This window comes from Helianthus annuus, chromosome 11 (genome assembly GCF_002127325.2).
Source record: "Helianthus annuus cultivar XRQ/B chromosome 11, HanXRQr2.0-SUNRISE, whole genome shotgun sequence".
NCBI classification, from domain to species: domain Eukaryota; kingdom Viridiplantae; phylum Streptophyta; class Magnoliopsida; order Asterales; family Asteraceae; genus Helianthus; species Helianthus annuus.
Window position 1 is genome coordinate 9,970,618 of NC_035443.2, and position 71,524 is coordinate 10,042,141.

At 36.2% G+C, this 71,524-nt stretch overlaps 5 protein-coding genes and 3 long non-coding RNA genes across 10 annotated transcripts in view; 2 read left to right on the forward strand and 6 right to left on the reverse strand.

Moving 5' to 3' along the window:
• LOC110889523 overlaps positions 1-3,159 on the reverse strand; it is a 6,686-nt gene extending 3,527 nt beyond the window's left edge. The window contains exons 1-3 of the long non-coding RNA XR_002563640.1: positions 2,487-3,159; positions 249-1,218; positions 16-164 (exon numbers count right to left, since the gene is read on the reverse strand). This is a non-coding gene — a long non-coding RNA (uncharacterized LOC110889523). The remainder of the gene's footprint in view (positions 1-15; positions 165-248; positions 1,219-2,486) is intronic.
• A 14,227-nt stretch (positions 3,160-17,386) lies between these two features.
• Positions 17,387-23,696, reverse strand: LOC110889524 (mitogen-activated protein kinase kinase kinase 1). 2 transcript variants are annotated; one of them, XR_002563641.2, is made up of 10 exons: positions 22,510-23,696; positions 22,241-22,325; positions 22,081-22,143; positions 21,202-21,359; positions 20,937-21,009; positions 20,793-20,852; positions 19,511-19,621; positions 18,892-19,112; positions 17,911-17,965; positions 17,387-17,805 (listed from the first exon to the last, which is right to left on the reverse strand). XR_002563641.2 is itself a non-coding variant. In XM_022137070.2 (9 exons), exons 1-8 carry the CDS (start codon positions 23,433-23,435, stop codon positions 18,921-18,923), a joined length of 1,668 nt encoding a protein of 555 aa, XP_021992762.1. In that variant the 5' UTR covers positions 23,436-23,696; the 3' UTR covers positions 17,449-17,965; positions 18,892-18,920. The 2 variants fall into 2 exon arrangements, 1 of the variants encoding a protein (XP_021992762.1); XM_022137070.2 differs by having other exon boundaries at positions 17,449-17,965.
• Positions 23,697-32,721: 9,025 nt separating this feature from the next.
• Positions 32,722-34,563, forward strand: LOC110887729. The gene is made up of 2 exons (XM_022135301.2): positions 32,722-33,490; positions 33,604-34,563. Exons 1-2 carry the CDS (start codon positions 32,989-32,991, stop codon positions 34,431-34,433), a joined length of 1,332 nt encoding a protein of 443 aa, XP_021990993.2. The 5' UTR covers positions 32,722-32,988; the 3' UTR covers positions 34,434-34,563.
• A 539-nt stretch (positions 34,564-35,102) lies between these two features.
• On the reverse strand, positions 35,103-46,536 carry LOC110889525 (26S proteasome non-ATPase regulatory subunit 2 homolog A). Its single transcript, XM_022137071.2, has 23 exons — positions 46,291-46,536; positions 46,120-46,220; positions 44,970-45,090; positions 44,835-44,894; positions 44,546-44,613; positions 43,888-43,930; positions 43,700-43,765; positions 43,553-43,591; positions 43,395-43,477; positions 43,165-43,279; positions 42,202-42,276; positions 41,828-41,986; positions 41,132-41,239; positions 40,942-41,046; positions 40,225-40,365; positions 40,033-40,137; positions 38,900-39,121; positions 37,962-38,291; positions 37,235-37,408; positions 37,061-37,146; positions 36,856-36,964; positions 35,728-35,906; positions 35,103-35,634 (listed from the first exon to the last, which is right to left on the reverse strand). Exons 1-23 carry the CDS (start codon positions 46,402-46,404, stop codon positions 35,559-35,561), a joined length of 2,679 nt encoding a protein of 892 aa, XP_021992763.1. The 5' UTR covers positions 46,405-46,536; the 3' UTR covers positions 35,103-35,558.
• A 522-nt stretch (positions 46,537-47,058) lies between these two features.
• LOC110891736 lies at positions 47,059-55,920 on the reverse strand. Its single transcript, XR_002565516.2, has 2 exons — positions 55,872-55,920; positions 47,059-47,334 (listed from the first exon to the last, which is right to left on the reverse strand). It is a non-coding gene; the product is annotated as an uncharacterized LOC110891736 (long non-coding RNA).
• Positions 55,921-56,270: 350 nt separating this feature from the next.
• Positions 56,271-57,953, reverse strand: LOC118483874. The gene is made up of 3 exons (XR_004871998.1): positions 57,888-57,953; positions 57,588-57,705; positions 56,271-56,437 (listed from the first exon to the last, which is right to left on the reverse strand). It is a non-coding gene; the product is annotated as an uncharacterized LOC118483874 (long non-coding RNA).
• Positions 57,954-65,120: 7,167 nt separating this feature from the next.
• Positions 65,121-68,185, forward strand: LOC110889526. Its single transcript, XM_022137072.2, has 2 exons — positions 65,121-66,819; positions 67,668-68,185. The coding sequence occupies exons 1-2, from the start codon at positions 65,431-65,433 to the stop codon at positions 68,082-68,084; spliced, it is 1,806 nt and encodes a 601-aa protein (XP_021992764.1). The 5' UTR covers positions 65,121-65,430; the 3' UTR covers positions 68,085-68,185.
• Positions 68,186-68,414: 229 nt separating this feature from the next.
• The window catches only part of LOC110889527 (tubulin-folding cofactor E), a 7,716-nt gene continuing 4,606 nt past the window's right edge, over positions 68,415-71,524 (reverse strand). The window contains exons 11-15 of one of the 2 annotated variants that reach the window (XM_022137074.2): positions 71,414-71,479; positions 70,115-70,206; positions 69,945-70,021; positions 69,856-69,859; positions 68,415-68,871 (exon numbers count right to left, since the gene is read on the reverse strand). In XM_022137074.2, the coding sequence (XP_021992766.1) occupies positions 68,846-68,871; positions 69,856-69,859; positions 69,945-70,021; positions 70,115-70,206; positions 71,414-71,479 (265 nt within the window). In that variant the 3' untranslated portion in view covers positions 68,415-68,845. Of the gene's footprint in view, positions 68,872-69,781; positions 69,860-69,944; positions 70,022-70,114; positions 70,207-71,413; positions 71,480-71,524 lie in introns of both variants that reach the window. The other variant, XM_022137073.2, reaches the window with a different exon arrangement.

The window sequence follows — 71,524 nt, forward strand, 5'->3', positions numbered from 1 at the left end:
TCGACGCCTGCTTACCCATGGATGTGTTGTTTGGGTGAGAGGAATCTTGAAAGAAAAGTAATGGACGCTGTAACCATAGAAGGCAAAAACTCTAGACATTGATACTCTATCAAGCTTAATTCAGCAAAATAAGTGCTCAGGAATTCCAACTGCGAATACGCTGTCTCCAATTTGCAAAGAGGACAGAAATTAGCACTTAAACATAAAGTTAATCATTAAAAGGATAATAAATATGAGATAACACATACCTTTAAATCTTCTTGAGACTAAAATGAGAAAGTTTCTTTGGACGGGTTCTAGTTACATTAATAAAATGAACTGGGTGGCCTGGGATTGGGTTACTTGGCCCAAAAAAGAGGGGGTTGGGTATTAATAGACTCAAATACGTTAATGAGGCCCTCCTATATAAATCGGGTTGGAGATATAGGATCAAAAATCAAATTTTGTGGAGGAAAGTGGTGGAAGCGTGTCTTAGTAAAAACAATCAAAGAAGCTTTCTGCCGCTTAATGTTAACATTGCGGGTTGTTGGATAAATATTGTAAAAGTGATTTCCAAAATGAAACTAAATGGGAAAGGTTTAAATCAGATGATTTTGGGTAAGATGGGGAACGGAATCAATATTCGTTTTTGGTTAGACACCTGAGTAGGCGATTTCCTTTCTTGGAAAGATGGCCACATCTGTTTGTTTTGGAAAGGTTTAAATCATGCAGGGTTGCTGACAGATTGGAAATGGATCAAGGCAATGATGGTTTTTCTTGGAATTGGGTTAGACAGCCCGAGTCGGACATCGAGCTTAAGGAATGGCAGGAATGTCAAGATGTTATCAACATGGTGTGGCTGTCCAACGATAAGGATTCGTGGTACTGGAACATTGACAATCAGGAAGGGTTCTCGGTGAATTCTGTGAAAAAGGTGCTCATTAATGATAGATGAAATAGACTTCTCCCTAACTTCGTTTGGTGCAAATGAGTTCCTCTCAAATGTAATATAATGGCTTGGAGAGGAAACTTGGACAGGCTTGTAACAAAAGTTAACTTGAAAAGAAGGAATGTGGATATTACGTCGGTTATGTGCCCTTTCTATGACAAGTACGAGAAATCGATGGATCACTTATTCACTACATGCTCGATGGCTATACGGGTATGGGCAGTTGTTAGTGCTTGGTGTAACATTCCTCTGATCTTCGCCTTCAAAGATTTATTGGATTTCCATAATTTCTGTCAGATGGGAAAGAAAGCAAAAAAAGATTATTCTTGGGTTGGTTATAACTTCCTGTTGGTGCATCTGGAAAGGTAGGAACGAGTTGGTGTTCAATCAGATCAGGAGAAGCCCGCAAGAAATTATGTTAGAAATAAAATCGAGGGGTTATGCTTGGGTTAAACATAAATCATGTAGATACATCAGTTGGAAGGAGTGGGGTAAATATCTTATGTATATGTTGTAATTGTTTGCTCTTTGCCCGTTTGGGTCGGGGGTTTTATGTTGTTTGGCATTTTGCCCGCTTGGGTCAAAGGTGTGTTTTAATGAAGTTTAATTTTCAAAACCAAAAAAAAAAAAAAACATACATTAGACTGCATTTCCCCAAGTGTAAGAATAATGAGCCTTTTCACATAGATACTCGGGACTTAGAGCATTCTCATTCAAACCATCAAAATCTGTGTGGGGGGTTTTTAAAATATAAGAAGTATAAAAAGTGGTTGTGAGTGGAGGAGAGAGAAAATGTTACTGTTCATCTGTATATTTGGGGGGACACTGTTCACCCCCTATACTTTTTTAATATATATTGAAAGTGGTTGTGAGTGGAGGAGAGAGAAAATGTAATATATATTGAAAAGGAGAGAGAAAAAGTATTTGTTTTTAGTGGAAATATATTGATATAGGAGTTGTTTTTTAGTGGAATGTATGTATATTTTTGATGGATTGGATGTGAATGCTCTTAGGGGTTATATTCTTTCATGTTTCCTGTTTACACATGTGAAACATGTTCGGAATACAAAACCGCAATCACTAAAAGAACAAATCAGACACTGAAAAGTAAGGGTGGCAAAATGGGTGGGTTGGGTAGGTTTGGGTAATGGGTTTGGGTTAAGATGGGTTTGTTAAGAAAATGAGTTAGGATGAGTATAGGTCAAGATGAGTTTTTGTCAAGATGGATTTGAGCATGATAGGCTAAAAATATAAATAAACAAAAAAATTTTAAAAATAAAAAAATTATAAAATAAAAAAATAATTAAATTTTAAAAAAATTAAAAATTAAAAAAAGGTTCAATGCTTTTTGAGGATTGTACGTCATGATGAACTTCATTTGGTACTGGGTACCGGTACCGAACCATACCGGTAATATGTGGGTTGTATACTTGTATTACTATATTTTTACCGTATAAAACCGATTATATTACCAAGTCAACCGTATATCTAATGGTATATCTAAGTGACATACCGTATACGAACAAAGATCTAACTGTATAAAACAATCAAAAGTTACCTCCAAAACTGCGGCGGTCGATGACTCGTCGGAATTCAAACGGGAGAGCCAGAAAACGAGGGAGACGAAGATGGAAATGGGTACCAGTAGCCATACAAACGGGTAACAGTGAATGGGTCGTCAGAAAAGGAGAGAGACCGATTACAGTAGTCGTTTCCGTCGCCGGAAAACGATAGTTAAATGCAGTCGCCGTGTATGTTCTAGGTGGAGCTTCTTGGAAAATGGTAAGGAAAATGGATAGCTCCAAAGCTTCTTATGTATGTTTCATCCAGGAAGTTGCAGGAGAGTTTATAGAAGACTTACCAGAAGAAGGAAATCGCCGGTAGAAGAAACCAGTGCAGGGGAAGAAGATTAAATTTTTACAGGCGCCTTTTACGGGGACTCAAATTACAAACAGTAAAATTGTGCGGGGGTCATAATTATATAAATAATAAATGACCGTTCTACCCCCATGGTGGATTTTGAAAAGACACTTTTAGCCCCTGAAATTTTAAATTTTAACCTTATAACTGAACTGGGTTAGTGGGAGGGACTTAGGTAGCAGCGCTTCTTGTGTATGACCCTTTGTAAGTAATCCTAATGTCACGAAGTTATTTCTTGACTCTCGTGCGGCAACTTAGAATCAATCTAAGTAAAGTATTATAAGGATTCTTGTATTGCTCAAAGTAAAGTATTATAAGGTCTTTACAATTTGATTTTGGAGGTGTCTTGTGCAAATGAGAAACCCTCATATTTATACTTGCCTAAACAATGTACTAGACTATTCTAGAATCCTCTATTCTAGATTTTTTTTCCACAATTACAAGATAAATCTAGGACCTTCTATTAAGCCCTTGATTTCTCTAAGAGTCATCTCGTCTCTAGTAGAATCGGTTTTGCAATTCAAAAGTGGGTTCGGCGCAGCTTGTTGCCAATTTACCTTCCATTTGCATGTAATTTGGTGTTTTTGCATTTTAATGAGAAATATATAAATTTACATTAATTTTTTTATCTATGCAACTTTATTAAATAAACATGGTTTAGTTTTGTTTTTATTTGGTATGATATATATACAACATATAAAAATTTACATGTAATTTGGTGTTTTTGCATTTTAATGAGAAATATATAAATTTACATTAATTTTTTTATCTATGCAACTTTATTAAATAAACATGGTTTAGTTTTGTTTTTATTTGGTATGATATATATACAACATATAAAAATTTACTAAAAATTGGAGCCCCTTGATTTTTGTTGGCCCTAGGCTCGTGTCTAGATTGGTAAGTCTAACGGGTCGGCCCTGATGAAGGACAAGTGGGTGAAGATCGAGTTAAACGACATGGATTGTACGGAAGATTGGTCACGTAGTTTGCATTCGCATGTTATATTTGATACATTAATTAAAGATGAATGATGTAGTTCTTTTAAATGAGTCGTTTTAAATGTTTTCAAGTATGTTAGAATATTTATTAAGAAATAAATTTTATGGTCAGTATTTCCGCTACATCTTTTTAGTTAAAATGTGCGAGGGTCTTAAACACTTTCAACCATACCTTAAAAATGAGATAACTGTGGGATTGTGCATTTCATCTTTGAGTACCAATGATACACCAAACTGGATTTCCATACTTCTTCCACCCTGTAAGAATAATGAGTGTTTTCACAGAATTGCTAGGACTTGCGGGTTCTATCCAAAACCCAAATCACTTGTAGAATAGATCAAACACTAAAGAGTCAATACTTACACAACAATTAGCATTGAAGAAACAACAAGAAGTTGAAAAAGACCATGTCTTGGAAGAGCTTTTACGGTGGAGTATCTATCAATGTACGAGACGCCAGTAGAGGTGTGCAAATGGCGGTTTGGTTCGGTTCGGTTTTTACCTCTAACCATATCTGTAACCACTAGCTTCGGATATCAAATTTCCTTAACCGTAACCGAACATTGATTCGGTTAATCGGCTATGAGGCTCGGTAATTATTGATGCAACAAATAATAGACCAAGGCCTGTAGCGATATCTCTGGGGTAAAAGGGTTCAGGGGTTCGATTAGCGTAACGCAGGTCGTGGGGTCCCCCCACGTTTGCAAGACGTGGAGAGAGGTTCACTAGTATTGTTTTTATCTTCCTTAGATCTTGAGCTGATTAGAAATCAGCCCAGAAAGCGATCGTTGGAGAAGATGAATTATTTAGTGTGAAGAAGAGAAGCAAGCATGAAGCTAGTTCTCAAGAGGGAGAAGGAGAATCAGAGAGTTAGAGTGACATCTGCTGATCCTGGAGTGAATGGCATGGTGGAATGGCATGCATTTTATAGGGGAAGGTGTTTCTCAAAGGAGAAACCCGTGACTAGTGAATCTGTGCTTGCAGTGAGGGGTTTGCCCATTTTGGGGGTTGAAGGGTTTGGACCTGCGGACAAAAGGGTGTGCTCTCCCACATGTTCTGGTTGCGGCTGGGCAGAAGGTTTCACACGTTAAGTGTTGATGTGACCGGACACTGTGCTTGTCCTTTTTACTGTTCATGACCGTTGGACTATTTCCGAACCTTTTAACCTTTCAACCTTTTAAGCTGTTGTGTCTCTAATCAGGTTATTAAGGTTTGAGCTACCCCCGTCATCAGCCCCCCAAGTCAGAGGTATTTGGGGTGTAAGCTCAAATGCTTCTGACTTTTGTACACAATTTTTATTGCTTAAAGGCTTCAAGGCTTGAAAGGTTATCAGGCGTCAGTTTTTTTTTTTTTGGATTTGAATTTTGAAATGACAGTTAATGTGATGGATGGCAATTTTTTTGCCTTTTGCGTAATAATAATTGCCTAGACTTCACTTTATTTTTTCTTTCGATCGTCTCTCCTGGGTGCTAGCGAAGATATGTATGTGAGTTATTCTTGTCTCACAAGAGGAAGTTGAGGCTTTTTGTAAATAATGGGGGATCGATCCAAAGTTTAATCCGGTGGCTCCGGGTTTAGATAAATCGATCGATCAGTGTCCCGCTGGTTCGATTGCTCTTTATTGCTGTCATTTCGAGTTTTCCAACTTGTGTCATCCATTTTCAGTCTTTGTTCTGAATATTTTAGAGTATTATCATGTGTTGTTTGTTCAGTTACACCCTTAAGGTCTTGCTAGGGTTTTACACTTTGATGTTTTGTGTCCAGCGGTAGGGTATGACCTATCGTTGTTGTTGTTCCACCGTTTCTTTCAGTTAGCCAAGAACGACGATTGTTTTACCTTTGAAACATCTCAGGTTGATGTGTGTTTAATTTCGTCTATGGTTATTACCGTTTGTTCTTGGAAGGACCGAATTTTCTGGATTTCTGAGTCCATTGTTTTCTTCAAGCTTGTTTGGAGGCACCCTGATGCTATGTTAAACAAGCTTAAGCCATTTGAGTCTGAACTAGATTGTTTAAAAGCCATTAGGAAGTGTCCTTCAATGCTTCGTCCCTTTCCTGAACACCTTTTAGTGTTGATGGGTGTGAGCACCTTGTGGGACAGGCCGGATCGTGACCCTGTGCTCATGAGGTATAATCAGGGTATGATGATTTTGCCTTATGCTTTATCAAGAGTGATGATACCTCTGATGTTGTGTTTGGGGATGCTGAGGCCACCCCCGGTGAAGATGCTGTTGCCAGAGGTGCTGAACACAGGTTCGAGGGTTCAGGTTATGTGAACCTTCCAAATGTCAAAGGCTTTACTAGGGTCGGTGCTTCCAAGGTCTCTACTCGTCGTTCGAGCTGCTGTTTGATAAAGACTACTGACCAACCATCGGCTTCTGAGCCAGTGGAACTAAGTAATGACATAGAGGCTTCAGATGATTTAGAAGTTGGGGTTGGGGAAAATCAACAAGGACAAGGGACGACCCTTGGTGGTTTGGCGGGTAAAAAGGTTGTGAGCTTGGAGGGTTCCGGGAAGGGTGGTGAAGGTTCCACCAATGTTAATCCAGGGGAGGTTTATGTGCCGGATTGGAAGGTCATAGTTGGTGACAGCTTCAAGCCTTCATTCGTTTGTGAGGATGTTCTTACCCACTTTGATTCTCCTGTTGTTCGAGGTTCTTGCTCATCTATGGATGATGACTTGATGATTTCGAAAAATGGTAATGGGTGCTTGTAACCTTGTTGCCTTGCTTCCAGAGGGTGTATCCCGATTTCGCAAGAGGATGTAAGAATATGATGTCTTCTCGAAGAAGAGGGATGAGATGAAGGCTTCACTAGCTACTCTAAAGAAGGAGGCAGAGGGTTATGCTGGGAGGGAGAAAAGCTGATGTTGAGGATTGATGAGCTTTCTTCCCAGCACAAGACTGAGATGGTTGAGTTGGAAAAACGCTTGGAAGCTGACAGGGTTCAAGTCAGGGTTGATAGGGCTGCTTTGAAGGTTCAGAAGTAGCCTCCTTGGAGGAGAAAGAAGGGTTAAAGGCTTCACTTTCCCAGGCAACTGGTGATAATAAACGGCTCATCGAGCATGGATTCTAGCAAGTGGTTACCTATCTTCTCCATTCGTTGGAGTTCGACAAAGTTTTGGGTGATGTGTACACCAAGCTTCTTGCTCATGTGAGACACCAAGGTTTGTTTGCTGGTTACAAAGCTTTGTGAACCTGGGGAGCCTTAGGAAAAGTCTTCTCTTTTTCGACCCAAAGCCTTCAAAGTCTTCAAGGGAACAATTTTTAAGATTGAGCATATGGTTTACCCTTATGTGGGTGAAGTCTCCAAGTGTTATGGTAAATCTTTGCCTGTCTTGCAAGAGCTAAAACCCAAGGGCCTTAATGAGGCTGTTTGTAATGAAGTGTTGAAGTCCCTCTCGAAGAAACGTCCTTACTTTAGAGATAGCGAGGAAACGTGTTCTGAAGGTGGTGAGGGCTCAAAGGGTTCAAGCCTTGAAGCCTCTGAGGTAGGGGGTGCAGCAGGGAGGAAAAAGAGGAAGACTTAAAAAGACCCAAGATGATGGAGGTTCGAAGAAGGATGATGCACCAAAGTCTACCATCCCTGACGTTGCTAAGTGAAGAAGAGGCCTTAATTCATAGCTTTCTTAGCATGTCGAACCATGTTATGGGTTGTTTGTTTGAACATCTTTTTATTTTAAAGGAACCGTCTAGATCCCTTGGTGGTTAAAGCCTTGAAGGCTTGTGGACAATGTTTTATGTTTGATGGCCAGTATGGCCCTTGCTATTTTTAACTTATCTTGCTATGTTTATTGTGTTGTTCTGATTACTCCCTTGTGTTTTCATTGGTTTTGTATTTTTGTCTTTGTTTTGGGTGGTGCATCTTTTGTTATTTATACCTTAAAGGGTTCAGTGCTGCAGTCACTTAGCCTTAGGATATTTTTAACAAGAAGATACAACCTCTATCCTATGTATGACATTCACTTAGAGTCTTTTTGGTTCGTAAGCCAATGTTGAGGCTTAAGGAACATTTGGTGTAGGCTGTTCAAACCTGTCTATGAGACATGTTTTTTAATATTTCTATGAGTCTCATGGAGTTGTATTGATTTAGGAATTCACCCCTTATATAGGTCCATTCAACCCTTGAACCTATTGAGCGATGTGGCATGGGAGCTCACCCCCTTACATGGCCCTTGCCATGGAGTTTCTTGCTAGGTTCTCAACCTGATTATAGGATAGAAAGACAAATTTTGATTTATCGTTCATTCATTTGAAAGTACTTTGATTACTAGGGGAATAGAACAACTTTTGGGAACTATTTGTAATACGTTTTGGTTAAACATGGAACCTTTTAAGGTTTTTGCCATTCCAATGGCGGGGAAGCTTTTTACCTTGCGGACCTGCCAGCTTGTATGATCCCCCTTTGTGGGCTTTAAGGATAGTGTATGGCCCTTCCTACTTAGGGCCGAGCTTTCCTTGGCTTTCTTTCTTGTAGACCTCATTATTTCGAAGCACGAGGTCCCCAGGCTTGAAGTGTTCATGCTTCACCCGTGTATTGTAATGCAATTCCATGTTTTGCTTGTACCTTGCTTTTTGTATGGCTGCTTAATCACGAGCCTATTCGAGTTGTTCCAAATTCAACATCGTCTCTTTCTTATTTGGCTCGAGGTCGATGTTAAATGTTCTTTGTGTTGTAACTCCGATTTCAGCTAGGATTACAACCTCTGATCCAAACATTAGGCTATAGGGTGTTTTCTTGTGGCTCGTTTTCTTGGTTGTTCGAATTTCCAATAGCACATTGGGAAGCTATTCGAGTTAGTTGTTGTCGTATCTTTCCAATCGAGATTTAATCCTTTCAACAATGTTGTTGTTTATCCTATTAACTTGGTCATTGGATTGTGGGTGAGCTACTGAGCTGAATACTTGGGTTATTCTGAACTCCTTACACCAGGATCTAGAAGGCTTCTCAGCAAACTACTTCCCGTTATCCGTGACTAGTACCCCTGGAGCCCAAAACGACAGATTATGTTTTCGTAAACGAAATCAATGACCTGTTTCCCTGAGATTTTTGCCAATAGTTTTACTTTTGGCCACTTGGTGAAGTAGTTCACGGCTACCAATAAGAGCTTGACTCCTCATTTGGCTAGTGGGGATGGACTAACGATGTTTATTCCCTACTTGTGAAATAGCCAAGCCGAGGAGATGGGAACGGGGTCATATTTGAGGCTTTTGGGTACCGGAGCATGTAACTGACAAGCTTCATACTTTCGCAATTGTTCGGAGGTATCTCGATGCATGGAAGGCCAAAAGTGTTCGAGGTTCATCAACTTTGACACTACCGATTTTGGGCCACAATGAGCTCCACATATCCCTTCGTGAACCTCTTTGATCAGATATTGGCTTTGTTCTGGGCCAAAGCATCGAAGTAGTGGTGCAAGGTATCCTTTTTGTAAAGGATATCTCCTTGTAACACATATTGCCTTGACTTGATACAAACCCTTTTAGCCTCAGTCTGGTCATTAGGTAATTCACCATTTTGAGGAACCTTTCAATGGGAGTCATCCAGTTTGGCCCTTTTTTAGTGATCACGTCTTGAACCTCAAGTCTTTGGATGGATGAGGTTTTTAACACCTCAATTAGTACCTTCTTGGTGAGGTGGGCAAACATAGGAGATACAAGTTTGCTTAGTGCATTAGTTCTCTTGTTTTGAGATCTTGGAACTTTTTTGATGGAAAATGTTTGAAATGTTTTCATCAATTCCTTTGATTTCTCTCGGTACTAATACATGTTGGGTTCTTTTGCTATGTAGCTGTTATTGTCTTAGCTTGAGAGAGTCTGTAAGGACTTGAAGCTTTTGAACCCCCATTTCTTTGGCTATGTAGTTGTCACTTATTTGGTTTGAAACAAGCAACGAGTCTGTGAAGACTTGAAGCCTTTTGACACCCATATTTTGCAAGCTTGAGCCCAGCAATCAATGCTTCATACTCAGCTTTGTTTTTTGTAGACAGAAATTCAAGACGAAGGGCATACGTGAATTACAATTCGTTAGGATCAATTAGAACTAGCCCTGCTCCTGACCCTTCAATGCTGGAAGCTTCATCGGTAAAGAGCTTCCAGGTATCAGGGTTGGAGGGTTCAGCTGCAGTTGTATTAACTTCTGTTATGGCTTCTTTAGGGACTTACAAGATGAAGTCGGCCAAGATTTGAGCTTTGACAACTTTTCTCAGGACATAGGTGATTTTGTGTTCACCTAGTTTCACAACTCATTTGGCTAATCGTCCGGAGTTTTCTTGTTTTTTCAAGCACATTCTTAATTGGTTAGTCAATGATCACTTGTATCGGGTGTGACTGAAAGTACCTTCGAAGCCTTCTAGCCGTTTGGACTAGGGCTAGAGCAAGTTTTTTTTTTCAAAGAAGAATATTTGATTTCTGCTAATTTTGAAGTTTTGAAAAAGTAAACGGGTATCTGAACTTTGTTTCGTTCAATGATTAGAGCCGTACTTATGGTATTTTCAGCAATCGAAAGGTAGATAGAGGTCGTTCCTCCTGTTTCTGGAGCCGAAATGGCTGGGAGTGAAGCCAAGTGTTGCTTCATTTGGTTGAAGGCTTCCTTTTGAGGTAAAACGCTTCAAAGCTGTAAGCTTTCCATTGAAAGTCTTTCTTGTTAGCACGTCCTTTGAGGGTTGGCTTTTATGCTTTGTTTCCCCATGATGTGCCCTAGAAACAAGCACTTGACTGGATTAAGCTTTCATGTTTATCTTTCTTGAGGTTTGGAAGGTTTCTTGTATGTCATTGAGCATTTGGTATTCCGTTTTGCTCTTGATAATCAAATCTTCAACATAAGCTTCTATGTTCTTGCCAGTTTGTTCGGTAAACGCTTTGTCAACCAGGCGTTGATAAGTGGCACCTGCGTTTCTTAAAACAAAAGGCATTTTTTGGTAGCAAAATATACCTTTATCAGTGTGTAATGCAGTTTTTTTTTATTTGTCTTCTTCTTTCATTAGGATCTGATGGTAACCCTTTTAGGTGTCAAGAAAACACGAGAAGCCCGTGAGTGAGTTAACTTTGAGGTCTATCCAGGACAGCGAGTAGCAATCCTTTGGGCGTGCTTTGTTCAAGTCTTTAAAATCGATATACATTCTCCAAGACTTGTCGGGTTTTTAAACCATTACCGGATTGGCCACCTATGATTGATACTTGACCTCTCGAAGGGTTCCGGCTAGAACAAGCTTTTCCATCTTTTGGCATTCTGCAAGGCTTCTTTTAGGGGCTTGACTCCGTTTCTTTTGTATAATGGGCTTAACATCAGGTGGGATCCATAACTCATGTTTCAACAATGCTACGAGGGATGCTGGTCATATCTTCGGGGCATCAAGCAAATACATAGTGCAAGAGCAGCTTTTCAAGTTATGAGAGGGTTTCATTGTAAAGGTTAGTGTTTACCCTTATCCCCTGTTGAGGATATTTTGGGTTTATGTTCAACCCTTGTTCATCATCTTCGTCCTTTCTTGAGCTTTCCCCTTCAACCACAAAAGCTTCTTGGGTAGGTTGAAGGGTTGCTATCCCTTTTTCAGTGGGAAACTTCACAGTGCCTTGACCAACTAAAACTGCCATTCGAAACACACCTTGCCCTGGCCTTCCTATGATGATATCATAGTTGGAAGGGATATTGATCACCGCAGAAGTGAGTTGTTCGGTTCGTCCCCTTGTTCTCTCGTTGAACAAACATAATGGGTTATTTGGCCTAAGGCTTGATAGGTATGTCTGCGATACCTTCGATGGAGGATTCAGACTGTTGAAGCTTTGAACGTTCATCGTCGCTGAGAGGGTTAAAGCCTTTCTCAAACATGATTTTGGTGGTTGCACCGGTGTCAATGTAAGCCTTTTGTGTCTTGATCGTTCCTATGTTGGATTCCATCACCAGAGGGTTTGAAAGCAACTCTCCTTCTGATGGTGGGAAACAAACATATTGACGTTCTCATGCCTTAAAATGATGGCGTTTGTGGGAAGCTTTGTTTTCAAGGTCGACCATGTTCGCTTCCTACTTTTTATTTTTCAACCATCTTGCCCTTGACCCCTTCAACCAAGTGAGCCAGTTCGGACTTGACGGCTTCTTCGATCCTCTTTTTGGGTTGGAAGCAATCATTGGTATGGTGACCTTTCTATTCGTGAAACTCACAATACTAGCTTGATTTTTCTAATCTTTTGTTTTTTTTTTGACAAAGGTTGAGGAGGGCGGAAGCTGTGTTTTACCTCTTCGGTTGCCAAGATCTCGTGCGGAGTCTTGGTTAAGGTTGTAAAGTATATGGTTTTTTCTCGGCTTGGAGGGTTCCGGCCTTCAGGCCTTCTGGAATCCGAACCTTTGAACCGTTTGTCATAAGAGCCATACTGGAAGCTCTAGTTAAGAGGTTTTTTTATTTTTATTTTTTATTTATTTTTTTGATATATATAAAGCTTATTCTCCTCGAATGTGGGCTTTAGCCCTTTTGAGTGCTTCTTCAAGGGTTTTGGGCAGGCATTTATTGAAGTCTCTTGTGAGATATTTGGAATTTAGCATTCATGAACCATGCGACCCTAATTTTTTCATCAGCGTAAGTTAAACCTTCCTTCTTGTAACTTTTGATGAAGTCTCTGAGACTTTCATCATCACGTTGTTTGATCTGGAAGATTACCGTGGCGTCATTGACATGCCTCCGTTGTTATAGGGAACTTTTGCTAAGATCGTCAAAGGTCTGAACGCTTCGTCCAGGAAGGTCATTGAACCATATGCCAGAAGGCCCTTCAAGGGTTTGCATGAACATGAGACAACATTCGGAGTTGGGTCATTTTTCAATTCTTGCAGTCCCGGCGAAGATTTGGAGGTGGTCCTCAGTACCGTGATGGCATCTTTATCTAGGTTTGAAACTCGTAATCAACGACTTGTTGGGAGAAGCAAGACAAGTTGTTGGGCTTGTAAGGTTTTGAGAGGTATTTTATTACCCTTGAAGCTGGGTTACCGCTTGAGGTACCCTGGTGAGTGGTTGTCACTTGGTTGATGAAATTAAGGTTAAAGTCTTGAAGGCTTTCTGTGTCATCGTCCAGTTTTCACGTGCTGCAAAGGAAATGTTGTCATCAGCTAGGGCATAAGGTTAAAGCCTTAAAGGCTTTCTGATGGTACTCATAAAAGATGCCATTATCTGTGTCATAAAGTTAAAGCCTTAAAGGCTTACTGTATAAGGCATTCTCATGGATGTGCTCATGACCGCACCTCGAGCCAAAGGTCGGGTGGCCATGGCTTGTTTTCACGAAGTAGCAATGGGAGGGGGAACACTTGAAGCTGGTGACTGCCATGATTGATCAAGAGTGGTTTTATGCCCCATAGGTGCACCGGTTGTAACGGGTTGGGAGGTAAATAAGGGAAAAACGGTTGGACCTGGCCTCCCCAAAAGCTAAAGGGCTTGAATGGTTGGTCTGTCACACTAGGACCAGCTTCAATGTAAGATGTGGCTGAACGTGAGCTGCTAAAAGGAAGAGATGGAGGGCCATGTGATAATGAGGGTTTAGACTCCTCATAATTTAGTATTATTCTCACCCTTTTTTTCCCTTTCTAAGCTCACACGCTAGTTGAGAAAAGATATCAGTTGTAAGAAATTTCTAGCTACTCACTCGGGTGTTAGATCTATGTGTTCCGGTGTATGCATTACATCGATTTGAGTAGGTGCAACCCCTGATCGAGATGGGTTTGTGTTTGAAAAGAAGTGAACTCCGGGAACATATCCCGATGGAGTACTTCCGGGAGTAGAAAGAGGTGTAGATAGGACCGGTGAGATCCGACCCGAATTTGGTGTTAGATCGGTGTTGTTAGGCACCTGATTTACCTAACCGAGAGACTCGCTTTCAGACATGATGTAAAGAGAAAATGGAGCTACACAACTGGTCTTTAAGATAAAGTAAGCGGCGTAGCCCCACGGTGGGCGCCAACTTGTTGATGCAACAAATAATAGACCAAGGCCTGTAGCGATATCTCTGGGGTAAAAGGGTTCAGGGGTTCGATTAGCCTAACGCAGGTCGTGGGGTCCCCCCACGTTTGCAAGACGTGGAGAGAGGTTCACTAGTATTGTTTTTATCTTCCTTAGATCTTGAGCTGATTAGAAATCAGCCCAGAAAGCGATCGTTGGAGAAGATGAATTATTTAGTGTGAAGAAGAGAAGCAAGCATGAAGCTAGTTCTCAAGAGGGAGAAGGAGAATCAGAGAGTTAGAGTGACATCTGCTGATCCTGGAGTGAATGGCATGGTGGAATGGCATGCATTTTATAGGGGAAGGTGTTTCTCAAAGGAGAAACCCGTGACTAGTGAATTTGTGCTTGCAGTGAGGGGTTTGCCCATTTTGGGGGTTGAAGGGTTTGGACCTGCGGACAAAAGGGTGTGCTCTCCCACATGTTCTGGTTGTGGATGGGCAGAAGGTTTCACACGTTAAGTGTTGATGTGACCGGACACTGTGCTTGTCCTTTTTACTGTTCCTGACCGTTGGACTATTTCCGAATCTTTTAACCTTTCAACCTTTTAAGTTGTTGTGTCTCTAATCAGGTTATTAAGGTTTGAGCTACCCCCGTCATCAGTAATGGTTCGGTTTCGGTTAATTACAATAGTGACAAATCAGAGAGAAGAAAAAACATTAAGATCGTACAAAAAGCAAGAAACCTTGAGGAGATATTGTAATTGACCACATGATCATTCTTGGTCCTAGACGACTCAACATTTTTTAAAACTTTTTGCTTCTTGGGCGTTGGAAGTGAATCCTTAATTAACCCATTAGGTCATTTATGGTCAACCATTGATGGACAACGCGTAGAACCAGTTTGTTAGCTTTAATAAAAAAAATAGTTCAAAGCTTTAGGGCATGTTTGGTATGGAGCTTTTAGGAGCTTCTAGCTTTAAGCTTTTAAGAAAAAACTCCTACTCATTAAAAAGTCTTGTTTGGTTCAAGGAGTTTAAAGCATTTAAGTTAGGAGCTTGAAGCTTTTGGTTGAACGCTCTTATCAGTAGCGTTTAGAAGGAGCTATAAGCTTTTAGAGAAAAAATGACTATTTTAACCTCTAAAGATAATGAACTTTTTAATGCACAAACTTTTTAAATTGTTAGTTATGTCTATTTTGGTTATTTTATACATTTTATTAAAAGCTCCAGCTACTCTGTCAAAGTGTCAAACACCAAATATATCTAAAAAACTACAGCTACCAGCTCACAGCTACTTTTGCCAAACATACCCTTAATGAATGATTTAAGGAAACAAGGGGTTTGTCCGTTGGGTGAACTTTAGGAGCGAGAATATAAGACTAGCGGGTGAAATTTTAAATAGTTTAAACAACAAAAAGAATAAAAAAAAAATTCACATGGCTGGCTACGCCAAGCTAAGCCACGCCACACCCATAGTTTTTGAGTATTACCTTGTGGATCTTACACTCGCCACATGTCGAGCAATGCCTCCAACCCAAGCCTCTCCACACCTCATAGTCTAAAAGGGAATGAATTGGATAGAATGTTTAAAAGGATGGGCAAAATGGATTTCCCGTGGTAATCTGGCCCAAACTCACAACTGAGGAATACCTCTAACTCAACCCGAAACAAGTAAAAATACGGAGAGCGTACAAAGTAAAAGAAAAGGAAATTAAAATAAAAGGAGAACAATACCAAAAAACAATCAAAAGTTCAAAAGATTAAAAAAAATACGGAGAGCGTACAAAGTAAAAGAAAAGGAAATTAAAATAAAAGGAGAACAATACCAAAAAAAATCAAAAGTTCAAAAGATTAAAAAAAAAAATTCTTGAAATAATCTGAATAATAAAAAATGATATATCTATACTATATAATAAAAGAAACCACTTTTGGGACACTTGTCATCATATTAGGGCACCTCTTATAGATAATTATTATTTTAATTTAATTTTTTCTAATTAATTATAGATAACCCTACTATTAAATATTATTTAGTTTAATATCTTATGGATAATTATTATTTAGTTTAGTCTTCTTCTCATTTATAATATTATTTAGAGAAAATTATGATTTTGGCCTCTGTAGTTATATCACTTTTACGCTTTTAGCCCAAAAAAAATTTTTTAACATCTGAGCCCAGCCCCTAACGTCTTCTTTTCTAACTCTTTTGGCCCCTAACACTAACCCCATCAATTAAATGTTAGGGGCCAAAAGGGTTAAAAAAAGACGTTATGGGCAAAAAAGGTTAGAAAAAAAGACGTTAGGGGCTTAGATATTAAAAAATTCTTTTTTGGGCTAAAAGGGTAAAAGTGATATAACCAAGGGGCCAAAATCGTAATTTTATTATTTGATGTATAAAATTAGATTTATTCAATTCGTACAATACATGAGGTTTTTTAAGGATATATATTTTTTATTCTTTAGTACAGAGAATTACATTTATTCAAACCGTGTAATACACATATTTTTAAAGATGTAATTTTTTTATTATTTGGTATATAAAATTACATTTATTCAACCCGTGTAATAAATGAGTTTCTTTAAAGATGTATTATTTTATTATTTGGTAAACAATATTACATTTATTCAACTCGTGTAATACACGTGGTTTTAAAGATATAACTTTTTTATTTTGTATATAAAATTACATTTATTCAACTTGTACAATATTGTTCTTATATATAACTTTTTATTGTTTAACATGTAAAATTATATTTATTCAACTTGTGCAAATAAGAAGGTTTTTAAAGATATATTGTTTTATTATTTAGTATATAAAATTATTTATTCAACCCGTGTAATACACGGGGTTATAACCTAGTAATATACTATTCTATTAAAACGATAAAACTTTTGTCATTTGGCAAATTCTTAGGTCACTTTTACCACTTGTCACTTTGGTAGCATCCCATCCAATTCATTGCGTTTAGCGTTTATGGTTTAACGCGGATCTTAGGCGACCCAAACCCGAAATCCAAAATTGAAACGCATCTACCGATTAGTGATAAACCCTAATTCAAATTCCTTGTCGCGACAGTTGCTCTCGCCTCTCAAGTCACCGATGTTGAATTTTTCTATTAGAATTGCATGTTATTACATATGTACAACCACGTTCCTTATACAACCCTGCATACGTGTGTCACTGTATTATTACATACGTACAACCATGTTCCTTATAATAAATCAAAATTACATAACGGTAATAAAAAAAGACTTTTAAAGCGTGCAACATGCGTCAAACGGAGTGGCGAGAAGCCACCATTGTTACTTGTTTGTACAAGGATTTCAAAAACATGAGCTTACACAACAATTTTAGACTGAAAAAGTTGACATCAGTTAGCGAAAATGATGTAAATGTAACAACAAATGAACTTTAGTGATGTCCACTACCTATTGAAGCTAAAGGACACCATTTACAATTTGTATCTTTGTAATCTTTAATCAAAATCAGACTCTAATAGTTTATAAATTTATAAAACGCTCAGATATCACAAACACCGACCTAAAATCTATACCAATTACATGTTCGGCTTTTACACACCTAATCCTTCACTAAGAGTCGATGTAAAAAAGTAATATCTAAGTACAATTTACATTAGATTCAACATTCAGTGGTTTTTAGTAAGACACAAAAACTAACGGTTGCCCGAAACAAAAACCAGCGCGAAGTTGGCTACATTTTTTAATACAATAAACCTCTTTAACTATTTCATTATCTTCATAAACACATACATACATACTCATACATCCATTTCACAAACAATTGATTGGTTACTATGAAGATGTAGCAAATAGAACACTTACATCGTGTCCTGGTTCGGGTTTCCATCACTCTAGTCGATGTCCGAGTCGTAAACGGTAATCTCGCATAGATGCCCAGTCCGTTTTCATCAATAGGTCGGCGTTGAATGGTGGAGATTGGTGTACTTTACAAATTAATGCTTCTTAATCATCACTTGATTAAACTTAATCTTACTGCCATTCTTTTTACATTTTAAACTACATTTAATAACCAAATTATGATCCAATTGAAAGAATTAATGTACAAACTAAACAACAATGCCGGAGGACGCTAAAGGTTCCTCACAGCATCAGAAGATATACCTCCCAAGAGAGACACGAACAAAGAAATTGTCGTCATCGGACTTTGCATTTGCAACTGTCACAGGAAAGGCATCGAAGATTATGTTGGAATCTTATATATACAAATAATAGATATGAGGGGTGATTTGCACATCGCTAAACCGTTGGAGCCGACTAAACCGCCCAAATCGAAAAAAATGTACTGGTTCGGTTTTGGCAGAGTAACGGCCTATCAGCATATATATTATATTCATAACCATATTTATCAAGTAAAAATTTCAAACCATGCTAACGATTTTGAAGAGAAATTAACAATCCGGTTCAAAACACCAAAATCGAATACCCTAACGGTAGTTAATATCCCGATATATCAGTGATATATCGGTTATCGGTCCCCTACTGAGATATCCCCTACCGAGATATCGGAGCAAAATATCTGTCTGAATATCGGTACGATATTGGACCGATATATCACCGATTTCTCGATATCAGTACCTTTCTTCTTATTTCTACCATTCATCTTTCTTTTTATTGCTGCTATTAGTGTTTTAAGTCTTAATTGTTAGTTGTTATTGTTAAATGTTAGTGTTTTAAGTCTTAGTCAGTTCCTACTTGCTACAATTGTTAGTGTTTTGCAAGTTGCAAAAGGTTAATTTGTTAATGGTAGGATAGTATACTGAATTGTTAGTGTTAAATTGATATATACACAAAATTAGCATGATATTAAAATTACCGATATCCCACGGTGATAACCGATATCTCAAATATCGGTCCTTGACCGATATTTATCGCATTAACTACTTAACGGGCCTGTTGGCCGACCCACCAACCCGGCCCGTTTGGCATATCGTTTCCCAAAACTATAGTTATTGGTTCGGCTCAATATTTTCGTCGAAACCGGCGAACAGGACCAATATCTTTGAATCGTTTTGTTTTTTTTTTTCTAGTAAAGAAAGGGTATTGCTGGTAAATCACCCCAGATATAGATATGGATAAGAATACCTCATTCTTGTATCTTGTTTGATTACTCTTCATGAAATTGAACTTGCTGTGGACAAAGGAAGCGGCCGTCTAACAAATGGATGGTCCAAGAGTTGACTAGCAGTCGGGCGATCTGCTGGATTAACACGAAAGCACTGAGATATGAAATCCCTTGCTTCTTTTGAAAGGTTATCCGGAATCGGTGGAGGAATACCATTTCCAATTCTAAATAATGCAGCCATCTGTTTATCATAACAATAAGACGCTGTCAGTTAACTTATTACTTATATAGTTATATGACCAAATGCAATTTTTACTGTAGTAGACAATCTTGTTTAGAGGCATTAACCAATGGTGATTTTCAATACCCTTTTACCGTTGCCGATGATTTTTGTCGTAATATTATATATGAGATAAAGCACAATTTATAGAGGGACGTTTGATACACATATCAATTTATTTAACCGCCAAACCGCCCCTTTTCTCTGGCCCGCTACATCTAGTCAGCACTAAAGTACAAGTGTTTATTGCGGTTTAGTAGTTAAGATTGGTTGTGTACTGAACGTGCATACACACACACACACATATACTTCACAGAAGAAATAAAAACAATATCAAATAAGAAAGAAACAGTACGCACACATTCCATTGGAGAGTATGGAATCCTATGTGTCAACATCTCCAAGACCGTACAACCGAGGCTCCATATGTCTGCTGCAAGTCCATACCCCTTGCTTTTATTATTAACAACCTGCAAAGTTCATTGACTCATAATGAGAAATTAATGCCTTTAAACATATCTAAAATGAATGATGAAAATAAAAGATTAATTTTTTTAACACTACTGAATCTAGTAAAAAAACTATTGCATATTTCATATTTTTTTGACATAATTGAAAACAAGATACGTTTATGAAGGGCTGAATGTCAAATAAGACTGCATTAGGTGTGGTCCCAGAATCTTAAGTGACTGTTTACATTCAGAGAATAATATTGTGTTTTAACTTGTATGTTCTAGCAAATCCTAAAAGCTCAAAATATGCATAAAGTTAAACGTAAAGTATTTATCAACTAACGTATATAGCTAGCTACAAGAGTGTAAACTTACCATACTCGTGTAACGACTAACGAGAACAGAATTACTTAAACATAATAGAACTTAAAATTTGGTTCTCTACTTCTCTACTTTTGTTCTGTCATCAAATCTATTACTATCGATACATATTTAACATTGAATTCTTAATGTTCCATTACATCGAATTGGGTATTTGAACAACTATCCTGGAAAAAGAACATAATAATAATAAAAGGAGTGAATTTCAAGGGTTGTCCTTTATCTTTATACCCAATTACCTATTTTCAGGCATTGTCCTTTATGTTCAAAATTGACGAGTTTTGTCCTTTATGTTTTCATATAATACACGTTTTGTCCTTTAGGCCTAACCCAGTTAGTTTTTTCAGTTAAATTTGGTCATGTGCTTTGCACATGAGGGCATTTTTATCAATTCAAATGTTGCAGAAGCTTTGAGCTGTAAATCTGCCATTGAACTTACCTTTGAATTGACAAAAATACCCTCATGTGCAAAGCATATGACCAAATTTAACTGAAAAACTAACTGGGTTAGGCCTAAAGGACAAAACGTGTATGATATGAAAAGATAAAGAACAAAACTCGTCAATTATGAACATAAAGGACAGCGCCTGAAAATGGGTATAAAGATAAAGGACAATCCTTGAAATTCACTCATAATAAAAGCTGATATGTATATCATCTATCAATCACAATGACCAGTCCTCCACAAGGACCTAATTTGTTTATTCACAAATATGAGTACTCCTTTCTGGTAACAAGTTCTCATGAAAAAAAATACAAGTACTCCACAGTCGAGATTGTGTGTGTGTGTGTGTGTAACGAGACAAACCTCAGGAGCCATCCAGAATGCAGTTCCCTTGCAAGACTTCACATCATTGAACGTAGTGGCCTATATAAGACAAGGAAAAGTTTAATCAAGAGATACATAAATATAGCGACCAAACTTAACTAAATAAATGAAGATTAAAGGAACCTTTGCCAGCCCAAAATCTGCAAGTTTTACTGAGCCATTAGCATCAACCAATATGTTTGCACATTTTACATCCCTGAAAAACAAGCAAAATGTAAGATAAATAGATGATCAATAGGATATTTGGCAGTCGGATGTGGCAGATAGATGCAAGACATAAAAGCTCCAACAGCACAAGGTTCGGTTCACATACAGATGCAGAAAACCTTACACGGTAAAAAAGTATATACAACTTAATATAAAAATAGTAGGTTTCCAGTTGCAGTACCTGTGCACCACACGACGGTCATGCAGATACTTCAGACCGTGTAGGATCTGGCGTGTGTATGAGGAAACTTGACAATCTTGAAGATGGTATCTTTGATAGAGACTTAGAAGAGAACCTTTTGTTACAAGCTCAAGAAATATATACAGCTTTGAGTCATCCTGCAAGACACAAAGTATAAAAAAACTTCACTGGATGTGCAAGAATATCTTGGACAAAAAAGCTACTATTTTGTAGACAAATTCTGCAACAAGTATCTAAGTGGGCTTCACTCCTACCCCATACGCATCCCAGCGCTAAAAATCATCAACTGTAACTAACAACTTGTTAATCATACGAGGAATAGACAATTAGTCCCCATAAAGCTCTTAATAAAGGTTACTTATAACAGTAATTCACCACTATGGCTATAAATTTACTGTCTAATACTCTATGAACATAATGTCTCATCCTGTTTAGGCCTCAGAAGTAGAGTGGCACTGGCACACAGTCCAGTTATTTTGCCAACTAACTTTTTGTCCGCTACAACCCTAGACCCTAGTAATCTACATAAGTGGCAGTGACACAGAAACAGGATGACTTGTATAAATATTACTTCAAAAAGACTATGTAAACTGATTCCTGCAGAAAATAAAGACACATTCACATAATGTTCATTTATAGATTACAAACACATAACGATATTGTCTGGATACTATCAAATATCAAGCTAACACATGAAGAAGTATTTATTAACATCCTCCATCATTATCCCTAGTCTAGGTCTAGGAGAGAGTGGGATTGAGGCATCAAGAGGGCAGACATATCATCTAGAATGCTGTCATGACTCATGATTCATGAACAATCTAGGAAAGCAATAAAGTGAAAGCTTAAAAGAAATACCTTATCAGTCCCATAGTATCGTACTATGTTGTCATGTTCAAACTGGCTTAAAAGAGCAATTTCCTAGAAAGATAAACAGATCTCATATCATAAACTGATAAATACAAATTGAGATGCTAAAATAGTAGGTACAAGACACAAGCCTTGGCGCCTTGCTTACCTGTTCAAGTTGGGAAACGCTTTGCCTTCCCTGTTCCCCTTGATCAAGCAAAGAGACTTCCTTTACGGCAATAAAATATCCACCACTGCATAAAGAAAAATGTGTAAACATCAAAATGTGATCAGTTTGCACATGTAGTGTCCTTCACATCAGATATCAGCTTTGTTAAAATGACTACAATTTAAAAGCTGGCTCATTGCTTAAAGTCTCAAGGCACTTGGAAGTCAGCCAGTAAGCATGTAAACCAGAAACTCAAACATCATACTTACTCGCAAATGCCTTCATAGACCGATCCAAACGACCCACGCCCCAGGAGATCGCCCCTCTGCCAGTGAGTAATCGTGATATGCCTAAACCTTCCATGTGCAGATATATGACACCCAACCCCATTCGGCGACACACTTGACGGAGGTTCCGTGGTAGTACTAGACGAATCATCATCATTCGAAGTCGAAAAAGAACAAGACGCCGAAATCCTCGCCCTTTCAAGCCTCAAACCAACATCCTCAACACCAGCTTCTTCTTCATCCGACAAGCTAAACCGTTGCTCATTCACATTACCAGAACAACCTTCACGAGAAGTGAAATTTCTTAAACTATCCCATTCACATCCAGCATCATGCTGTAACAAGTGTTGCGGAATTAACGGAGGCGAAAGCACCGGAGGCCGCACACCTTTAATTCCATTCCCAGCTCTGTTACCACCACTAGCCCTAACAACATCACCAGAACAAACCCTAACTATATCCTCATCACATCGATTTTCAACAATTTCATTCAATTCTTCCTCATGCTGTTCATTTACAATCGTAGTCGAATCACAATCACTTTGTAAATTTAAACGAGAGGCAGAAACCGCATCACAACTAGACCGGATCTTACTATTATTCCATGAATCCAAAGGAATACCTAAATCTTCGGCACTTTCTAACCCTAAGCTACGATAAACTTCATCAAGTTGACCTAAATCACTTCCGTCAATCCGAAAACTCGTAGGAATATCAACTAATTGAGTACCTGAACCTCGAAGAGCCGGTGACCATACACAACAGTCTTCCGACGAAGTGGACGCGATTGGAGCCTCGTAGTCGAAATTCTTCCGTGCATTCATCCGCTCGAGCTTCGGTTTGGCTGACGGTTTCTTCTTCTTGCGTGAACCGCCATTAATGACGAGAAATTGAGACAAATGATGCATTGAGAGGTATAGAAGAATATAGATCTTGTTAACTCATCGGATTTGAGATTGTTTAAGCGATTGAGGTGTGGTGTGATTGGTAGGGTGGTTGAGTGGTGGTCCGGTGAGAAATTGGTTGACTCCGGCGGTGGTGAGAGGGGGTAAACGGTGGTTGGAGTCAAAAGAGGGGAAGAATGCGGTGGCGGTGTGTGTGTGTGGTGTGGTGGCTTCAAAATATCACAAACACTGAAGACATACGCATTTTTATTTTATTTTCTACTTTTATTTCAATGAAGTTTCCGGTTGCCCACATGGAAAAAGTTTTCCTTATTTTCTTTTTTCGTGCATCAATCAATGATCTGATTTTCTACATCTAGTATTCACTTTTTACTTTTATCATGAGTATAAAAGTATTGAGTTAGGGTGAGAGGGGCACTCCCCTCTTAGGAGAGTCCTCTCTTTTACACACACCCAATCAGGTTATGCCACGTCAACTCCTCTCTTAAGTCTTCATTTTGCACTCAAACATTGGCATCACTCCACTCGCACAATTATTTTTTTATAAGAAAAAGGAAAAAATATGATTGGTGGAGTTTGGATGGTGGCAGCACTCAAACCAATCACCCCCTCTTACACACATCTCTCTCAATCGGTGAACACACACCGATTGTTTAAGTCCCCGCGCGGTAAACATTGGATGGTGTCGGTGTACCCGCTCGGCAAAAGCATTCACCGCATGGAGTCACCGAGAGTGCCCCGGACACCCTTAGTCGTTAGTGGTAGGAGGTGTCAGGTTCTGAGCCCATCTGGGTTTCGTTCCACCGTGTGTTATATCAGAGAGTATTCAGCCCTTGTGGTGGCACAACGGCCTGTCAAGTGGTAGTCGGCGGTATGATTTCTCGAGAGAATGCCCAAGCCAAACTTTAAAGTCAGCGTGAACCCGATTAAGACAACGTAGTCCGGCCGAAATAGGGCAACGAGACTCTGCACTTTAGATAGTGCGATAGCCTAATAAAAAAAAGTTGTTGTTCTAAAAAAAGGGCCAATCAAGATTGATTTGTTAAGAATTTGAATTGAGTTGGGCTTAAACGAGCTTTAGCTCAAGCTTTTATTAAGGCTTGTTTTATAAACAAGCTTGAATCCTGACTTTACAGTTTGAGCCGACTCGCGAGTTTAACGAGTTTTCTATTTATATAAATTTTATTTTTATAAAAGATTATGATAAAAAAATATTAAATAATGTATATCATATTACATCTGAAAATTCTAATTATAGAAACTTACGTAAATAATTATAAAAATCTATATCTATATCTATATTTTATATAATACAAAAGAAATGCTTAGGGACACGTGTCAATTATTAAGGACATTGATATGTTTATTAAGTGTGTTCTTTAAATTACTCTCATTTTTTCTCTCAATCATCATTTTTACCCATGGCATTATAGTCTAGTGGTATCTTGGTGGTGGGATAAGGCTTATGATCATTAGGTCATGGGTTCGATTCCCACAAAGGGGGTTTTTCTCAGATTTATTGGGTTTCCTCTTGAATGGATGTATGGGCATTATTGCCTAGTAGAGACGGATATGATCGGGTGGTTCTGCTGGTGGCACGATGATACTCCAGTGGTCCGTCAGTGATCCAAATTTACCGTTCAAAAAAAATAATAATAATTTTATTTTATTTTAATTGTAAAACACTCTGATAAAACAAACCTTTTTTAGATTTTTGTTTGTTTCAAGAATAATAGAAAAGCTATTTATTGGTCGTTCAAATTTCATGTGAATTATTCAGTTAGTTTAACTTAATATTAGAACGAAAATATGTTTAAGAAGATCTAACAAGGCATAGTTATAAACTTATCTTTTTGAAGTTGTCTTAAGACTAATTTTATTTTAACCAACTCCTAGAATTTTAGGTCGTATAACATGAATTTTTGGTGGTTAATTATGTGATTTTTGCTTAATGGTTGCGGGTCATAAAGAAATTGATGGCTTGGAAAACAAGTAGGGGACATCATTTTTAAGTGACATAAAAGAAGTTAAGAAAACATAATTGATCCAGTGAACTCTTAATGTTTCTTAGTTTAGTTAATTGAGTGTTGACTTTTCTGTTTTTTTTTTTTTTAACGGTAAACTTGGATCACTGACGGAACACTGGAGTATGAGAGTATCATCGTGTCACCAACGGAACCACCCGATCATATCCATCTCTACTAGGCATAATGTCTATACCCCTTGTGGAAAGCGAACCCATAACCTATTGATCCTAAAGTCTTGTCTTACCTCCAAAATGCCACTAGGCTATAAAGCCATGGCGACTGTTCTGTTTCATATAACTATTTCCATAGCCTAATATCAAATTCAACAGCAGCAATAGCTACACCTAGACTTGTTGATATTTTCTACCTCATCTTAGGTAATGTTGTATACAATTAAATTTTTAGAGATTTATAATTTTATTTATAAGTTTGTTAATTAAAATTGTAATTTAGTTTTGTCCTAACTAAATGTAATACGCATTTTTATTTATAGATTATGAATTATATCATTTAAATTTCCCAACCCGTGTAGTACATAGATACCTAATCTAATTAATAACTAACACTTCAAACATTGACTGTTATTTAGTGTAATATGTAATTTATTTCTATTTTGTTTATTTATAGAATTATGACTTTTATAATTTTTATTGTTTAACCCGTGTAATACACAGGTACATAACCTAGTGTATAAATCAAATAATAAAACGAGCTGAGCCTTAGCTTAAAAAACCGCTCGTGACAAAGTTGGAACTTTAGAGATAGAGCTCTAAACGAACCGAGCTCGAGCCTTCTTAAGTTAAAACTAGGCAATCTCAAGCCTAATGAGCTTGGGTTCCGCTCGACTCATTTACGCCCATACACTTTACACAAAATAGTGAGTCGGTTTTTTTATGTTATTTGAAAGTGTGTTTTTCTTCTCCCACCTCAATTTGTAAACTTTTTTTGGATTTTTTTAGTAATTAAAGTTTTGATATGTATGTGATTTAACACTATAAATTCAGCTATTTTCGTAACTTAATGTAAATTAACACGTGAACCAGTACTTGTTTCTCATTTTAATTAGTGTCTATTCCTATATAAATCTATACATTAGATTAGCGTTAGTTCATTTAAAACTTATTTACTTGTTGGCGGATCTAGCCCAGAAATTCAAGGGCATCCTAATTTTATTTTATTTTTTTAGATCAGGAGTATCCTTTGTATAAAACCAAAAAAATAAAAATAAAAATTGTACATAACGTAAATGGTGTTGAAGGGTATTTTTAAACTACAGAGACGAGTGAGGGGTAACCCGCGCTACTCCTGCTTGTACACTACCTCCGCCCCTGCTTGTTTGACTTGTTTACATAAACTTGTTAAATGCTCATATTTATGTTATGAGGTTTTGAGTATGCCTAAATCATAATTGATAGTGTGTGTTTGCTTTGAGAGTAGTCTTGCGTTGGTTTCAAGTGAGAATAAGTTTAGTGTGTTTAAAGATAGTTTTATGCAGTTAATATATATATTCTTGTGTGTTTGAAGCTGGGTTTGGATTATCGCCAAATGATTTGGGTGCATTTATATGCTATTGATAATGACTAAATCATGTGTAACTTTATAGGGTTATCCAGGTGAGAATATAGTTACTTTGCCTTTTTCTAACTCATGTTAAACTAGAGTTTATTTAAATATGAGACAAAAAGGTTGAAAATATTAAGAAAAGACCAAAGTTGGAAAAGACATATGCTTCCTCTATATACCATCAATAGTTTAATTAAAATTTCTTATGTTATATAATATAGCTAACTATCCCTATATTATCAGAAGTGACAAAATAAACAAAACTAAAAATAGAAACGTACTTGTAAACATTCCAATTCCATCAAACTAAATTGCAAACTCCCGACTCCAGGATGTGTCTGCCTTTTAGAATTACAAAAACTAAAAAATCCTTTTCAATTCATTTTCCTAATTAACTAACAAAACAAAGTTACAATTTTGGATGAAAATTATTCTAACTCCTACAAATTCCAAATACTTTAGACATTCTGTGAACCAAACGATTCTAAGCAACTCAATCCACACAAACTTGCATACGACTTTCAACTCCGCCTCCTCGCTCTCCATTCTTTGGCGAGTTCCACCCGAGCTTTGTCTCCCTCCTGGCAACAACATCATCACCATCAGTGAGATCCAAGTTTCGACAACGACAATGTTTTTTTAACAGTTAACTCGCGAACTCTTTACAAAAAAAAATTGAAAAAAATTATAAATCAAATGTTGTGATTTTTAACGAAAATTAAAAAAAAAAATTGTGTGTTTTTAATCTTTTTAAAGTAGTTTTAGTTATGTTCACATTGGTTTTTATGGTTCTCGTAATAAAGGATGGTTTCTAACGAATCATTATCCTATATATATATATATATATATATATGTGTGTGTGTGTGTGTGTTTGTGTTAGATTAAAATTAGTTAAACTGAAATTCTATAAGTTAATTACATAATTGTTTTGTGAATATTGACAAATTATTCATTTATCACTATGTAAGTGTTGTTGCTTATATTAGTTTAATTATTGTTACATTAAATAGGACATCATGTAACCAAATTTATAGTAGTGTTATTGACACGCTACCACTATGGTTTTTTTTTAAATTTCTTTGGGGCCCACTTTACTCGTCAAAAGTATGCATACACACAAAAAAAATTGTCTAAACGATAACCATAAAGAGTTCGTTTCGAAAATGAGGATTTCAACAACCTCTTGGTCTATAGTAGTATAATCTCTTCAAAGATAAACTTCTGACTTTGACTACTTGTTTTGTGTTTGACTGTTTGAGGTGATATGTCAACAAAATCATATTTATGTATTAAAAAAATCAAATGTTTCCAACAAGCGGTGAATATTTTTGTAGCGATCAAATATAAATGAGTCTTAAAATACAAAATACCTTTAACGCAAGAAGTGAAGATCGATATATATATATATATATATTTTTTTTTGAATTTTTTTCCTTTACTACTTAAGAATGATGTTTAATTATAAAATGTAAAAAACAAAATTGTGATTCTACAGTAGTAGAGTAATTATTGTAGCGTAATTATAATTACTATACAATTTTGTAATTATACTCTATTAATGTAAAGTCATGATTTGTATTTTGAATTTTGGGACTAAAATACATGTTTGATAAGATGGGGAAATTTTTTCAAAAATTAAAAAAAAAAATCTTTCTTTCACTTTTTATGTTAAGGGTATTATATATACTAAGACCCATTTGTACAATAACTTAACCCGTGAACATTTCGCATACTTTTTTTTAATTAATTGGTCAACAACTCAACATACGAACCATACAAGTCAGTCAACTCATATCATAAAATAATCTACAAGCCTCACAAAGTCACATACTTTTTTGACCCATTAGTGAAGTATGCGAATTATGTAAATGTGTTGAGCACAATTGACTAAGGAGTTCGGCCAATGGGTTGCATGTAGTTTGGGTGCTCAATCCACTAGTTATTTTATTCTTACATAATATTAGCACTAAGATTAGTTTATGTATCCCCTTTTATTAAAGTCAAAGTACATTTTCCATTAACATAGAAATGTAACCATGTCAACCCGTTTTACCAATGATTCGTTTCGTCCCACAACCCTCTTTAATTGAATTGTTTTGACTAAAATGTCAAAATAACTTAATTGACCCGACCCATTTTGACTTTTGATCCACCTTATGTTCTTGGGATATTGGCCTCTAATAATCCCAAGTAGACGTCATTGGTCATTAGCAGTCTCACCTTTTTTATTCCCCTGTCAGTCCCATCTTTCAACTATTTTTCCTTCACCGATCCTCGGTTAAAAAAACTTAATGGAGTTAAGTTTTTTTCCGAAGTACAAACTGACGTTTTAGGGTTGTTTTTATCAGAACGAGGATAGAGTCTCTTAATGTAAAACTTACCTCGAAACAATGCTCCAAACGACTACATTTTTGTTAATTGGAGTTTAAACACCCGAATTGAAACACCGTTTTTGTCTTTTGGAGCACCATTTCTAGGTAAGTTTTACATCAATAGACTCGTATTCTCGTTCTGATCAAAAGCCCTAAAACGTCAGTTTGTAATTCGGAAAAAAAACTTAACTCCGTTAAGTTTTTTAACTAAGAACCGGTGGAGGAAAAATAGTTGAAAGGTGGGACTGCCACGGGGAATAAAAAAAAGTGTGACTGCCACGGGGAATAAAAAAAGGTAGGACTGCCAATGACCAATAATATCTGCTTAAAATTATTAGAGGCCAATATTCCTATGTTCTTTTATCAATCAAAGGCACAAAATAGGTTGAGTAAATATTCATCATACGCTTCGCTTCATGTTAGTAGTAAACCCAATTTAATAGTAAATGGTTGGATTGTTGGAACTCTATTTAGGCTTACATCTTAGAAAGATGGCATAAGCAACTGGATGTCACCCTTTAGCTCATATGAACGAGGCGGCTCGACCTTAGTTTGTCTGAATCCAACAATCCATGCTAGTTCGAAAGTTTTCTCGTTGTATCCAAGAAGGGGCATCTATTATTAAAAAAAAGTCTATTCATGTGTCTTTGGGTTTAGGATCAAATACAAACGCTCCTAAAAATAAGAAGTGTATAAAGGCTCATAAAAAACCACGACACACAAAAAAATGAATATTGGATTTTAATAATCCCAACTATTCGCCGTTGGTCGCCAATAGTCCCAACTTTAAAAATAACCACTGGCAGTCCCAACTATTGATATATTGGCCACCAATGGACCCTGACTAACAGAACCCTAACGTCGTTGGTCTCCAGTCACCGGAAAACCGTTTTTGTCCAGAAAAAAAGTTTCTAAAGGTCCGATCTAAGGTTACAAAGAGGTTTGGGACGAAAATGTTGAGTTTTCCGGCCAAAAAGTTGAGTTTTCCGGCGAAAAATGAGTTTTCCGACGACTTTAATAATTGGGACTTTTACTAGAATAAGGTCCCCAAAGGCCCATAATAAGGTTACAAAGAGGTCCGGGACGAAAATGTTGAGTTTTCCGCCAAAAAACGTTTTTTCCGGCGGCCGGAGACTAACGGCGTTAGGGTTCTGTTAGTCAGGGTTCATTGGAGGCCAAAATGTTAAAAGTTAGGACTGCCAGTGGTTATTTTTAAAGTTGGGACTGTTGGCGGCCAACGACTAATAGTTGAGATTATTAAAATCCAATATTCCAAAAAAAAAAAAACTAAACACCCACCACCACCAAAAACCTAAACCCGCCACCCACCCCCTCAAAAAAAAAAAAAAAAAAAAAAAAAAAAAAAAAAAACAGGTGACGAAAAGTAGCGATTTTTTTTAAATATTAAAAAAATTTATAGATTTTTTTGGCATTTAATTGTGGGGTTTAGCTTTATGGTTTAGTTTTTAGCATTTTGTTTTAGCGGGGGGGGGGGGGGGGGGGGGGAGGGGGTGTGTTTAGGTTTTGGGTGGTGGTGTAGTGGGTTTAGGTTTTAGGTTCTTGGACACTTGTCACTCTATAATACCTTCTACACTTCTTATTTTTAGAAGCCTTTGTAAAATAACTTAACCCATGTGTATTGTATTGAAAGCCTTCCTTCGATCATATGAAGGCGTTTTAAGGATATAGATTAGGAGATGTAGAATGCTGAAACAAATTATCTAATTATCTAAGGGTCTGTTTGGTATGGGGTAGTGGAATAGATGAGAGAATGGAATGGGACGAGGTAATGGAATGGACAACGGAATGAAATGGATCATTTCATTCCATTGTGATGTTTGGTTACTCATATGTAAATAGAATGAATCATTACTTTGTACAATTTGATAAACAAAACAAAGATGAAGTAACGAAACACAACTGTATTAAAAACGACAAAAATATAATTGTCTCAATAATAATAATAATAATAATATATTAATGATAAAAAATTAATAATAGAGTTTTTATATATATTGATATTAGTATGAATATTAATAAATATAAATATAAATATAAATATAAATATAAATACAAATAAAAGTATAAGTATAATAATAATAATAATAATAATATAATAATAATAATAATAATAATAATAATAACATATTTCTTTCCATTCCTTGAAGGAATGGAAAAAAAACACCTACATACCAAGAAATGAAAATTATTATATTTCGAAGGAGTTACATTCCTTTGGAATGCTCCATTCCATTACCACATTATAACCAAACATGTTTCTTTTCATTTCATCAGAATGATCCATTCCATTCCACTTTTCATTCCTTAATACCAAACGCTACCTAAGTGTTTAGGGAAGGCCCAAGAGGCATGGATTTAATAAAGAATTGTTAGGTATTATCACTCTTTATCAGTTTGAGTATAACTCTATGTAAGCATATATGTTAGACAAATGGGTTAAGTAAACACCCTAAGTCCTAACACTTTTTAACTCAATGTGAATGGTGTAGGTGGTATGATCCTAGTTTGACCGTCGTCATCATCATCATCATACTCAGTAAATCTCACCAATAGCAAAGCTAAAGTAGGGTCTCAGAAGGGTAAGATGTAGACAGCCTTACTCCTACCCCGTAGGATAGAGAGACTGCTTCTAGTGAGACCCACGTCTCGATTGTAGTTTTGTATCAAGCCTTTGACATAAGGCACATAACACTTAGCAATCGGGAAAAAGACCAATTGGTGCATGTACCCCCTTGTCTTTCGGCTATCAACGCCACTACATGATACATGATTAACCGTCCGTCGTTTTTAATGTTATTTTCACGAAATTAGTAAAATAACGTTAAAATTAGTGTAATTTCACTTTTGTCCAATAAGTGACTACACATATATACATTATATGTTTGCAAACGGGGCATATATGATCCTAGTTTGACCAAATTTAGCAATCTTTGATAGATCAAAATTTTTGCATCCAAGAAAAGGGGATCCATTTCATTAAAGTTATTCATGTGCTTTATAACAAAAGTTTTCTTTCCATCACATGAAGTGTCACAAAAATAAACAAGTCCAACCAGTTGATTTACTGTCATCTCCGAAAAAAGATAAAACATTTGGACTCGTTGTTGCATTCAAGAAGGGGATCCAATGTAAAAAAAAAGGCTGTTCCATGTGTCTTATTCGAAATTCTTCTTACGATCATACGATGATGTGTCGCAAAAATAAATAAGGCAATGCAGAAGGTCGAATGAAATGACATGTTGATTAGTTTTAGAGTGGAACTCTAAGACCCCCCGTAACGGGGCGTTGTTTATAAAAAAAATTCAAAAAAAACGCTCGATAACGCCGGAAACCCCATTACATGGGGCGTTTCCGGGCGTTTTTTTTTGAAAAAAAATGTTCCCGGCGTGGTTATAAAAACGCTGAACAATGTTGAATGGGCCAATCCAAACGGCTAGTTTTTAACGGCTAGTTTTTATTTTATTTTTTTTTTTATTTCATTTCCCCCTATATATATATATATACACTCAACCATTTTCAACCAAAAAAATCACAAAAACTCTCTAAAAAATACAAGCATTTTATAAAAACTTGATGGATTCTCCTAGTTCTTCCTCCATGCTAAACTATTGTTACCACGAGTTTTTTGCGGATGGCGATGGTTCAACCGATGAGGAGGTTGAGCAAGAGGCGGTTACGGGTGCTTGTAAACTAGCGATGAGATATGCCGAGCATTGTGGTCGCCCCCAAGCCAAAAAAGGTAAAAGAGGTTATATTGAACGAGACCGACGCGGGGCACATGATCGTTTGATGAAAGATTATTTTGATGAGGAGCCGACATATTCGAACGAAATGTTTAGACGTCGTTTCCGAATGAGTAAGCGGTTATTTCTACGTATAGTCCACGACTTGGAAGCCAACTACGATTTTTTTAAACAAAAAGCGGATGCGAGAGGGGAACTTGGATTTACCGGTATCCAAAAGTGTACCTCGGCGTTACGAATCCTTGCTTATGGAAACACTACCGACATCAATGACGAGTATCTAAAAATGGGGGAGAAAACAACGAGAGATAGCTTGGAGCATTTTTGTCGCGGTAAAATTCCTATACTTTACAATTTATTTTTTTAACATCGAGTATACTTTTATTTTTTTTGTCTATGTTTACAATTTCTATAATTTTTTTTTGTGACTATTTTTTTTATAAAGGTATAATTGATGTGTACGGTGCGCGTTATCTTAGAACGCCCACATGGGACGACCTTCAAAAGATCTACGAGGTACATAATGCCGAGCATGGTTTGCCTGGTATGATCGGGAGCATAGATTGCATGCATTGGCGTTGGGATAACTGCCCGACTGCATGGCGAGGCCAACACACACGTGGTGACCAAAAAGGACCCACTATTATTCTTCAGGCGGTTGCTTCACAGGACCTTTGGGTTTGGTCGGCTTACTTTGGCGTGGTCGGGTCATGCAATGATATTAATGTTTTTGAACAATCTCCGCTGTTAGAGGAGTGGATTTCTGGCAAAGCTCCTAAAGCGTCGTTTTACGCAAATGGAAACTACTACCCTCATGGGTATTATTTGAGCGACGGAATATATCCTAGGTATTCGATTTTCGTGAAGACGTATAGTGATCCTATTGATGAAAAAAGAGCATATTTTAAAAAGGTTCAAGAGTCTTCACGAAAAGACATTGAGAGATGCTTTGGGGTTCTTAAACAACACTGGCATTATTTGAGAAATCCTTGTCGTGCATGGAGCAAGCAAAAAATGAGAGATGCTATGTACGCGTGTATAATCATGCACAACATGATTTTGGAAGACGAAGGAAAGGCAATATGCCAGAATTATGTGCCAGAAGCCGTTCAAGAAGAGCATCCGCAGGCGTCAATGGAAGAAAGAGTGAATAATGCGCGAGAGTTGCGTTACGAACCGTACCATTCCCAGTTAATGGTTGATTTACTACACCACGCATGGTCGGTTCGGTATGTACCACCGGAGGGAGAGGAAGAAAGCGAAGATGAAAACTAGTCTTTTTTTTTTAAATTCGGATTTTAATTTTTTTATTTGTAGTATTTTTTTTATTTAACCGGATTTTATGTTTTTTATTTGTAGTATTGTATTTTTTTTATTTAATAAAGTATTTAAAGTTTAAAAAAAATAATTGGGAAATGATTGCATGGGCATTATCTGAATAATGCCCCACTACACCATTTTATGGTATAATGCCCCTTGCTGACTGGGCTGACACATGGCGCAAAACGCCCCATGGTGGGGGCATTATAATGTTACACCATTACGCATGGTCTAATAGGCCAATATGTTAGACAAACTGATTTAACTAACCAACCTATCACTGATTAGCTCAATGTGAATGGTGCATAGGGCACGACCCAAATTTGACCGAATTTAGCAATTTCACATTAGATCGAAACTTCTACTCATCGTCGCATCCAAGAAGGGGGGTCCATTATTTAAAAAAAAAGGTCGATCTAGGTGTCTTCTATCGCAGTATCGCTAGTCTTTCTTTGATCAAACAATGATGCATTTTGAAAATAAAGCAACACAGAAGATCAAATGATCAAATTATTGGGAAAGACCCAACAGACTATCATGTGCCATCAGTTTAAGAGTGGAACTCTTATGTAGACTTATTTGAACAATTGGGTTAGAGAGCATAATTACAAAGAGAAGTTACAGTTTTATCAACTTGTATCATTCTCTATGGAATGGGAACACAAATCCATGCATGACGATAACTCTATGGGCGTGAAGTATGACTTGCTCGTCTATAAAGATGACAGATCAAGAATCATCGACTGTCCACAATGAAATCTAGAGTAGCACGAGTTAATATCAAAGCGCGAACCCATTTTAACATCATCCACTTTGTTGAAATTTGGGTTGTCTACAAGCTCATGACATGTCACATGGCATAACCGTCATTACTTCATGAACAAAGCGCGAACCTATTTTAACATCATTAAACATAATCCGAACATAAACCAAAAGCATCCGACATGTCAGAAAAAAGACCTTCAAAACTTAAGCCCGGGTCATAGTACTTCGTCATCGTCACACTCGGGTCCAATTGCAGCATGTTACTTCAGATATCCGCCAAACCCTGTCTTCTCAACCATATATTGATCAATGTGTCTACGCCTCTTCCCTGTAATCTGGGTTCTCTTTCAAAATAACAAATCCTTCAAGAATAGGAGAGAGGGGAATATACCTGCATAGAATACCAGCCATAAAATATTTATAAAAAAGAAAAAAAAATGCTTTACGATAAAAAAATAGATAAAGCAATGAAAAGATGTAGTACTTCTCTGTTGCAAGTTCAGCCCTATCCCCAGCAGCCAAGAGGACAGGAGTGGAATGGGTCTGGAAACCAGTGATGGTCTTGGGCCGGCCCGCCTGGCCCACAACATCCACAGCTTGACCCACCCGCACTGGTACCGCCAGAGGTTTCAGATTTTCATCCACAGTCAGCAACATTCTAGGCTGTTAAGCAATCACAAATTAGTGTTTTCCGGTTTTTCGAAAGACAAAATAGAAGATAGTGCAAGAGATGAAGAGAGGTGGCAAGTCATGCCATTTACGGACAAACGGGACAATTTGGGTTAAATTTTGCCTTTTGACGGTTTGATGGGTTAAATGAGTAAAACTAAATACGGGTCGAATTACCCAAGATCAAAAGTCACTCTAAGAATAATCCAAAACATATGACCTCCTATATCACTTGGTTTCAAAATTAAATTAAGACCTACGTAGCATGGATACGGGTACGAGACTGGGGTACGGGGACGATACGGGTATAGGGAACGGCAAAACTCAAAAATACAAGATACGCGTACGGCAAAAAAAATATTAAAAAATAAAAATATATTAAACAAAGTCCCAAAAATAAAAATATATTAAACTCCAAAAACACCACATCAACCATAGGTAATTAATTATCAATAATCAAAACGTTTTCAAATTCCGGTTCATCTAGCGAAAGACCGGAAACCTCCAAAAACCCAACATCTTCCATTGAATCAAAAGCATCTCCACCCACATCCCACATCTTTACATATATATTTATAAAAGGCCGACGTAGCATATATAATTATAAAGGCCAACCTTATGTATTTGGAAGTTAAAAGGGTTAAAACCCTAAATATTTTAGAAAACGTCCCCGATACTCTGTTTTGGAAGTACCCAATATCGGGTACGGTTTTGTAGAAGTCCCCGAGCCTTCCCCTACACGTTTCCGTCCCCGAGCCGTCCCCGGGACAGGTACTCGATGCAATATGCCATCCCCGTGCTTCATAGATTAAGACTATAGCAATATAGTTTTTTAATCATTCTTTAAAAAATAATTATTTATGAAAATTAGGAGGAATAGAAGGCAAAACTGTTTTTGCGATTCGGCTCTACGAGACCAATACATAATGCCAACAATACAAACCTGCATGGCCAGAACTACAAAGTAGAGAACATAGTGGTATTTTCCCAAGATTATAGCTTTCATATCAAGACACGCATGCAGTAATACTACAAGTCCAGCCAGCGCAGTCCTGCAAAAAAAAAAAAAAAAAACCACACAAGGTACTTTTCATATACATAATAACGATTCATCTTCTATAAATTAGGATAAGAACTGTAATACTTACGGGGATAGTAAGAATCGCTCCGAGTGGTAAGGAGAAAGAGTCAACAGACCCTTCCCCATATGTACAAAACCTTGAGCAATGCGCACCTGTAATAATAGTAAATAGTAAATATAAATACAAAATAATGCTGTCATTAATTTGCGATTTGTTGATTACTATCAAAGAGAGATTTACACAGAAGAGAAGATTGGCTTCTTTGTAATAATAACTTGAAAGATTTCTAAGCATGCCGGCGATTCTAGCGTTATTAGTTCCTGCACCTATTAACCCCAACGAGATAACTGCTGCCATAGCAACTTCTGTATCGGCATCATGACTGAGTCGACTCAGTGTATCCATAACATGTACCTAATCAACACAATACAGCATACGTTATCAATAATATTAAAAAAAAATGTTTGTTAGTGTAGCGTCTTTCACTATCAAGCTACAGTAACTTTTTAATTTTAACTTTTATTATAAGTTTATTTTCTATAATTATCATCGACTTGTGTTGCAACGTGCTTATTTTTACCTATGAACGCGCCAAATTTAATTGATTTTTTTTCTTTAACGTGATGAAGTGAACTGGTACCGTACCGGTAACACGTCGATTCCGACCAAACATCAGTACCAGTACCGGTATCGGTACTTTCGGAACCATTACCAATATTTGATTTTATAGTTTCAGTCGATGTATAACACATGTTGATATTCTTCTGCGTATGTCACAACTTTATTTTTTTGTTTTTTTTTTTTCCTTTTTTTTGTTTTTTATCAATGTAAAACACATATCGATACCGTAATTACCCGAATCGTTACCAACCGAATCCCGCCGCAACGCGCGAAGAATTTTGCTAGTTATTATGATATTTATGAACATTCACATACAACGAACTAGATGTGGTCATTTAAATCTCACCTTCGGATTTGATATGCAGAGTAGACCAAGAGCCAACGGAACTGCCTTTCTGATATTTTGTTCCCCGTACTGTAAAAGATGCTCTAACGAACGGATTGCCATATCGAGACCTAGTTCCTCAGCCATTGCTACCATGGCTATACCCAACACGGCTGGACCCTGAAATGTTTCACCCTTCTCAAGGTGCTGGGCACATTGACCGAGAAAATGTTGAACCTTCAAAACGTTGCCAGTTCCAGCATACGCACAAGATAGCAAGGTCATATCACAATACTTTCTGATCTTTTCATTGAACGTCTTTGACACCTCGGCAGTAGCTTCCACACTATCCTGTATAAAAAAAAACAAATTTTAAGTTTACCACGTGTTATGGTATCACCACAAATACTTGACCACTTGCATTTATTTTAGGATTAATTTCATATATACCCTTACAAACTTGAAAATTTTCATATGTACCCAACAAAAACTAAGAATATCATATATGCCCTTACAAATTAGTTAAAATATCAAATATACCCAATTTATTAAAAACAATCTAATAAATAATCATTTTACCCTTATTTTTTTTACTTCAAGTTTTCATATATGCTCATCTTTTAACTTCATATTTTTATACAACAAATTTTAAGCTTAAATTTATTTTTACCCATTTTTATTTATTTATTTTGTTTCCCATAAACAATAGTATTCTCCATATATAAAATTTAAGCTAAATAAATTAAGCTAGAAATGAGTAAAATGAGTAAATATAATATTTGAAGTTAAAGGTCATATATGAGATCTCAAAGTTTTAGAAAAAAAAGGATAAAATTATCATTTATTAAATTGTTTTTAATGAATTGGGTATATATATGATAATTCAACTACTTTGTATGGGTATATATGATATTTTGCAAGTTTGTAGGGGTATATATGAAATTGCCCCTTTATTTTACCTGCTTCCCAAGGTAAAGAAGACCTAAACCGAGAGGTAACAGTCGGGTGAGTGGTTCCCCTAAGTCCGACTCACTTCTGTCCATAAGTGCAAAGATTATGGCTTGAGCAACCTCCTCGTTACAAGAACCAACATACACTAAACCTAGTGCAATTGCTGTGAAAGCAATGACATCTAGCGATGCTTTCGGGTCTCCAAGAATGGGAGTGAGTTTGTCTCGAATCTGTAAAAAATAACAAAAACTAACTTTAAATATTCAAAAAGAAAAACTGTAACAAACAAATTACAGCATGTTCAGAGAAAACGCAATTATTTCCATATAAAAAGAAAGAAAGTTGAATAGTGCCACTATGCTAACATAAACCTTGGAGGCTTGCTAACTAGAGCTACTATTTATTTATTTATGTATTTATTTTTTTAGTTTAGTGAGAGGCTTTGTTAACTTGATCCTTTTTTTAGTTTAGTTTTTTAAACAAATACCGGTATGGCAAAACCGATTTTAACTTTCGAAATTTTAACGAACTGAGCATGCGCAGATACCCTTTTGGACAGAATTGCCTCCCAGAATCTATAATTGCCTTAAAAGTAGGGATGAGCTCGGTACCGGTACCGAAAATATTCGGTACGGTACCGGTATTTGAAGGCAAAATTCGATAAAATACCGGTAACGTACCGAAAGTACCGGTTCGAAAACGCCAAAAAGTGAGTACCGATTCGGTACCAAAAATAATTCGGTACGGAAAATTCGGTACCAGTACCAGCACGGTACCAGTTCGGTACCCAGTACCAAATGCTTATCCCTACTCAGAAGGTCAAACATATATACATTATTGAAAATATTTTTTAACTTTTTTTTTCGTTTGCTATAATGAGTGCATCGGTTTGTTCCTATCGTGTTTTCTTTTACGTTTACCTTTGTTATTTACCTTATTGTTTCATCGTTTTTTTATTATTTTGATGTGTAAAGCGAGCTACGACGCAAATAACATCAACACATTTAGATATCATTTTGTTTAATTTTATGAATTTTAACATCGGTTGTCATGGTGTGCGATATGTAGCGAATTCCACTTGCATCCCGGCGCAACGCGCGGGTGACTACGACCCTAGTTGGAAACCAAAGGAAAAGATAACCTGTTCATTCTGTGTGCCCGCGTATGCAAAACCGAGGCCAGTGATGGCACCAATTCTAGTATAAGAATCTTCTTTATCCAGATAATCAGCAAGAAGTGCTAACGCCTGAAAAGAACAAAAAAACGAGATATCAAACAGATGATCATAGCCGATTTGCTTTAATATATAAAATGTCAGCAGTTTGCTACTCACGGGATCACAGTCGTTCTTGATACCGCAGTTTACAATACCTACTCCTAATAATGCACCAGCTGTGACATGATTATCATTGCTATGGAAATACTTGTCGAGTTGAGCAAGCCCGGTGTCAACATCCCAAAGATTGATCATTCCCTAAGATGGTACAAACAAAAATAAAAGTTTATATCATTACTAGCTTATATACCCGTGCATTACACGGGTTAAATATCAAAAAAGTTTAGAATGACTGTTATCTTAATTTATAGGTGTTATAAATCCGTGTATTACATGGGTTGAATATCGAAAAAATGTTAATTATAAACTTCTATATAATCATTATCAAACAATTAAAAATGTAATAATATTATAATCTTATACATTCAAAATTCATGAATTTTATCACACGGGTTGAGGAAATATAAACTATAATCTTATAAAGAGTGTAATACCGTTGATGAATGTAATAATATTATAATCTTATCACACGGTTGAATATGTGTATTGTTGATGGATATATCAATTGTTTCATAAATTATAATATTATTTAAATTTTCCGTGTGATAATATCAATTGTTTTTTTATAACAAAATCATATTTGTAAAATACCTTGGGGGGGGGGGGGGGGGGGGGGGTTTGGAGTATTTAATATCTGATTTTGGCAAAATAGTGTTATACAAATATAAATAGTGTGAACATGAAGTTAAGAGAATCAGAATGGCTTTTACATACCAAACTTGCAGCAGCACTGGTTTTGCCGTGTTCTTTGTTTTTAAACAGCCAGTTTCCCAATGAACCTCCGCCAGAAGAGTCTGATGAAACCGTCATTAATTTATCCTTAAAAGGAGAAAAACAAATCACTATGAACACCGACACAAAATAGAATAATAATATAATATAAGTAGTTAGATAAATAACCGACCTGGCCAAAACCGGCATTCACGAACGCATTTACAAACGTTGCTGCCAGGTTTTGCCTGGCCGAATCAACACTAGCACCAGCACTTGCCCGACCATCAAGTAAATGCGCCTGATAAAAGAAACAAAATATTTATCAGAGCAATGTTAATTGTTATTTATTAAGTTGGCAAAAGATCAAATACAAATAATCTTAACATACTAAACATACAAATTGAAGGAAAACTCAAAAAGACAAGGTGACATTTTTGTAATTACCACCAACTATCAAAGTTACTATACAAATGTGAACTCAACCAAAAATACCTAAAAAACACAATTTTTTTTAATATTTTTTATAAAAAATCGCTACATTTTGTTAGCAAAAAAAAAAAAAAATTTTTTGCTGCTACTAAAAGTAGCGATTTTTTAATAAAAAATGTTAAAAAAATAAAATAAAATAATTTTGTGTGTTTTTTTTTATTTTTTAGATTTTTTGGGGGGTTTAGTTTTTAGCATTTTAGAGAGAGGGGGGGGGGGGGTTAGGTTTTTTTTAGGTATATTTGTAGAGTAACTTTGATAGTTATTGATAATTACAAAAATGCCACCTTGTCTTTTTGAGTTTTCCTTCAATTTGTATGTTTAGTATGTTAAGATTATTTGAACAAGAACTTTCCCCTTATTAAGTTATGATTGATAATAAATGATTCATGGTTCAAACCTTATAAATATCTTCAGGAGATTTAGGCTCCATGACTTCAATATCTCGGGCAAGGGTAAGATAGCCTTCACTTAATTTAGTATTGTTGATAATTTCTTGCAAGGCCTCTCTGTCTTCATCATCAGCACACATTTCTTCATCAACCTCAAAACTTATACCCTACACAACATCACAACTTTAGAACTTACAGCACCGAAAAGTTTTTTTTTTTTCCACCTTGTAAAAAACGCAAAACACCCCTTCATCAAAATGCTGACTAATAACTCAAGACAAAGATATTTAAAAATCATTTGAGGCCTTGCGAATAAAGCAACACATAAAAGATTAACAAATACAAGTTATTAAAAAAACAGCTTATGATGATTAATACTTACTTGTCGAGCAAGAATGTAGCAAAATTGCTTCTTTCGCAATAGATCCGGACAAGAAGTGAAAACCTTCTTCACATGCTGCCGAAGAAACATCCAATGACATATCAGAACGCAAACCAAATGCATAAAAAAAGAAAAAAAAAACACAACTAGTAATCATCTTATAATGAAAATTAGGGCTGTAAACGAACCGAACGAACACGAACAAGGCCTTGTTCGTGTTTGTTCGTTAAGGAAATAAAAGTGTTCACGAACGGTTCATGAACACTTACCGAACGAGATTTTATGTTCGTGTTCGTTCATTAAGGAAATGAGCGTGTTCGCGAACGGTTCATGAACACAAACGAACACAAATAAATTTGGTGAACGCGACGAAGGATAAAGATAGATGGCCCAGAGAGTAGCACTCGAACTTGAATCCCTTATTGTGGAACGGAGGTCGATCGTATTCGCCGATGTAAATAATGAGAAATGAAAGGGAAATGATGCATAAACAAGGTGAAAGTGGGTTTCCTAGTTTAATTGTTTGGGTAATAAAATAAAATAAAACGTACAAATAAAATATAAGAAAGTACAAAGATCTTCGATTAAAACACAAACATACGAACATAAACGAATGCAAATCAACAAATGTTCACGAACACCTTACTGAACGTTCACGAACACAATCGAACGAACGAGACCTCTGTTCATGATCGTTCATTTAACTAATCGAACAAAATTTCTTGTTCATGTTCGTTCGTTTATTAAATGAAAATGAACGAACATAAACGAACTTCCCGCCGAACGGTTCACGAACTGTTCACTGAACGTTCGGTTCATTTACAGCCCTAATGAAAATCATCGCATTTACCCTAAATGAACTTCAAGCAACTAAAATTACTTTTCGTCCAAAGATATATACATCATATGGTTATACATCATATATCAAGGAAAAAGATATACAAATAACCATGAAATGTAAACCTGCATGTTGTCGAGATAGAGTGCAATCTGAAGTGCACTTGGATATTCTTCAAACTTGCTGTAGATGGTGTACGCAATATCCAGAACTGACATGTCATCCGGTCCAGGAAGGTATCTACACATTTTTGTAAAAAAAAATGAACACCCATACACAGCACATAAGCATATAACGCGTGACAAGCACACGTATAGAAAATAAAATTGTAAGCAATTCTGAGAAGATAATTAACCTCGCTGAACTTTTTAGGTACAGAGAAGTTCTTTTGTAATTTGCTTTGTCAGTATGCTTCACCAGTCGATCAAGAAATTCAACCTGAATTTATTCGGAGTAAATATTATTCATATTCAACATTTTAGACACTACATTGAAAATCGTGAAGCAGAATACCTCCATCAGGAGATCTACAGCCTCGGGTTCCGCATTATGCTGCAATGCAGATATAAGAGATGGAAACAGGTAATATTCAGATAAGAAACTAACATAAAGAATAATAGGTGAAAAAACGACAACAAAATTGGAACTCGATACAAATACCTTCATGTGAATAGCAACAATTTGTTCCACAAGCTCTATTAGATCATCTACGTTTGCTTCCTCATTCTGAATTGGCACAAAGTATAAAATAACATATACGTAACGTTGTAACGTCACATAAAAAACAAAATAACTACATCTGAAAATCATAGTGAAGAGATAAGGTTGTTTGAGATAGAAAATAGTACCACTCTTTTCGAATACTCTTGTGAAATTTCACCAGCCAGATTTCTACAATGACACAATCAGTAATCAGACCAACTAATCACGTAGAAAAAATTGTGTAATCATGCATATGGATGAGCCTTTCGATTCTTTTTGCAGTTGTAACCATAGTTGTTAAAAGCCATCGCCTCTTGCGCCTAGGCCCATTTTTCAGGCGAGGCGAGTCAGTTGCGCTTTAAGTCGAAGAAATTGCGCTTTAATTCTCCAGGTGATGGTTTAGGCGCACATTCCGGTGAGATTCCTAGATTCCGGAGAGTTTCCGGCCAAATTCTCTAAATTCCGACAAGATTCTAGCCAGATTTCTTCTTTTACCCAAGGAAAACTACTTTTCTACACTAATATTTTAGAACTTTTCGTACTAAATAAATGATATATATAGTGTTATATAATAGATTTTGGTTATATTATTTAAAGAATAGTACTCATTTTCTAATACATAATATATATTTTTTTTTCATTATGCGCTTTATTTTTCTCAGGCCCTCGCTTTTTTTGCGCTTTGCTCCTAGGACGCAGGCAAGACCTATGCGCCTTGAGTGCACCTAGCGCCTTTAATAACTATGGTTGTAACTAATGAAGCGATCATCAGGTTATGAAACCAAAAGATAACAAACTGATTACCTGACATACTCATGACCCCACGAACCAATATCACCTTCAGAACCCAACAATCGATACTTCAAACTCTCCTGAACGTGCAAAACGTCAATAGCAAAACACAATACTTAACAACATATGATAATTTATAATTACAGTGTAATGAATACATTCACCATATGCCAACCGATAAAAAAACTCCTTGAAAAATACGAAATTATATAACACACGCTAAACCAATCAGCGCAACGCGTTTAAACACGTTGTGGAAAACATCAAAATGTAAATATTTATATGCACATGACTTTCTTACCCTATCACCCTCTGCAGACATTGTCAAAGCCAAAACCGATAGTATATCCGCAAGCAATTTCTGCACCCAAAATGAAAGCCAATAAAAAAGATTGACAAAAACATATGGTAACAGCTAACAAAATGAAAGAAATACCTTTAACTCTGAATCTGGCATCGTCTCATAATACGATTTCAAAGTTCCATAATGCGGACGCAAAAACTTCAGTGGCTTTGGGACTGAAGTCATAGAACTTGTTGAAGTCCTAATTTCTTGCCTAAAAACATATAATGAAGATCAAACTTCAGTATTTATTATCTGTAACCCTAGTTTCATTCCGCTTAGCCAAAACTAACAAGCATTGAGAATACTTCGGTGGATTTGGAATAGTGTTCGTTTCACAAAATGGAAAGAATTATGAATGGAAATGGAACGTAGATTCCATTCCTTATCGTTCGTTTCAACAAAAGGAGCTAGAATTGAATCGAAATCGCCTGTCCACCTCCTTTCTGGAGACTAGGTAGTTATGTCATTTTACACATTTTACATTCCAATTCCATTGATAATTGTACTAACCACACACATTATGGGGTTTCAAAGGAATTCTTTAATATTCAATTCCGATTCCATCACATTCCACGAAACACTACCTAGCCTAAAAACATACAATGAAGATCAAACTTCGGTAAGTATCATCTTCTAACCCTAGTTCCCATAACCACAATTCCTGTAACCCAATTTCCTTCTGTCCATAGTTGTTAATGGTGAATAGCGACAAATCTATATGCTACATAGCGAATATCGATAAATAGCGGCCTAAAAAAACTATATGTATATTATATTTAACATCATCATCATCGAACTCGGTAAATCCCACCAATAGCAAAGCTAATGTAGGGACTGAGGAGGGTAAGATGTAGACGGCCTTACCTCTACCCCATAGGAATAGTGAGGCTGCTTCCAGTGAGACCCCCGGCTCGATAGTAGTTTTGCATCAAGCCTTGGACATAAGGCACATAACACTCAGCAATTAAAGACAAAGGCCGATTAATACGTGCATATTTAACAAAAAAAAAACTAAAATCCAGCTATTTTATAGGTATATTTAATTGTTATTTATTTATATGAAAAAGAACAAAAAAATATGGCTCTTATCGCTACAACCCTAACAGCGAGCCTAGACCTATACGCTACAGAGGCTATTGACTACTATGCTTCTATTTACCCAAAAACAACAAGCATTCAAAATAACACATTATTAGCATCCTTTTCATTAAAAAAAATAATAATAAAAAAAAATCAGTACCTCATGCTCTCAAGAGCAACCTTCTGCAACCCTAGATCAGCATCCTGAGCTCTTTCAACATACAGCTCCAATTGCTGTTTCAATGCCAAATCCTCCTCTGACTATCACACCAGAACACAATAATCAGTAACGTTTAACCTAAATACTTAACAAAAACAACTGAATACTTACGAGATCTTCGTCTTTCTTGTCATCTTTCGTCTTTGGATCTTTAGGGGCCTTCGAAGTGGTCTCCTCCTTGGGGTTTTCACTGCCGCTAGCGGTATTGTTTGGTTCCGAACCCATGAGTGGATGGTTAATGGATCAAGAACTCGAAATCTTGATGAGAATTGACGGAATAAGATTGATATGCACGAATTGGTGAAGAAAGGGGTGTTGAGTAGAACCCTTGAATTTTCCTTCTCTCCAAGCAAACCTGATTTTTTGTTTTTTGTTTTTTTTTTTTTTTTTTCTAGCAAGTGAGTTTAAAAAACTCAAAATTTCAAGTGGGGTTAAATTGTTTTTAGCACCTGTATGTAACAACGGAACCGTAAAACCAATAAAAAAATAGTCGTGAAACATTGATGGATGATAGAAAGATGTAATTTAGATCACATAAGGGAAAATAAAAACAAAAATAAAAATTCAAGTATGCTTTAGAGCATTCTCATCCAATCCATCAAATTATACATACACTAGGTTATCACCCGATAAATGTTTCCCGGGCTGGAGAAAGTTATTAATATTAATTATTAATGATCGATATATTAACAAAATAATACAAACATATTGACATATTGTATAAAACACTTTCAAAATGTTGCTTGGTTTTAAAAGGCATGAGGCGCTACCATGTGTTTTGATTCCAAAAGCCAATGCGTATTAACTATAAAACATTCATCATCTATGGTCCTTGAGAAAGTACAAACATAAAACATTCAGTACACTCAAGCGAGGATAGCAACTGAAACTGAACCGGAGCCTGATGATGATTACACAACCAAAGTCTAGCGTCTAAAATCATACAAATTAAAAAGGTTTAAACGACATGGTAAAAAGATAAGGGGCGATAAAAAGTCGACTTTGTTGATGATGATTACATTAAAACTTGGCAATCAAACCGTTTGAAACAGGCTTGGAAGCAACGGTTTCTTTATGCTCGGTGTCTTTCACATCAGACTCGCAGGCTCCTGGAGGAACATCAACTGCAGGCGAGCAGTTAAAGAACCCATGCGGCTGCAACCGTATAGAGTTAAAAAAGATTAGTAACGATTTTTTTCGATAAAACTATCATCAAAAGAGTGATAGTTTGTGATTGTCATTTGACAATTTTACCCTTATAGTTGTATCTCAACCCCTTCTTTTTGTCTTTTCCTATGATATAAGGGCAAAACTGTCATATGATATCAATCTATGTTGTATGTTGTGTACAAAACCCGAGACCATCTTTCTAGAGCTCATAAAAAACCATTGAATCACTTTTTAGTTTACATGTATGATGCATTAACCTATATATACAATATATTTTACATTATACATAAATTAATACACTTTTTACAATTCGTTTCGAATTCGAAAAATTCGAAATTCGTTTAAATTCGATTCAATAATCAAGAATTCGTTTCGATTCGAATTCGATTCAATTCGACTCAAGTAAATCGAATACGAATTTATAATTTCAAATTCGATTCGAAATTTGAATAAAAGTTATACACTTTTATTTATTATTTTTATATATAATATATATAACTTTTATTAGGCTATACTATAAATTATTCTCAATTTTTTTTTCCAACTATTGAAATTACCCATTACCAAATCTACTACATGGCCCATAACTAAAACCTAAGTAACAAATCTATCAATAAATTTCTAAGCATAAAAATATTAACTTGTAATGTGGAGTGGTTATTCCCGACTTCTCGTTTTGAATTTTAGACTTGTGGTACTTTATTTGAAACTTTTTAATGTGATATCGTGCTTTATGGCTGCTTTAAAATTTAAGTTTCATTTTGAATGTTTTTTACATGTTTTTAACGAACCTGAATTAAATCGAATTTATTCGAATTCGAATTTTTAATCGAATACGAATCGAGCTTTTTATTCGAATACGAATTCGAATCGAATTCGGTAGGTTTTAATCGAATTCGAATCGAATACGAATTCAAGGAAAAATAAAAATTATTCGAATAATTCGATATTCGATTCGATGAATACCCCTAGTTGATGTTTATGATAAGAAAAGTATGAACACTTTAATTTATGTATTTTTTTAAAGACAAAGTAGTATATTTATATATTACAATAAAAATACATAGAATAAAGTGTTCATATTCTTCTTATCATCATCATCATGCTCAGTAAATCCCATCAATAGCAAAGCTAAGGTAGGGTCTGAGGAGGGTAAGATATAGACAGCCTTACCTTTACCTCGTAGGAATAGAGAGGCTGCTTCCAGTGAGACCCCCGGCTCGATAGTAGTTTTGCATCAAGCCTTGGACACAAGGCATATAACACTCAACAATCGGGACAAATGCCGATTAGTGCATGTACCCTTCTGTCTTTCGGCTATCAATGTAACGCCTCGTATTTTCGATCTTTCTATTTATAGCAGGATGTTTTGTACTTTCCAAATTCAGTCAATTGTACTCTCGTTTATTCCCAAATTTTTACTTCGAGACTTGAATCATAATGGAAAAATGCATTTTTGATCATATCCTTGTTTGAATCTTATGTGGTGGATAAACACGTTAAAACACGTCAAACACGTAGAAACAGTTGAAAGATATCCAAATCCCAACTCTTAAATCAAGTGTTTTCAAGAGATTACCCTAAACCATACAAAAATCGGGAATTCGTATGCTAATTCGGTAAAATACCCAAAATTTGGGTTAAATCAAATAATTATAATATATATTAATATTTAATAAATAAATTAATATTAAATTAAATAAATAAATAGTTGTTTTAAATAAAAAGGAATTATAAAAGTTTAGTTAATAAGGTTAGTTAAATATTGTTAAAAGAGGTAACCGGGTTAGTTAAATCATGTTAATAGAGTTAGTTTAAATAGTTGTTTTAAATAACTAGGTTAGAGTGTTTTTTCAAAGAAAAGCACTAACTGAGTTAGAAAACTCAGTTAGTCTCGTCAAGGCCAGTTAAAAAGTAAAAAGGGGGTTCCTCCTTAAGGAACCGGCCCTTACAAGACTCGAACTCGGATCACTCGCTTCACACACACACGTCTCAACTAGATGGGCTACCATCATCGCTGTTCATAACTCGCATTGTTTAATTATTATACGCGACTTCTTCCTTTTCATTTCTTTTGAAAGTTACCGCCAAACAGACACCGACAAACCACCATTGACCTTTCCCTTTTTTTCGTGATCGGGATAATTTTGGCAAACATATTCGATCACATCAACCATTTCCTTTTCTTGATTGATTGCCAATGATACGAATCAATCACAAATCTATTTCCGGACTTACGCAACTCATTCAACAACAACAACAACAACCGTACCCGGTATATCCCACCAATAGCAGAGCTAGTGGTAGGGTCAGGGGAGGGTGAGATGTAGGCAAGCCTTACCTCTATCCCTTGGGGGTAGAGAGGCTACTTCCAGAAAGACCCCCGGCTAAAAAACAAAAGCATACGAACAAACAGACGTGATACAAGCAGAAAAGACGGTACCATAAGTGAAATAAAACTACCAAATATCAACAGGAGCGAGCCATATACTACATAAACATTTATAGCATCATAAAATAACCAATGCACATGTTACGTAAAGACAATCATGTACTAAATCCCCCCTTAACAAAAAACTAGGCTACCTATACGTTATCCCTTAATAGTCCTTTACCTTTATCCTATGTCTCCACGAATCCCTATCCCGGATCATGTCCTCAGAGAGATGCAACTCTATCAAATCATATCTAATCCGCTCCTCCCAAGTTAATTTAGGCCTGCCTCTACTTCTTCTCCCCTCCACAATAAAGTTTTCCACTGCTCTAACTGGCACCATAGTCTGCCTTCTCTTCACATGACCAAACCATCTCAATCTCCCTTCTTTAATCTTATCCGATATACTAGTTACTCCTACCCTTTCCCTGAAAACCTCATTTCTTATCCGATCTAGTCTTGTGTATCCATACATCCACCTCAGCATCCTCATCTCTACAACCTCCATCTTGCGCGCCTGTGCCTTTTTGATGGCCCAACACTCTGTTCCATACAACATAGCAGGTCTAAATGTAACCCTATAAAATTTTCCCTTTAATTTAGTTGGGAACCGCTTGTCACACAAGACCCCAGAGGCTGCTCTCCACTTACACCAGCCAGCCTGGATGCGGTGGGCTACGTCACTATCTATCTCTCCATCCCTTTGAACAAACGATCCTAAGTACTTAAACTTAGTTACTTGTGGGACTGCTTGGTTTTCAATAGTGATTTGAGTGTCCTCGCAATCACCAGCACCACTGAAGTTACAATAGAGATACTCCGTCTTTGAGCGACTAATCCTTAAGCCTCTCCCCTCTAAGGCTGTCCGCCACTCCTCCAACCTTACATTCAGGCTTTCTTACGCAATTCATTCGACTCCTATAAATACCGTTCACCCTCATTCTCTCGAAACTCACACCACCCTCACTGACTCCCTCGAATCGGTTCTTTGACTCATCGCCGGAACTCTCAGCCGTCGCCGGAGAAGACAACCGGAGCACCAACCATCGCCGGAGTTTTACGTCGGAACCCGACTCGAACCGTTTTGGTACATACCTTCTTGTTCATTTCTTTCGCTTAAATCGTCTGTTGTTATTAGATTATCAATTGTATGAAACAAGATACCAAGCAGTTAAGTATTATGTTATCAGGAAGAACATGACAACCGCTAGTTACTGATTTTATTAGCCTAAACGATTTTAACAACAAACAATCGGACAGTCCAGTGGTTGGGTTGGCTGTGTGCGGACCGGAGGTCAGGGGTTCGATCCCGACCCCTCTTTTTTTCGCTGCCTAATGGACTGGGTCTGGATGACGGGTTGGGCCGCCCTAATTGGGCCATTCCTTTGTTCTTTTTTTTACTGTTATTATTATTATTATTATTATTATTATTATTATTATTATTATTATTACTATTATTAATAAATTCAGTTATTATTATTATTATTATTACATAATATCAGATTTATAATCAGAATCTATAATAATATTATTATCAGTAATATTAGTATATATAAAATCAGAATTTTTATTATTATTAATATATATATATATTAATCACAATTTTTATTATTATGATCATTATAATTTTTAAATCAGAAATTTTATTATTATCACTATTATTATTATTATTTTTATTATTATCAGTGTTATTATTAATTATTGTTATCTTTAATATTATTCTATCATTATTTCACATAAATCACCATATTGGTAGTATTCTCAAATAATACTTGGTAATAGTGTATGATTAACTAGCTTAAGTTACTATAACCTTTATAATTACCAATAATATTAACGTGTACCTCATATTATAAATAGGGTAATCTTCGTGCAATCTCTTGGATAATCTCAAACCTTTCTCATTTACCAAGAAAACGCAATTGAACGATATTTGAACGATATTTGAACGATGTTGAACGATATTGAACGATGTTGAACGATATTGAATGACAAAGTAGTAACATGTATCATTTTATTCATGTTGGATATGAGCACATTTAAACATTTTATTCTACTATGCTATGTATCAAACTTGTATACTCGCCAACGTTTTTGTTGATTGTACTTTAATACATGTTGCAGGTTGATAGATGAAGAATTCAAGAATCAAGTTAGGGTGGACTAGAAACTCACCTAGGAAATAAACTATGGTTGAAAGATGATTTATGTTTTAATCATGTTGAAACAATGTATTGTTCTTTAGTTTTAATAAAATGATTTAATCTATATTGTCACAATTAGTGTTATGTTGTTTTGAGCAATTTGTTCGTCTCATCCTGATGTTTCCACCATCGGTTGGGGTGTGACATATTGGTATCAGAGCCATAACTACAGGGAATTAGGAATGCCTTGCCTAGTCTATAGTTTAGGAGCTTTTTCACTATGTGTTGCTTAAAACAACTTCCCTTCTATCTTCTTTGCTTCCCCTTATTCTTTTGGACTCTTAATATACATGCCTTTCCTAAGGCTAACACAATACACACTTGGAGGCTTTGAAGACACTCTTACAACACAATCGAAATGATTCATCAAGATAGGGGTGATTCCCACACTTGGTGATGATTTTCACTCAGCTATACTTTGATTTTGCACGAAATCTACCCTCAAGTTAGGAGTGATATCCAAACCTTGATGGGAGTTTTCCATTTCATATTCTAGTGGACCCTTATCTTTTGATAAGTACCAACCACATTAGGGTACGATGTTATCAAGTTAGAGGTGATACTCGCATCTTGTTAACTAGTCCCACTCCTCGAATTTCGCTCTCGCCAAAGTTTCGATTTCCCAATCGATTAAGGACGTGTAATAACTGGAAGGACAAATATCGTTAGTCGCTCCTCGATGATACTATTTGTCTATTAGGCCAAAGCACGTTTCCTTAATTCGAAAAGGACTTCCATTCACTTTGGAATTGTCGTATGTTACGTTCCGTGACAATCCATATTTTACGTTAAATCTCTTTTATGTTATCTCAATTTCTATGTGTTTTACATTTGAACGTTATATTCATTTCAAGCTTGGAAACACGAATCGTACTATCTTCGCAATCTAAAACAATTAATGTTACTCTCTCGTGAACAAATTAAATTTACTATGCTTTTATCACACATGTTACTCTATATGAAAATTCATGTCACTTTATTCATGTTATCCTATGTGAAACACAATGTGAAACAATGTGCTACATGTTGCATTCATAAAAACAAATTTTTCAAATAAACATTATGATCAAAGTCTCATTTATTCTTTCTTATAAATCTTTAGATATAATCTTTTCAAAAGTTTCTTCTTAGATTTCGAGGACGAAATCTCCAAAAGTAGGGGAGACTATAACGCCTCGTATTTTCGATCTATCTATTTATAGCAGGATGTTTTGTACTTTCCAAATTCAGTCAATTGTACTCTCGTTTATTCCCAAATTTTTACTTCGAGACTTGAATCATAATGGAAAAATGCATTTTTGATCATATCCTTGTTTGAATCTTATGTGGTGGATAAACACGTTAAAACACGTCAAACACGTAGAAACAGTTGAAAGATATCCAAATCCCAACTCTTAAATCAAGCGTTTTCAAGAGATTACCCTAAACCATACAAAAATCGGGAATTCGTATGCTAATTCGGTAAAATACCCAAAATTTGGGTTAAATCAAATAATTATAATATATATTAATATTTAATAAATAAATTAATATTAAATTAAATAAATAAATAGTTGTTTTAAATAAAAAGGAATTATAAAAGTTTAGTTAATAAGGTTAGTTAAATCTTGTTAAAAGAGGTAACCGGGTTAGTTAAATCATGTTAATAGAGTTAGTTTAAATAGTTGTTTTAAATAACTAGGTTAGAGTGTTTTTTTCAAAGAAAAGCACTAACTGAGTTAGAAAACTCAGTTAGTCTCGTCAAGGCCAGTTAAAAAGTAAAAAGGGGGTTCCTCTTTAAGGAACCGGCCCTTACAAGACTCGAACTCGGATCACTCGCTTCACACACACACGTCTCAACCAGATGGGCTACCATCATCGCTGTTCATAACTCGCATTGTTTAATTATTATACGCGACTTCTTCCTTTTCATTTCTTTTGAAAGTTACCGCCAAACAGACACCGACAAACCACCATTGACCTTTCCTTTTTTTTTCGTGATCGGGATAATTTTGGCAAACATATTCGATCACATCAACCATTTCCTTTTCTTGATTGATTGCCAATCATACGAATCAATCACAAATCTATTTCCGGATTTACGCAACCCATTCGACTCCTATAAATACCGTTCACCCTCATTCTCTCGAAACTCACACCACCCTCCCTGACTCCCTCGAATCGGTTCTTTGACTCATCGCCGGAACTCTCAGCCGTCGCCGGAGAAGACAACCGGAGCACCAACCATCGCCGGAGTTTTACGTCGGAACCCGACGCGAACCGTTTTGGTACATACCTTCTTGTTCATTTCTTTCGCTTAAATCGTCTGTTGTTATTAGATTATCAATTGTATGAAACAAGATACCAAGCAGTTAAGTATTATGTTATCAGGAAGAACATGACAACCGCTAGTTACTGATTTTATTAGCCTAAACGATTTTAACAACAAACAATCGGACAGTCCAGTGGTTGGGTTGGCTGTGTGCGGACCGGAGGTCAGGGGTTCGATCCCGACCCCTCTTTTTTTCGCTGCCTAATGGACTGGGTCTGGATGACGGGTTGGGCCGCCCTAATTGGGCCATTCCTTTGTTCTTTTTTTTACTGTTATTATTATTATAATAATAATAATTTTTATTATTATTATTATTATTATTATTATTAATAAATTCAGTTATTATAATTATTATTATTACATAATATCATATTTATAATCAGAATCTATAATAATATTATTATCAGTAATATTAGTATATATAAAATCAGAATTATTATTATTATTATTAATATATATATATATTGATAACAATTTTTATTATTATGATCATTATTATTTTTAAATCAGAAATTTTATTATTATCACTATTATTATTATTTTTATTATTATCAGTGTTATTATTAATTATTGTTATCTTTAATGTTATTCTATCATTATTTCACATAAATCACCATATTGGTAGTATTCTCAAATAATACTTGGTAATAGTGTATGATTAACTAGCTTAAATTACTATAACCTTTATAATTACCAATAATATTAACGTGTACCTCATATTATAAATAGGGTAATCTTTTTGCAATCGCTTGGATAATCTCAAACCTTTCTCATTTACCAAGAAAACGCAACGCAATCTAAGGTGAGTATACTCGATCCCATTTTCGTTTTATACACATTTGGGTGCAACATGTATTCCATATTCAAATTACACAACACTTGAGTCTTGTTTTTAATCACACTCTATCCACATTTAAAACATGAAACAATTTGATGCTTGTTAATCTCTTATGCTATGCAAGTTGAACGTGTTAATCTCAATGCCCTTGAGTCTTGGGGTATTGCGATGTTGAACGATATTTGAACGATGTTGAACGATATTGAACGATATTGAACGATGTTGAACGATATTGAATGACAAAGTAGTAACATGTATCATTTTATTCATGTTGGATATGAGCACATTTAAACATTTTATTCTACTATGCTATGTATCAAACTTGTATACTCGCCAACGTTTTTGTTGATTGTACTTTAATACATGTTGCAGGTTGATAGATGAAGAATTCAAGAATCAAGTTAGGGTGGACTAGAAACTCACCTAGGAAATAAACTATGGTTGAAAGATGATTTATGTTTTAATCATGTTGAAACAATGTATTGTTCTTTAGTTTTAATAAAATGATTTAATCTATATTGTCACAATTAGTGTTATGTTGTTTTGAGCAATTTGTTCGTCTCATCCTGATGTTTCCGCCATCGGTTGGGGTGTGACAATCAACGCCATGATGCATGATTAACCATCCCCCTCTTTTAGCGTTATTTTCACGTACTAAAATAGCGTTAAAATTAGTACACTTTCACTTTTGCCCCCAAGCGTCCACACATCCATAATTGTGGATATTTAAATTACCTGAAGCATAAAGCCAATGTGCTCTACCGGTATAACTGGCCAATCTTCTAACTTGGGAACATGTGTGATCCCAAACACATACCTGCAAATCCAACATTTAGTTGATATAGAAGCTAAATCGTACACACACATGTATATTTATAGAAAAACAAAATTAGTTGAAAAAGTTTGATGACCAAAGGACGATATCAGTTTCTTCAAGAGAATGGTTTTGTTTGACCCACGAGGCGAGCCCTTCACCGACACGTGGCTTTATTTGCGTCTGGGCGCTCGCTTTAATAACTAAGCGAAAGATTATGAACTAACCTTAAGATTAAAGACGCGAGGCGCACTCAAGGCGATTTGTTGGGCCCAGGGCTTTATTTGCGCCTAGGCGCACCTGGGGGCTCACTTTAATAACTATGGTTTAGACAACTCATTGCATTTCTCAACAGTCGCTGGCTCTTGAACATATTGCTTGTTTTGCTCCATCAGCTGCTTGTAGTAAGCACTTCCATGCTTTGACAAAAATTCTGATGCCTGACCTGCCTTAGACTGCAATTGCTTCAATTTCAATGCCATCTTATCTGGAATATAAACACTTTATCTGTCAATTTCATCAGCCAAACATGAAACATAAACACAAAATCTAATCAACAACACAAAGTTTTATAAAACTGAGTCCAGTTCACATTCTTCAATAAATGAAGATAAAAGCAAGAATCATTGATAACGTAAACTGCAACTCATTTTGTATACCTACTGAACTATCTAGTTAATATCGCGATATATTAACTTTTGGCGTAGGAATCATGTGATGTTGCTTCATACTTTGATAAAAGCTGATTAAGAAACTATAAAGTTAATCATACACATCCCAAAATTAATTCTTTATTTGTTATGTCATCTTTCTATTAACCGAATTGATAAAAAACATTCCATTAAACTGAGGCTAAATTACAATTTCATTACTCCAAAACCATTCCATCGAACTCAAAATCATATAGAAACCTGGCAATAAAATGAAGGATATAAACCGTATCGAGCCAGCTCACGAGCTCACAAGTCGATCCAGGCCAAGCTCGAGCTCGGCTCGTTTACAAACCGAGCCGAGCCGAGCTGGCTCGTTTACAGCCGAGCCAATTTCGTGTTTTTAAATTACTTTTCATTATGAGTTAATTGCCATTTTCATCCCTGTGGTTTGGAGGAAAATGCCACTTTAGTCCAAAAAAAGATAACGCGCCGTTAAAAACATTGAGGACGAAACTGGCGCCAGACGTTATCTTTTCGGACCGAAGTGACACGTTTCAAAAATGTTGAGGACGGAACTGCCGCAAATTTTGGTTGGACTGAAGTGACATTTTTCACCAAACCACGGGAACGAAAATGGCAGTTAACTCTCTCATTAAAAATAAATTTTATTTAAAAACAATTGGATCATAAGATAGTGTATTACACACAAAAAGTGTCTCAAAAAATCAAACGATTAGAAATCAATACAATACTAATATAATAAGTTAACAAACGGCTGTATCTAGATTATTAAGGTCATACTTGCGAACCACATTAATTTTTTTGGCATGTTCGAAAATGGGATTTTTAATCGGAATATTGCAAGCTGGTTAAATACACATCAGTGTAAAAATAATCAATTAGTATACTTATATTATAGCTCGTTTGTTTCAACTCTATAATCAAAAAAAAAAAAAAGAATTAATACTTGATCAAATACCATACCTAATGACATGTCTCACAAGTTATGTCACCCTTCTTCGTTGCACCAAACTAAACAATCAGAATCCAGATTCATAACATTTTTTGCCGAACAACTTCATCACTTTGTACACACCATTACCTGCAAAAGAAGAGAATGATGCTTCTGGCTATTTGGGCTTTCAATAGGCTTCCCATTTGGGCCATCAGTAACCACTTTATTGAGCTCAGCCTAATAAGCATATACTTACACGCCATTACATTTATCTAACAAAATGTGTCACTAATACATTCATATAAACATAAAATCATTAAAATGATCACCTTAACAGATGTTGCCAGCACCGGAACTAGATGAGTTTGTGTATTCACCTTAAATCCTTCATTAACAGCCCTATAAAGCCAAAGCCAACCGCAGCTATTAGAGTTGCAAATTTTGACCCGTTTACGGAGCAAAATAAGTTTCAACAGAAACATGGTTAAACAGGAAGAAAGTTGGCTAAACTATATCTTAAGTTACTATTCTGTAATAACCATAGTCCCATGACCATAACTTTAAATTACTTCTTTTATTGTTGCATAAGAAGTGGGTCAGCAAGGACAATCTGTTTGTAACTTTATGAATTTAAAAGTGAGCCAGCTGCATACATACCAGTGACAGACGTAGACGCCCAATTGACCGAACAATTGAACAATAACCACTCTTATTCTCTCCTATAAAAAAGTTAAATATGATAATGGATTACAAATAAAGAACAGAATTAGGGGTAGAGTTCATAACATAGGCACGCAAGATAGCGATTGAAGATGAGCTGCCGAGTGAAGGTGGAGCTGCCATTAATTGGTAAAAAAACTCCAAAATTAATCAAAAAACGAACAAAAACAAATATTGAATGAAACACCAAAAGAATCAAATACCTTGGATTAAAATCGTTAAATGGTAGTGAACATTAACAACAGCGAACATGCATCAACATTTAGGGTTTTCAGAGCAAAAATAAAATCAATGAAAACATCACAAACTTTGTATAAGGATGAATCAAGGATAAACATTACAAAAAATTATCGTAGATGAAGTTATGATCGTACCTGAACATACCTGCAATTTTTATGTTCCAATCTGAAAGAAAATAATCGTAGATGAAGGAAGCGACGAAGTGGATTGAGATGAAGAGAAATTGTTGAAGATCCAAAATATGATCCGAGGAAGCGCTAATAGAGATATCTAGGGTTTTAGCAAATAAAAGATTGTAGAACCTCAGATGTTAGAAGCTTCAAGCCAAAGGATGACGGAGGCTAGGGTTTCGGTGTGAACCAGTGAAGGAAAATAATGAGGCGACAGGAAGGTGATTTATATACCCGGGTCGTAAAACGGGTTGGATCACATAAAAAAGGGATCCGCGAACGAAAAATAACCCAGCTCATTTTCCCGCCAAAAATGAATCTAGGAGGCTCTAAGGTAATGCCACATCAGCCCAAATCTTCATGTTTATTATATATAATAGATAATAGATAATAGATTCTACTAAAAAACAACTCCTATATCAATATATTTTCACTAAAAACAAATACTTTTTCTCTCTCATTTTCAATTAAATAATATTATCATTACATTTTTCTCTCTCCTTCACTCACACCCACTTTCAATATATATTAAAAAAAATTATACTGGGTGAACAGTGTCCCCCCAAATATACAGATGAACAGTAACATTTTCTCTCTCCTCCACTCACAACCATTTTTTATACCCTTTATAATATAAAAACTTCCCCTCACATATTTTGATGGTTTGGATGAGAATGCTCTTACACGTTAGTAAATAAAGCTATTATACAAAATTGAATAACCATTCATATATGATAATAAGAAAACTGAATGAACAGTTATTCTTATATATTATTATTAATGAATATTACTTTTGATATTCATATATGATAATAAGAAAACTGAATGAACAGTTATTAAATACATGGATGGTTCTGTTCGGTATCAGTCAATGTTTTAAAAACCGTTTTTTAAATCAAACTGGATTAGGCTGAAAAATGGTTCAACCGGGTTGACTAGCTAATTCTATAATTTTATAAATTACAAAATCAACTCAAAAGTTAATCCAAAAATGCATGATTACATGTTAAAAGATGATCCAAAAGTAAATCCATAATAAAAAATAATCGAAAAACATTCAATTTCTAACAAGCTTTTTTAAATAAAGTGTACGATATGTTTAAGCCATTTGGGTGTTGATTCTGTTGAATACATCAAGTTCACGATCGCATAAAAGATGAAATTCACTATTATCGCCATCCTCATCAACCAGAGGATAATTATTTTCGTTTCATACTATATTAAATAAGAACTTTAATTTAGTTACGAATAATCATAATATATAAAAATTACGTAAGATAAGTAACATATATAATAAAAATAAGTAACAACCCAAACTAAAATAACCCTGGGCCGGTACCGGTATTACGTTTCAAACCGGTATACCGGATTTTACCGCCGGTACAAACCTTACGCCGTTACACTTATTTACCGGGGTGTTTCGTACCGGATTTACATTTGGAAACGGTAATACCGGTATAACCGGCCGGTATTTACCGGTTTTTAAAACATTGGTATCAGTACAAAAAGATAAAAACTGGTACCAGCCTGGTATAGAGAACGCCAAAAATCGGTACCGAATTGATATTGAAAATCTTTTAGTTCAGGAATTTCGGTACTGCTACTCGGTACCATTTGCTCTTCCTTGATCACGGGTGTCATAGATTTTCTTCAACTTTTAATGATTTCTTTTTTTTAGTTTCAAGGGTAGGGATGAGCTCGGTGCTAACCGATACCAAATCGATACTGGTACCGAAAATACAGGTTACGGTACCGGTATATGAAGGTAAAAATCGGTACCAGGTACGCCAAAAGTCGGTACGGAATTGGTACTTAATGATATTCGCTAATTTACACATATTTTAGTCCCCCGTTTTACCCCTATTTTATGCCTTTTTGGCCGTAAAACCGTCATTCTGATACTTAATTATCTACATTTTTTGTTTACAGGCCTAAAACAGCATACCAGACAAGATAATAACGAAAACGAAGACTTTCCGGACAAAACGACGAAGCTGCGAAACTTCTGTTAGAAAACTGACCTGGGCGTGTGGAACGGTCGTGCCACCTGATGCACGACCGTGCGTCTCCGATGAATCATGAATAGCCCGGCAGTGAACGAAGGTGCAACTCCGTGTGCAAGGCATTGAAGGCCAACCCGGAACCGCACGGTCGTTCCATATCTTGCACCCCGTGCGGATCCGACGATCCAACAAGACCTCGGAACTGAACGACCAATGCGACCAGGCGTGCAACAAGAACCCAGGAACAGAACGACCGTGCCACATGAGGAACGGTCGTGCCATATCGAATCTGGTCAACGATCTGCTGATGTCACGTAGCATGGTGGACCACCACCAATAATTGCTTAAAGTGCACGGTCGTGCGATCGGAGAACGACCGTGCGACAGCGAAAAAGCATAAAAACAGAACAGAACCATTCTGTTAGTAACTCTGGAATTTTGGAGAGCTTCGCAGGCGATTTTGAGGCTCCGAAGGCTTCTGCTTTCACTCGGATTCAAGCCACATTGCCCGGTTTTGCTCGTTTACTATCCGGATTCTTAATCTTGTGCTTGTTTATGGTTTGGATTTCTAATATTTCGAGAATTTTGTTAATGTTTCAAGCATTTAGATTAATATTTATGTATTATTGTAGCCTTAGGGCAAAAACACAACAATCCCTTGCTTGATTATAGCCATTAGTATGTTAATCTTTGTTTGTAATGACATTTTGAAGTATTTTCTATGATTATCTTTGATGATTAGTTTGCAACCTTGTTATTGATATTGATTTCTTGATTATAAGTAATTGTGTTGGATGATTGGTACTTGGTTAGTTAAGATAGTTGAAAAATGAAGCTTAATTAATCATCTATTAGTAAACTTTTAATTTGGTTAACTAGTTTAACTTGGTTAAAATGTGGGCACCATGATGCTAGAAATGGTTAGTGGTTTAATAAAATGTAATTATTATTAATCAAGAGAGCTTGCCCTCACGGAAGGACTCTAACGGATTAGATGGTGTTGTTATGAATTCTTGCCATGATTTGTTAGCTTAGTTAGTAGTTTTGGCCAAAATTGCTATCTTAGTGAACTTATGTGCAAGATTTGTAAAATGAACTTGGTTGTGATTTAATCTAGTTTATGCTTGTCTCGGTGGTTGCATTGTGTTTATCGGTATCGCTTTCCTTGATTAAGTGAGGTTAGAAAACTCCTAACGGATGACTAACTTATTTTTAGGAGATTTTTGTAGACATTTATCAATTGCACGTTAAAGAACAATTTTAGGTGGTTAAAGTGTGTTTATCGTTTTAACTTTCCGAATGATTGTCATGTTAGGATTCCCGAAAGGGATACTAATTGTCTTAAAATGGAAAATTGACCGAATACTTCTAGTGCCAAAACTGACTTAGTTGACATGCTTTGGTTGTGTATTAAGCAAGGCTATTTATATATAATCTACTATGTCTTATAAGTATTTATTTATGCTTACTTTAGTTTAATTAAAACCAATGTTTTTACCGGTAATTTAGTGGCAAAGGTCTAGTATTATTTCTCCGCCCATTTCCGTGGATCGATACTTGGTTCTTACCGATACTTTACTACATATATGACGGGGTACACTTGCCCTTTCGTGTGTGTTTTGATGTAAAAGTAATAATCACTTTTATAAATTTAAAACCAAATCGTGTGTAATTTCATTGTAAAAATATGTGTAGTCACGCACGTGCCACTTAACATCTTCCGGTTCGGGAAATTTGGTACCGGTACCCAGTATCGTTTGCTTATCTTTGACCACGGATTTCATATGAACAACATCATTACCATACAACTTATTTATTGATTCTCTTTCGGTTATCTTTTAGTGTTTTTTCTACATTTTCTTTTTATCTTGTCAACGGTTACGTGCGCAACGCGCTCGTAGTAAATTCAAAACACATGTTAACACAGACTAAATAATAAAAGAAGTTTGTCGCAACACGGCGAAGGTGATAAACCTAGTTTAGTAAATTAATAGATGGATAATAGTTACCTTTACTTTTTTTTAAATATATTTTTAAAGTCTCAGTTACCTTGATTTTTTTTTCTTTTTATATCATTTGAGTTTCAATTACACACCTTATATTATAAATAATATACGTATTTAACTGATAATTTTATTTATTTATTCTAACTTTTGTCCGTTAGTTTTTTATTATTATTAAAACTAAGTTCGTTGTTGTGTTATTTTTTTCCTCAACATTCTGATATAAAAATGGAATTTTGACTAACTTTATTGTCATTATGCATTTACTTAGTTATTTAAGTAATTTATATGTGTTTTTTTATTTAATATGTTCTTTCTAAATTTTCTTTATAAACATTTTAACATGCTTGAAAACCATTTGGAATAACCCTTTTACACGTATTACATCATTCATTCTTATTTAAATGATAAAACATAACCTACGTTTACAAACAACATTACCTCACTCCCGTACAATCCACGCTTGCACTTTATGAGGATGATGATGATCAATGTAACATGCAGTCACCGTATACATTCACATCATTAGTAATTGGCGACATCATACATAGTTTAAAACAAATATAATTTGAACGACATATCGCATTCTTCCAACGTGTGATAAACCAGTCGATTATTCTTCCAAATTCGATCATTGCATCCCAGCGTTGAACCTTCGAAAATGCCAACAATATCTTACCTGCACTTTCATTCATTCTCAAAGCAACATGGTTAGCACCGTTAATCCATGTACATATTAAACGTATACATGTGTACAAGTCTAATTCAATCATATATATATTAAATTCCAATACGTGCATACATATCTTTCTACCCAAACAGTTACATATATCTTACATTTTAACACATTCAAACATACAAATCCTAACCGCAACATCCACACATACAATCCCGTAAATAAAAACCTACGTACGTATTCATTCTTAATCATGCTTATCTACGGTTTCCCTCTACTGACACATAATGAAATAAACCCATATCTACATGCATACATACTTATTACATCCCCATACATGCTCATACAGTAGTTTCATACTCAACCACACTCCAAACAACTCTTCGGTATAATTGGGGTTCTTTTGAAAGCTTAAAATGAGTCCCATACTCACCACTACCTCACACAACTATTTGGTGAGGTTGGGGTGCATTATGAAAGTTTAACGGGGCTTGGGAATGGATCTACATGGTCCAGGTCGAAGAAAATGAAGAAACGGGGTTTCCCGGCGTCGACAAGGGTGTGGACAACCACTTGGGGTGTCTATCACCCCTACGTTGTTGGCGACTTCGTCTGCAGTGCTAGTGTAACGTTCCGTATTTTTCGTTCTATTGTAATTCCTAATTTCATTTCAATCCCTTGTAATTCGAGACTTGATCACAATAAAAAACATTTTGCCTAATTTCCTACATACACAAAATGAAGCTAGGGGAATAGTGGCACACAGCTATGTGCCACATCCCTATTTGACCAACAATTCTTTTATTTTATTTTCGTTTTAAAATTACGGTTTCGTTCTTAATTTAAAATAAAATTACGTTTTTGCCCCACTTCAAAATAAAATTATTATTTTGTCCCTCGCTTAAAATTACGATTTTGCCCTCGGTTCAAAATTATGATTTTATCCCCAGATTACAATTACATTCTTGGCCCCATTTCAAAATAAATTTTTGCTTTTGCCCCAAACTAAAAATGATGATTTTGCATTTTCGCCCCTTTCAAAAATTATTATTTCGCCTTCGGTTTAAAATTATATTTTTGCCCGGTTCAAAATAAAAGTATGTTTTTGCCCCCAACTCAAAATTACGATTTTGCCATCAGTTCAAAATTTTGATTTTGCCCTAGTTCAAATTAAAAATATAGTTTTGTCCCCAGCTTAAAATTATGATTTTTTCCTTAGTGCAAAGTTATATTACGATTTTGTCTCTGGTTAAAATTTATAGTATTGCCATCACTTTAACTTTTGACAAATTACGATTTTACCAAAGTTAACAAATACAACTTTGCCCTCAGTTCAAATTACAGTATTGCTATCATTTTAGTTCTTTTAGCAAAACTATAAAAGTGTTTTTTTATTAGTTGACTGGATTTAATTTTTTTTCCATGTCAAGGAGCTGTCTAACACTCGCTCATTAATCCTAACAAACTACAGTTTTGCCCTGAGCTCAGAACTACGGTCTTGTCATTGTTTTAGTTTTTTTTCTAACAAAACTATAATAGTGTTTTTTTAATTGATTGATAATTATTCGGCCATCACCCCACAACGCGGACAAAACATTAACTAATTATATTACATAATACGTAAGCATTCATGAATACACGTTTTTAATTCAAAACCGAGTCATAAATTAAGAAAATATATTTCTAAAATAACCATTTTACGTATCTATCATAAATTTTAAGTTCTTTCCTTTATTTTATTTATATTTTATATACACATGCAAATCTCAAATATGATGTCATTCACGAATCTTTGTCAGAAAACCTTAATCCTTAATGGTAACCAGGTGTTTACACGTAGCTTCCGAAATGGTGGAATAACATCCAGGTGGCAACGAGGACTACATTCAACAACACACGTGTCATCTTCTCTCCAATGCCATGCATATCATATTGCTGCCATTTTCTTATCCTTTAATCTATTTCACACACCCACCGATCGCCTCTTGTTTCTCCAGAAAATACCCAAGTGATCGATCAAAATCAGTTAATCACACATCAAAACAAAACAAAAAACACACATGATGAACATATTAGTAATCTGTCTTGTTTTATCCTCACACTTGCTAACAGCAGCAAGTACTCATCGTGAGGTTATTATGAACAAGGGCCACCGTGTAGTGGTGGTTGCCTACGATAAAAAAACCGACCGCACCACCAGGGTGTCGATCTCACCGCAAAACGTCGTCGTCCCATCCGACGAAAAACCGGCCGACGGGACGACGACGTTTTCCAGTGCAAAAGAACTTGTATGTGATGCTTATGGTAAGTGCAAGAATAAAATTTCGAGCGCTTTTATGAAAGACACTGATATAGACAAAGCTGAAGAACTCGAACCGGTCGACGAAAAACCGGACGAAGGGGCGACGACGTTTTCCGGTGCGAAAGAACTTGTATGTGATGCTTATGGTAAATGCAAGAATAAAATTTCGAGCGCTTTTACGAAAGACACTGATATAGACAAAGCTGAAGAACTCGAACCGGTCGACGAAAAACCGGACGACGGGACGAAGACGGCGTTTTCCGGTGCGAAAGAACTTGTATGTGATGCTTATGGTAAATGCAAGAATAAAATTTCGAGCGCTTTTACGAAAGTCACTGATATAGACAAAGCTGAAGAAATCGAAGAACACACGACTGAGGCGGTGAATAAGGTGATCGAAAAACCGCCACAACATATCGGTGCGGCGAAAAGTACGTTTTTCGGACGAGTAGGGGAGAAGTTGCCCGGACGAACTCTGGGAGAGTTTTTAGTCAAGGCGAAAGATAGTGTGGCTAAAGGATTAATCGGTGAGGCGAAAAAGTTCGTTTCGAATTTTATGTCTATTGTAAAAGATTTTGCGTCGAAGGAGTTCGATATAATAGATTCGCCGAAAAGAAGCGTAGAAGATATATTTCTAAACGTGAGCGGTGAAATAAAAGAAAGTGTGGAAAATATGACGAAGCAAGCGAAAGAGACGGTGAAGAATGTTGAAGATGTGTTGGGTCAAGGGAGTTTTAATGATATTCTCAATAAGTTGAAAAATATGGCATATAATGTTGTTTGGTATGTGTTGTATCGCGATAAGATCGGTTCGGTAACGGGTTTGGTTCGTATGGTAGCTGGTTTGGTTCATATGGTCGGGTTTTCGACCGCGTATGGGGTGTGTGTGTGGGTGACGTTTGTTTCGAGCTATATTTTGAGTAGGTGTCTACCGAGACGGATGTTTGGATTGGTGCAAAGCCGGATATATCCGGTGTATTTTAGAGCATTGGCTTATTGTGTGTTTGCTGCTTTGTTGGGGCATTTAGTGAGTGAAAAGAATGAGGTTTTGGCTAGTAAGATAGGGATGTTTCAGAGCTTGAGTCTTGTTTCTGCACTTTTGATGGTTTTGACCAATATGATCTTGTTGGAGCCCAGAGCAACCAAGGTAATGTGGATTGGTAAATAAAATGTTAGTATTTTTTTACGGCAAACTCACACACCACTAAACCTCCTTCTAAATTTACATTATTATCTATGTGGGGGGGGGGGGGGGGGCACAAGAATTTTTTTGGCCCACAAGAAATTTTTTAGTGTATTTTACAAGGCAAAATCCCGAATGTACCCTTTGAAAATATGGTTAAACCCTTTGTTTGCACCTCAGAAAATAATTTCTGAGTACGTCACCGACTTAAACCCTCACCACTTCTTAGAAGGGCACCATTTAGGTACCATTAGGCTACATAATATGTAGTTTTAAACTTTTTTTAATTTACAAGTAAACTTCTTCTTTAGACTGTGGGGTGTGGGGCCTCCGGTTGGGGGCTTGGGTTGATATGTGGCGGAGGTGGACTCCACATGGTGTGGCCCGCTTGGCTGGGCGTGGCTTTTTTTGGGTGTGGGGTGGCGTGGCTTTTTTTTTGGCTGGGCATGGCCAGCACTATTAGAAATTTCATTTAATTAGCCAGCCAATCCTAGCCATCTACATCATCTCCCCAACCCGTCCCAGGCCAGGCTTCATAGCCACGCCAGCGGGGCAACGCCGCTACCCACGCTGGCCCCGTGTGGCTAAAGCAGCGTTGCTTGGCTACCCACGCCCCCAACCCAAGCCCACACCGCACGGTCTTACTAGTTCCATCGAAAATAAAGTCACTTTTCTAGTAACCATAAAAGTTTGCATTTCCTCATATAGAAGTGTACAATCTACAAGTTGTTGTAGGAAAACTTGATCTATTAGACCAAAAATGATGGTGTGTAGATGGATAATGATGGTTCTAACATTTTGTTTATTTTCAGGCGATGTATAAACAAATGAAGTTAGAGAAAGAAGAGGGAAGAGGGCTGGGGGCAGCATTTGCAGCTAAAGACGGTATGGTAGATGGCGGCGGCGGTGCTACGGTGGTGAGGTCGGCAGCGAATGGGAGAGGTGTTCGGGTTGCAGTTGCAGCTAAAGAGAGAACAATGGATGACCATTGTGCTACAATTGCGAGGTCGGTGGCAAACGGGATTGCAGGTAAAGACGGGATGGCTGATGGCCACAGCGCTACGGTGGTGAGGAGTGTAGCGGTAGAGAGACAAGATGTATTGAGGATGAATGAGAAGTTGAAGAGGCTGAATGCGTATTCATCCGCGCTGAATTTGTTTACCTTGGTCGCGCTCACATGGCATATGGCTTACATGGGCCAACGGCTTAAAGCTATACATGGTAAATAGATACGATAGGGAAGTACGACAACTCTTGATTCACATGTGTTAGTATAGTCTTCACCTCAACCTTTCTTTTATCATTTTGATGTGGTTTGTGTTTGTTTTAAGGAAGGTTTGCTATGTGCTTTGGTATACAAGTATTATGTATAATCCAGTAGTAATCGAACTCAATACTAACCTGCGTGTCGATAGAAACATACAGTAGCAACTTACAGCAACCATGGTTGTAAAAATCCCGATTAATCGTTAGTCCCCACCCTTAGTCCCCACCCCTCGCCCGACTAGCGACTACACTGGTAGTAACTTGCACTGTCGGTACTATCTATCCCACATGTATTTTAGCATTCAATACAAGGGCTAAATGAGCTTTCCTTGTGCATTATGTTACAAACCAAAACCTTTTTCCCATATCACTTGCTAAACAGGGCAAACAAACAAAACTAGACCAAACCATGAAACCGAACAATGCTCCCGTTACATACCATGAATACATGGATGCGAGTCCGTTTTCCATTTGATACTTCTTATGACAAACAGTGTAAATTACTTCAGAGATCGGCTTATGGCGTGTATCAAGAAACATACTTCTGGCCTTTAATACGGCTAACGTACTTCACATTTTCACCAATGATAGCAGCATATACTGTTAGCAAGATGCTTTCATTACCTAAAATTGTTCATGGGATGTGGTGTTTCAGTACTCTTCGTCCACCAGAATGGTTGATTGGTTGCATACACCCGCATCGTTCAAAGATGCCATGTCATCATCAAGCAACGTATGCAGCGGGGAGCCCTGCAAATCACAAGCAAACACGTTTATCCACATTTCACAGGGAAAGTTGGGTTCAGATTCGACATGAACACGCAAGTGGCCTTTCAATCTATTGCTATCAGGTCTCCTAAACCAATACTCATGTGCTAAAATCAAATATTAACATTTTATTTAACTAACAAACTTCAAACGCTATTTTCCAAATTTACAATTGATAGAACTCCTTAAGGTTTCCAAGGAACATTTTTCCATACTAGTGATAATTAGGGGTGTTCATCCAGTTTTTCGGGTCAAGTTGTTCGGGTTTTTTGCTGGAAAAAAAGTGACTCCATAACTAACCCATTTAAAGTTCAAGTTGTTCGGGTTTGGGTTACTCAGGTCGGGGGTATTCATCGGGTTTTATTTTCGGGTTTCAGTTTTCGGGTCAAGTTATTCGGTTTTTGGCTGGAAAAAAAGTGACTCGATAACTGACCCATTTAAAGTTTGGGTTGGTTGGGTTTGGGTTATTCGGGTTGGGTTGTCCGGTTTTCGGGTTTAGATATATAATGAAATTTTTTTTTATAAAATGTCATCAAAATTCATATTGTTACTAAAAAAATATCATCAAAATTCAAACATCATTTATCAATATGATATGTATAATATTCAAAAGTTCCAAAACTTAATTTTCCTAATACTAAACCAAAACACCTTTTTTTTTAGGTTTCGTGTTTCAGGTTGTTCGGGTTTTTCGCTGGGAAAAAGTGACCCGATAACTGACCCATTTAAGTTTCGGTTGGTCAGGTTTGGGTTTTTCAGGTATTCTCTAATTCAGGTTCGGAAGGCTTTGAATTCGAGTCAGGTTTCGGGTTTTGGATAAAAATGGACAGCCCTAGCAATAATACAGCAACACGAACATTTATAAAGTCAAAACATTTGGTCAAAGAGAAACCTCTTCTTGAAGATATAATATCGGCTTAAAAAACTTCAATTTGAAAAAGCTCAAGCAAAGCGTCTTCAGCTTACCAACCTTACAAAAAGAAGCGAAGACATTATGGTTAAGAAAAACAACTAAAAAATAATACAACAAAATAATTGGAAAAACAAATAATTACAGTGGTGGTTGCAGGCAACTTTTTTGTTATCGGAGCTTTTTCACAAATTGATGGTCCAATACACTTGAGAGTAACAGCTGCAAGAAACAATTTAATTTGGCACAAAGGTTAAAGAAAGTTGTTATTTGTCGAAAACTTAAAACATTGTTCAAAAGGCTATAGGCTCATACTGATAAGTCCAGAAGACATTTTCTGAGGCCCTGCTGGACCGTTTGTAGGTCGTTCATCCTCGATTCCATGAAATGCTTTGAGCTCGGTGAACCTAATATCAAACTCGAGACAACATCAGTGGAAGGATCATCGTACGAAAAAAAAAAATACCAATGAACAGAAAAGGATCTTATTCATCAAGTTTTTTCACTTACTGCACAAATATATATATCTAATATATTTTTTTATTCATTTTGCAACAAAAATTACTTATGAAACGGCAAAACCACTGAAGATATAGTATATCAATGGAAGGAAATCAATTAGTATACCACCACGATGATGTATTTTTCATGGTACCAATTAGAGGTGGCAAAATAGGTGAGTCGGACATGTTGGGTAACAGATCAAATCAGGTTCGTGTTGAACATGTAAATACGTAGAACAGGTAAAGATAGTAAAACAGGTAAAGATAGACCGGCTGGATTAGGCTGACTCAAGAAAAAAAATATCTATTTTATTTTATATATAACTAATGTGGTAATATAATCACGAAAACAGTGTTATTACAAAAAGAATTTAACATTTTTAAGAGCATAGTTATTAAAGGCGTTAGGCGCACTCAAGGCGCCTAAGTCTCGCCTGTGGCCTAGGCGCAAGGCGCAAAAAAAGTGCGGGCCTGAGAGAGAGAAAAAAAAGCGCACTGCAAAAAAAAACTTAAAATATTTTTATATAATAGAAAATTAATACTATTCTTCAAATAAAATAAAACTAAAGCTATTATATAACATTTTATATTGTCTATTTAGTACCAAAAGTTATAAATGCTAGTTTATTAGTGTAGAAAAATAGTTTTCGTCAGATAAAAGTAGAAGTCTAGCTGGAATCTTGCCAGAATTTAAAGAATTTGGCCGGAAACTCTCCAGAATCTAGGAATCTCGCTGGAATATGCGCATGAACCATCACCTGAAGAATTAAAGCACAATTGCCTTGACTTAAGGCGCAATTGCCTCGCCTTGCTAGGAAATTGGGTCTAGGCGCAAGAGGCGATGGCTTTTAACAACTATGTTTAAGAGAATTATTAGAAGGTTTTTATACATTTGAATACAGGATGACTTTCAACCCATTGTTCCTTTCTAGTTAAATCCTACACTGTAACCCATTTGACCCACTAGAGATAAAACATAACCCTAACCTACTTTCAAATTTGTCGTCTTTGGTTTGTATGATCATACAACTGGCTCTTTTAACGAGCTATATGTAAGAAATAAGAATATATTTTTTTAATAATTGAATGCCTGATGCGGCTTTGACAATACCTTGGGTGAAGCCTCTTGATCTCTTCCAGATTTTGATGTGGCTTTGACATTACCAGACGTACATACCTGCATAATAAAAAAATAAGAGTGAATTTCAAGGACTATCCTTTA

What these genes read in the sequence shown, in the direction of transcription:
- LOC110887729 (XM_022135301.2), top strand. Translation starts at nt 32,989, where the DNA reads ATGGATTCTCCTAGTTCTTCCTCCATGCTAAACTATTGTTACCACGAG. An exon ending in CTTGGAGCATTTTTGTCGCG is followed by an intron (nt 33,491 to 33,603) that starts GTAAAATTCCTA and finishes TTTTTTATAAAG; the next exon opens with GTATAATTGATGTGTACGGT.
- LOC110889524 (XM_022137070.2), bottom strand. Translation starts at nt 23,435, where the DNA reads ATGCATCATTTGTCTCAATTTCTCGTCATTAATGGCGGTTCACGCAAG. An exon ending in GCGTTTCCCAACTTGAACAG is followed by an intron (nt 22,144 to 22,240) that starts GTAAGCAAGGCG and finishes TTATCTTTCTAG; the next exon opens with GAAATTGCTCTTTTAAGCCA. An exon ending in CATACTCTCCAATGGAATGT is followed by an intron (nt 19,113 to 19,510) that starts GTGCGTACTGTT and finishes TATGATAAACAG; the next exon opens with ATGGCTGCATTATTTAGAAT.
- LOC110889526 (XM_022137072.2), top strand. Translation starts at nt 65,431, where the DNA reads ATGATGAACATATTAGTAATCTGTCTTGTTTTATCCTCACACTTGCTA. An exon ending in TGGAGCCCAGAGCAACCAAG is followed by an intron (nt 66,820 to 67,667) that starts GTAATGTGGATT and finishes GTTTATTTTCAG; the next exon opens with GCGATGTATAAACAAATGAA.
- LOC110889525 (XM_022137071.2), bottom strand. Translation starts at nt 46,404, where the DNA reads ATGGGTTCGGAACCAAACAATACCGCTAGCGGCAGTGAAAACCCCAAG. An exon ending in GTTGCTCTTGAGAGCATGAG is followed by an intron (nt 45,091 to 46,119) that starts GTACTGATTTTT and finishes ATATGTTTTTAG; the next exon opens with GCAAGAAATTAGGACTTCAA. An exon ending in CTGTAGATCTCCTGATGGAG is followed by an intron (nt 43,478 to 43,552) that starts GTATTCTGCTTC and finishes GAATAAATTCAG; the next exon opens with GTTGAATTTCTTGATCGACT.